General features: G+C 41.6%; 2 protein-coding genes across 2 annotated transcripts in view; both read right to left on the reverse strand.

Annotated features, from left to right (window-relative positions):
• Positions 1–8,538: 8,538 nt before the first annotated feature.
• Positions 8,539–26,339, reverse strand: LOC120034527 (lipopolysaccharide-induced tumor necrosis factor-alpha factor homolog). The gene is made up of 5 exons (XM_038981119.1): positions 26,248–26,339; positions 13,321–13,517; positions 12,046–12,114; positions 9,473–9,617; positions 8,539–9,273 (listed from the first exon to the last, which is right to left on the reverse strand). The coding sequence occupies exons 2-5, from the start codon at positions 13,499–13,501 to the stop codon at positions 9,168–9,170; spliced, it is 501 nt and encodes a 166-aa protein (XP_038837047.1). The 5' UTR covers positions 13,502–13,517; positions 26,248–26,339; the 3' UTR covers positions 8,539–9,167.
• A 45,134-nt stretch (positions 26,340–71,473) lies between these two features.
• The window catches only part of LOC120034283 (somatostatin receptor type 5-like), a 6,657-nt gene continuing 6,041 nt past the window's right edge, over positions 71,474–72,089 (reverse strand). Inside the window, exon 3 of the mRNA XM_038980787.1 lies at positions 71,474–71,584. Within this exon, the coding sequence (XP_038836715.1) occupies positions 71,474–71,584 (111 nt within the window). The remainder of the gene's footprint in view (positions 71,585–72,089) is intronic.

Here is a 72,089-nt window from a genome sequence, read left to right on the forward strand (position 1 = left end):
GTGTGCCTCCTTGTCAGTCCCCTCCTTCTCCCGCCTCCACATCTGGACCCTTCTGGGAGGGAGAGTACGAGATTGGGTGATGGAGTGGCTGTGTCCTCCCACCGACTGATTCTGGTGGGGAAGCTTTCAGCATCAAACATACCAGCTACACATAAAGGCCTGTAAAAGGTGTTATGACATTCCCTAGAACATTACACCTTTCTAACATGTCTACTGTATCTTCACACTGAGATGAACGTTCTGGTGAAGCATAGGAAATAGATGGGAAAGTGTTGTTGCTCTCAGAGAAAAAGGGAACTTTATTATCCAAGTACAGCACAGCAATAAATGCCAAGATAACATACAGTAGAGTACTGTGTGATTTTGCTTATGGTTATCCCACTTATTTTTCACTCATGCAGGCAACAGCTGCCCCCTTTAGCTCACAACTCCTCCACATAGATCATGAAAGACGTACGACCAAGTATACATTAACCAAAACATGAGGGTAGTAAACTTTCTGTAGACAGCTAAATACTTTATCAAATTGGAGTGCCAAGGTCAAACAATAATGAGAGCAGCTTACCGTTACTTTCACCACCAGCTACCTCATCCCCATATTGCTATTTACTTCTTTTTGCTCCTTTTGCACCCCAGTATCTCTGCTTGCACATTCATCTGCTGAACATCTATCACTCCATTGTTTAATTGCTATATTGTAATTATTTCTCCACTATGGCCTATTTATTGCCTTACCTCCCTTATCCTACCTCATTTTGCACACACTGTATATAGACTTTTTCTATTGTATTATTGACTGTATGTTTGTTTATTCCATGTATAACTCTGTGTTGTTGTTTGTGTCGCACTGCTTTGCTTTATCTTGGCCAGGTCGCAGTTGTAAATGAGAACTTGCTCTCAACTAGCCTAGCTGGTTAAATAAAGGTTAAATAAAATAAAATAAATAAAAAAAGGTTATGTGCAACGAAACTAGCTAGCCTAGACCCATTCAGGCTGTAACCGTTCAGGTAGAAAGTAATATTGCATTGCATGAACATCACAACATAAACCGACTTGACAAGTCAGGAGAACTAGAAGAAAATAGAGGTGTTGGGACCAGCACCGCTGAGGAAAATAGGAATGTAGTAGTAGGTTACCACATTACTAACATTAGCTATAACTAGTGGCAGTGCATAGTGCAGTGGCAAGAGAGCTACAGTAACTATGGCTACATGACTAACTCACAACCTTTGTAGCGGCATTTCTCCTGCCACGTTCGCCACTGAATTAAATGCCTGGTATAGAGAGCAATAATAATGGCGTCTTTTTGTAGGCACTAACTCCGTCATTATCAGGTTTCAAGGTAAGACCCAAGTGCAGACTGTGTGAAGTAACAAAGTTTATTGTAACCACAGGGGCAGACAAACGACAGGTCAAGGCAGGCAGGGGTCAATAATCCAGAGCAGAGGCCAAGGTACAGGACGGCAGGCAGGCTTAGGGTCAGGTCAGGCAGAGGTCAGTAATCCAGAGGTGGAGCAAAGGTACAGGACGGCAGGCAGGCTCAGAGACAGGCGGGCGGGTACAGAGTCAGGACAGGCAAAGGTCAAAAACCAGAAGGACGGGAAAAAGACAGACTAGGGAAAAAACAGGAGCTGAGACAAAACACTGGTAGGCTTGAACAAACAAGACGAACTTGCAACACACAGACAGAAAACACAGGTATAAATACACAGGGGATAATGGGGAAGATGGGTGACACCTGGAGGGGGGTGGAGACAAGCACAAGGACAGGTGAAACAGATCAGGGCGTGACAGTCATGGTTCGTTGGACACGGCCTATGGAAATAAAAAAGATCTGTGGTAAATACAGGCTTAGCAGATCTTCTACATGTTGTTCTATGAGATAATCTTAATCAAATCAAACTTTATTTGTCACATGCACTGAATACAACAAGTGTAGACTTTACCGTGAAATGCTTACTTACAAGGCCTTAACCAACAGTACAGTTCAAGAAGAGTTAAGGAAATATTTACTAAGTACTGTAGACTAAAGTAAAAAGTAATAATAAAAAGTAACACAATAAGAATAACAATAACGAGGCTATTTACATGGGGCACCGGTACCGAGTAAGTGTGCAGGGGTACAGGCTAGTTGAGGTAATCTGTACATGTAGATGGGGGTGAAGTGACTATGCATAGATAATAAACAGAGAGTAGCAGCAGTGTACAAAAGTGAGAGAGGGGGGGTCAATGTAAATTGTCTGGTGGAGATTTTATTAATTGTTCAGCAGTCTTACGGCTTGGGGGTAGAAGCTGTTGGGAGCCTTTTGGTCCTAGACTTGGCGCTCCGGTACCACTTGCCGTGCAGTAGCAGAGAAAACAGTCTATAACTTGGGTGACTGGAGTCTGACAATTGTATGGGCTTTCCTCTGACACCGCCTATTATATAGGTCCTGGAAGGCTGGAAGCTTGGCCCCAGTGATGTATTGGGCCGTTCGCACTACCCTCTGTAGCGCCTTACGTCAGATGCCGAGCAGTTGGCCTACCAGGCGGTGATGCAATCGGTCAGGATACTCGCGATGGTGCAGCTGTAGAACCTTTTGGGGATCAGGGGACACATGCAATATCTTTTCAGTCTCCTGTGGGGGAAAAGGTTTTGTTGTGCCCTCTTCACGACTGTCTTGGTATGTTTGGACCATGATAGTTCGTTGGTGATGTGGACGAACTATCTTAATTCAATCTTAATTAATCTTAATCCTGTACTGATGCTTTGCTTGTTTGATGGTTTGTCTGAGGGCATAGCGGGATTTCTTATAAGTGTCCAGATTAGTCTCCCGCTCCTTGAAAGCAGCAGCTCTAGCCTTTAGCTCGATGCGGATGTTGCCTGTAATCCATGGCTTCTGGTTGGGATATGTACGTACAGTCACTGTGTGGATGACGTCGTCGATGCACTTATTGATGAAGCCGATGACTGAGGTGGTGTACTCCTCAACGCCATTGGATGAATCCCGGAACATATTCCAGTCTGTGCTAGCAAAACAGTCCTGTACATCTTACCACTTCCGTATTGAGCGAGTCACTGGTTCTTCCTGCTTTAGTTTTTGCTTGTAAGCAGGAATCAGGAGGATAGAATTATGGTCAGATTTGCCAAATGGAGGCCGGGGGAGAGCTTTGTATGCATATATTTGTGTGGAGTAAAGGTGGTCTAGGATTTTGTTTTCTCTGGTTGCACATGTGACGTGCTGGTAAAATTTGGTAAAACTGATTTAAGTTTTCCTGCGTTAAAGTCCCACTCGGAGTGCCGATCTGGGTGAGCATTTTCTTCTTTGCTTATGGCCTTATGGAGTTGGTTGAGAGCGGTCTTTGTGCCAGCTTCGTTCTGTGGTGGTAAATAGACGGCTCCGAATAATATAGATGAGAACTCTCTTGGTAGATAGTGTGGTCTACAACTTATCATAAGGTACTCTACCTCAGGCGAGCAATACCTCGAGACTTCTTTAATATTAGACATCACGCGCCAGCTGTTATTGACAAATAGACACACACACCCACCCCTCGTCTTACCAGAGGTAGCGTCTCTGTTCTGCTGGGGCATGGAAAATCCCTCTAGCTCTATATTGTCCGTATCGTCGTTCAGCCACGTCTCGGTGAAACATAAGATGTTACAGTTTTTAATGTCCCATTGGTAGGGTAATCTTAATCGTAGGTCATCCATTTTATTTTCCAATGACTGCACGTTAGCAAGAAGAACAGATTGCAGTGGAAGTTTACTCGCTCGCCTACGGATTCTCAGAACGCTGCCCCTTTTCCTGCGTCTTTTCTTCACGCAAAAGGCGGGGATCTGGGCCTGTTCCAGTGAAAGCAGGATATGCTTCTCGTCGGACTCGTTAAAGGAAAAAGTTTCTTCCAGTTCGTGGTGATTAATCGCTGATCTGATGTCCAGAAGTTATTTTCGGTCATAAGAGAAGGTAGCAGCAACAATATGTACATAATAAGTTAAAAAATAAGTTATACAAAACAGAAAAAAACTAACAAAATAGCACAATTGGTTGGGAGAATGTACAACGTCAGCCATGTTCTTTGGCACCATCTTGTGCTATCACTTTATGTGAATTTCTAAGCATTTGTCACCAAAAGGCTTCATAATACATAAAGGTCATGTTAACTGACTGGTATTACCTCATAGAACAAAACGTTTAAGATCTCCTAAGCCTGTGTTAACCTCAGACCTTAATTTCAACGTTCATCCCAAAACACTATTCTTTCCCTGTCATTTTCCCCATAGGAATGGCTGAATGAACCAGAATGTTTTTTAGGACTACAAGCTGGCTAGCTCTACTGTCATCAGATCCTGTAACAGTTTGAACACAAGCCCTGGTATTTACAACAAGTAGCTAGCTAACAATGCTAATGTTAAATATGAAGTTGTCGCTCAACAGTAAGCAAATAGCTAACCCTGTAGAACCCTGTAGATAATGTTACTGTTCAAACTGTGATAACATAAAGCAGATCTGTTTTCAAAGATGTAATATTACGATTCAATTGTTTTGATAATTTTAAGGAGAACAAGAAGCTTCGCTATTCTCCATCTTCAAAGTTATGTTGTTTACGTAAAGAGATCTTGTGATCAAAACTCCCCCCACTTCCAATGCATTATGGCTTTGAAATTCCTTTAAAGTGTGCAGCAATTTCTACTAAATGAGAACCCGAAATGAGCATAACATCTTGGCATTTAAAGCACACTTGATTTTCAAAAATTAACATACTATAAAACATACTGAGAATGCGTCATGTGTTTCCCGCTACGCCTGGATTTAGGTAGCTCATCCCGATATTTAATTGATCAGCTAATAATTGACCCCCACACACACACACACACACACACACACACACACACACACACACACACACACACACACACACACACACACACACACACACACACACACACACACACACAGTAAATGAACAATGGGTACCGTACAATATTTGGTCTCTCTCTCCTCTCAGCTTGATCTACTGCATTACAGTTTCTTCTTTACTCTCAGTTCAGTGAGTTCACAGTGCTTAACAGTCTGAGGAGGTATGCACTCTCTCTCCACCTCTCACTATTTCCCAATCGTTCTCCACTCTGCCTAATACAACAGGGTGTGATTCATTTGAATGGTCGGTAGCAACGAAAGCTCCAATAAGTTGTCTTCACCACTCCCACAGGACTCTCTCCTTCTCCCCTCTCTCTCTCTCTCTCCACCCCTCCCTCCTTGGTTCAATTCTACTTCCCTTTACCATGTCTTCAGCCCAGAGACCTTACTATTTGTGTGAATCTGTAATATATTAGAGCTTACCCAAACCTCGAGGGGGTAAACTTCAGTAGCTTATTAGCTTACTTAAGTTGTAGCGAGGACGTTTTTCAATTAACCAAGTTCGTAAACTCCTCTAAAAACTAATGTTCCCAATGTTCGTAAAATTATAAAGATGTCACAAGGAAGACGTCACTAACGGCATTCAATAGTTTGAATCACTCAATAATCATGTTTTGCAGAGAAGTGATTGTAGTCTGTTCCTCAAGACTTTGTAGAGAACAGCCAATTCAGTAAGGCTGAGTGCCCTCTACTGGCACGTTGGAACTACAGCTCTGTTTCACTGTGGGTGTATTCACTAGGAACCAAACGGAGGCAAGCGGGCCAAAATGGGAAACTCTAATTTTCATTAAAAAACATTTTGTTATGGTTTGCTATGGTGTGTACACTCTTAGAAAAAAGGGTTCCACAAGGGTTTTCAGATGTCCCCATAGGAGAATCCTTTTGGGATCCAGGTAAACCCTTTTTGGTTTCAGTTAGAACCTTTTTTCCACTGTGGAAAGGGTTCTTCATGGAACCCAAAAGGGTTTTACCTGGAACCAAAAGGGGTTTTACATGGGACCAATAAGGGTTCTTCAAAGGCTTCTCCTATGTGGACAGTCGAATAACCCTGTTAGGTTCTAGATAACACCTTTTATTCCAAGAGTGTACTAATGAATACAACCCATTATTCTCACTGAATCCAGTGCTTGACTTGACAGGAATAGGTGCCGGTTCTATTTACATTTAGGTGCAGGAGATCCACAATACTGTTGAGCTAATAAGAGGTGCAGGAGATTCACAATACTGTTGAGCTAATAAGAGGTGCAGGAGCTCCACAATACTGTTGAGCTAATAAGAGATGCAGGAGCTCCACAATACTGTTGAGCTAATAAGAGGTGCAGGAGCTCCACAATATTGTTGAGCTAATAAGAGATGCAGGAGCTCCACAATACTGTTGAGATAATAAGAGGTGCATGAGCTCAGCTAATAAGAGATGCAGGAGCTCCACAATACTGTTGAGATAATAAGAGGTGTAGGAGCTCCACAATACTGTTGAGCTAATAAGAGATGCAGGAGCTCCACAATACTGTTGAGCTAATAAGAGGTGCAGGAGCTATACAATACTGTTGAGCTAATAAGAGGTGCAGGAGCTCCACAATACTGTTGAGCTAATAAGAGGTGCAGGAGATCCACAATACTGTTGAGCTAATAAGAGGTGCAGGAGCTCCACAATACTGTTGAGCTAATAAGAGATGCAGGAGCTCCACAATACTGTTGAGCTAATAAGAGGTGCAGGAGCTCCACAATATTGTTGAGCTAATAAGAGATGCAGGAGCTCCACAATACTGTTGAGATAATAAGAGGTGCATGAGCTCAGCTAATAAGAGATGCAGGAGCTCCACAATACTGTTGAGATAATAAGAGGTGTAGGAGCTCCACAATACTGTTGAGCTAATAAGAGATGCAGGAGCTCCACAATACTGTTGAGCTAATAAGAGGTGCAGGAGCTCCACAATACTGTTGAGCTAATAAGAGGTGCAGGAGCTCCACAATACTGTTGAGCTAATAAGAGGTGCAGGAGCTCCACAATACTGTTGAGATAATAAGAGGTGCAGGAGCTTCACAATACTGTTGAGCTAATAAGAGGTGCAGGAGCTCCACAATACTGTTGAGCTAATAAGAGGTGCAGGAGCTTCACAATACTGTTGAGCTAATAAGAGGTGCAGGAGCTTCACAATACTGTTGAGCTAATAAGAGGTGCAGGAGCTCCACAATACTGTTGAGCTAATAAGAGGTGCAGGAGCTCCACAATACTGTTGAGCTAATAAGAGGTGCAGGAGCTCCACAATACTGTTGAGCTAATAAGAGGTGCAGGAGCACCACAATACTGTTGTGCTAATAAGAGGTGCAGGAGCTTCACAATACTGTTGAGCTAATAAGAGGTGCAGGAGCTCCACAATACTGTTGAGCTAATAAGAGGTGCAGGAGCTCCACAATACTGTTGAGCTAATAAGAGGTGCAGGAGCTCCACAATACTGTTGAGATAATAAGAGGTGCAGGAGCTCCACAATACTGTTAAGCTAATAAGAGGTGCAGGAGCTCCACAATACTGTTGAGCTAATAAGAGGTGCAGGAGATCCACAATACTGTTGAGATAATAAGAGGTGCAGGAGATCCACAATACTGTTGAGATAAGAGGTGCAGGAGCTTCACAATACTGTTGCGCTAATAAGAGGTGCAGGAGCTCCACAATACTGTTGAGCTAATAAGAGGTGCAGGAGCTCCACAATACTGTTGAGCTAATAAGAGGTGCAGGAGCTCCACAATACTGTTGAGCTAATAAGAGGTGCAGGAGCTTCACATTACTGTTGAGCTAATAAGAGGTGCAGAAGCTCCACAATACTGTTGAGCTAATAAGAGGTGCAGGAGCTCAAGCAGTAGAACATTTGAGGTGCCTGTACTCAGCTCCGGTGAATACGTTCAACAACAAATGACCGTACTGTACATGTCCGGGCATGTTGAACAAAGCACAAACAAAGGACTTGAGTGTTTTGAACAGCACACTGGGGTTTCTAGAAACAAACATCTAACGTTCTGTATTAATCTCTCCCTCATTCCCTGTGTGACCCTTTCTAATTGTTGAAGAACAATTGTCTTTCATGAGAGTGTGCACTAAACTGGAGCATTCAGTTATCAGGAGCAATTATCAAGTATGTCATTGAATTGCAACTTGAAAACTCACTTAAACTCGTGAAGAGCACTTATTCTATCAGACGTCAGCTGTGTCTCAGTTGAATGCTTCTCCACTTCCTCTATCTAGCCCAACAGGGACCATTTCTGAATTGTGCTACTGGTCTGGACGGATTAAATGTTAGTTACAGAAAGTTGATGAACTGTTGCAGGAAATTTATACAATGAGTTTTACAGGAATTGGTGCGTTCCAATAATCACATCTTCTTCCTGTTGTGTCCATGGGCAAGAGGGGGTTTCCATGTACAAGTCATTTCCTGTCAAATCCATGAAGAGAAGTGAACAAGTACACACTTTGGAAGAAAGGAGAGATAATTGGGACGCAGCCCTGGTGAGATAAAATTATAACACTGTAGCTGTGAAACCAGTGAGGTTTGAAGTAGTCACAGTTAACGGATGACAAAGAACTGTTGGCAGTCTGCTCAGGCTTCCTATCTGTTCATAATAAAAAATGCTGAGTCATCTCTTCAATACAGACAACTTTAATCAGAGCTTTACAGAGCAACTAGGCAGGAAGTGAAAAGACAACCATAAGATCCATTGTAATGGATGGTCCTTTATGACAAATGAGTAGTAGAACGTTCAGAGGAAAAAAGAGAACGCGATCGCTGAGGGAACGACTGCAAGAGTGTAATAACAAAAACATCACAATATAACAATATTACAATAAGAAGTCTGATGGTGATAGATACATCTCAATATAACAATATTACAATAAGAAGTATGATGGTGATAGATACATCTCAATATAACAATATTACAATGGTTTAGAAGTTCCTTTACTTTCATGGACTTCAGACGAGTACAGAACTACAGTGAAACAGCTATAGCGCAGCTACTACCAGTCTTTGGTTTCAGGATTCTCTTTGGTAGTCACTACAAGGGTCAAGTCTGGCCAGGGACCTGATAGAGCTTGGCACTTGTGGGTTTGAATTTCCGCTAGGGCAACCCATACAAAAATGGGTTGCCCACTACAACATCACATGCCCTAGTGAATACGATCCTCATACATTTACAGAAATGTTGATTTGATTCAAGTGTCATGTCCCAGTCCTTCAGATAAAGGTAGTAGAGTAACGTCAGGTCAAATTAATATCAAATCCGTTTGTAGACGTAGATGATTTTGTTGCAGTTGGGACAGCTGTGATCCACATCTTTACATGAGTCTACACAGAACGGGATGGCGCAGCATGGCCAGCACCTAGAGGGTAAACAGTGGAATTAATTCATTGTCTCTGTCCAAAATGGTACCCTATTCCATAATGCACTAATTAAAGGTTTGAATATAGGCTTTAGTTGAGAGGGCTAACACTGTTGTGTGGTGCATCCGGGTTTCTTACCCCAGTTGGTCATATACACAGCTATACTACAGCATAGCATTACTGAATGATTTCTCTCACCCAACAATGAAGAGGCCTCCACAGATGAGCCAGGTGAGCAGGCCAGCGTTGGTCTCTGTATTGGTGACCACGTGCTGCTGGCAGTGGGGACACATGGTCGAACCTCCGACCTCCATCAGGCTAGGAGTCATTATTACCTGGGTTACTGAGGAGAGAGAGAGAAACACACAAGGTTAGGAGACATTATTGCGTGGGTCACTGAGGAGAAAGAGAGAGAGACACAAGGTTAGGAGATGTTATTACATGGGTCACTGAGGAGAGAGAGAGAGAGAATGTTTGGAGCCATTATTACATGGGTCACCGGAGAGAGAGAGAGAGAGAGAGATTGAGAGAGATTACATGGGTCACTGAGAGAGAGAGAGAGAGAGAGAGAGAGAGAGAGAGAGAGAGAGAGAGAGAGAGAGAGAGAGAGAGAGAGAGAGAGAGAGAGAGAGAGAGAGAGAGAGAGAGAGAGAGAGAGAGAGAGAGAGAGAGAGAGAGAGAGAGAGAGAGAGAGAGAGAGAGAAGGTTAAGAGACGTTATTAGACATTATTACATGGGTCACTGAGGAGAGAGAGAAAGAGACAAGGTTATGAGTCATTATTACATGGGTCAGTGAGGAGAAAGAGAGAGAAAATGTTAGGAGACATTATTAAATGGGTTACTGAGGAGAGAGACAAGTTTAGGAGACATTATTACATGGGTCACTGAGAGAGACAATGTTAGGAGACATTATTACATGGGTCACTGAGGAGAGACAATGTTAGGAGACATTATTGCATAGGTCACTGAGTAGAGTCAAGGTAACCAAGTTCCCCACCAAGTTCAATTTTTTTCCTTATTATTTTTCCTAACATTTTCCAATCTTTTATGTTTTTCTTCTTCTGTCCATCTTTCTTTTCTTGCCTCTTCCCATGTCATTTGTCTATCTCTCACTTTCCGTCCATCCTTCTTTACAACTTTGAAGGGGGCACCGATGTGACACGGATTGTAGCGTAATTGAAGAGTGTAATGTAAAAGGAACCATTTAGTGGATCATGAAAACAGCTTCATTTCCCTTATCTAGAAAGACAGAAATAAATATGTGAAAGTCAATGCTGACACCTAGTGGTCTGCTGAGTACAACTGCGCTTTATAAACTTTCTACACACATGCGCACGTGCACACACACAATCACAGTTGAATTGCACTTCCTTATACTAGCCCAAAGAGAATCAAATAACCTTCCCTTTCTAAAGACTAAATATTTACTCAGGCATCGTTTTGTTCTGCTAAACAGTTCTCCACAGCAGATAAGAATATTTCCTTTGAACCAGTTTAATGTAGAATCTTAACCAGGCTAGTTGAGTCTGCCTGAGAGCTGAGGAAGGAAAGCTGATCCAGGATCAGAGTCCATTCATTCCCACCAGGCTGCTGCACATTTTAGAGTGCCTCCAAATCAAATCAACCATGATTGGCTGGTACCTCTCTGGCACAGCACAATAACATCAGTGTTAGAGAAGGGTCACAACCCAAATGGGTGAGCGAGTCTGTGTCTCAAATGGCACTCTGTACCCTATATAGTATACTAGTTTTGACCAGGGCCTGTAGGCCCACTATAAAGGGGATAGGGTTCCATTTGGGATACAGTCAGAGAGGAAAGCCTCATCCAAAATATGGATGGAAACATTAACTGGTTATCTTATGAATGTATACACAGATTTTGCTTTCTGAACTTTGCATTCTGTAACTTCATATCCCCTGGTTTCCCAGAGTAGCTCTGACTGAGACATTATGTAACTTCATATCCCCTGGTTTCTCAGAGCAGCTTTGGATAAAGTTCATAGATATTCTGTGAGTTTTTTCCCCGGTATTTCCCTTTCCTTTCTCATTCCTGAAAATGCTATGTTCAATTCTTTCCATGAATTCCTGTTCCCGCCCACCTCTCCTGTCCAGGACCTTCCTGTACAAGCAGGCACTGCTCAGGCTGCCCACACAGAGAGACTGAATATGTTCACATTTTCATATGAATGCGCTGTGGTGGGCAACTGGACTAAACGATACTGTTTCAGTCTGAACTATGTACAGCTAGTGTTGGAGGGGGCAGTTTGGGTCAATTCCGGGGAAATAATTCTACTCAGGTCACAAGTTGAAGTCACAAGTTGTGTTCAAACATGTCATGTCATGCATTTGGGTTACTCTTCGAGTAAGTTCCTTATTTAGCTCGCATTGACCCCAATTAACCTTGATTATGTGTGTGTGCGTGTGTGTGTGTGTGTAGTCCCCACAAGTATAGTAAACAAACCAAAATGTGACCAACTGGGGACATTTTGTTAGTCCCCACAAGGTCAAATGCTATTTCTAGGGGGTTTAGGGTTAATGTTAGAATTAGGGTTAGGAGCTAGGGCTAGTTTTAGGGTCAGGGTTAAGAGCTAGGGTTACGTTTAGGGTTAAGGTTAGGTTTTGGGGTTAGGGTTAAGGTTAAGGTTAGGGTTAGGGTTAAGGTTAGGGGTTAGGGAAAATAGGATTTTTAATGGGACTAAATTCTGTGTCCCCACAAGGTTAGCTGTACAACACTGTGTGTGTGTGTGGTGGAAGTGGAAGTATCAACTCACCGACTGGCACCGGTCCACCTGGTCCAGAGGTGTACTGTGGTGGAGGTGGGTACACACCTGCTTGGGGACCTTGAATGGGAGAGTAAGATCCCAATCACAATGTGGTCACAATGCAATGAACATATTGTTACTATTCCACCACGTACTGTGGAATAAGATTGTATCTAGTGGTGGAAATGGACTTGATTAAAGGGAGTTTTACATTTAAGGGAGTTTTACAGTTTTACATAGCGGTTTGCCTTTATTTAGATATTGTTTTCTTACCTCGAAAGCAGTCTTTTGTTGAAGGTTGCTTGCTCATACTCCTTTCAAGGTTAGGAAAAAATTGTCTAAATATGTAACATTGCTGAACTATCATTTTAACTGGGTTAACCCACAAAGGGGGGTCTGGGGGCAAACTGATTCAGATAGTTGCACCATATCATCAACAAAATTCACTCCCAGTCAAATTAATTTCCAGTTCCAATGGGTTCCACCCCATTTCCAGTTCCAATGGGTTCCACCCCATTTCCAGTTCCAATGGGTTCCACCCCATTTCCACCATTGACTGTATGATTGTTCTTCCCTTGATATGAGCTTGTTTACATATGTCTGGATAAGAGCATGTACAGTGATAAATTACTAGAATGTGCATAGTTACATATAATGGTCAAGGTTTATTGTGTGCGTAGGTGTTTGAGTGTTTATTGACATTGAAGGGGAGGGTTTCCAAAGTGGTGTTGCAAAATAGTACTTGAAGGAGGTAAGTGTTTGCTGTGCTGTAATCCAAAACACAATCAATATAATTCAAAGGAGGGGAAAGAACACTGAAGATAACTTTTTAAACAGTATGTTCATACTTTATAAGTGCTTGAATGGTTTGGGAGAACTGGAGGACAGGGGACTTTCCAATGTCTCCATTCTACACCAGTGTGAACAAAGAGCAGGAGAGACAGACATGCAGACAACCGCCAATCAGGCTGTTTGTTGTTGTTGTGTGTTCTGACTTGGCTTGGGCTGATTGTATCATATCTACAGTAGTTGCCACAAGGGGCAGATAACTTTCAATTCATCTCCATAGACCCAAATGTGTATTTTAAAAGTGTTTGTTGTGTGTCCTGTTGTCTCTAAGATGTAGTTGATAATGGCGAAGAAGAAAAAATATAGAAACAAACATTCTAAGCTAGAGGTATTTTTTGTTGCAAAAACTCATTTGTGAAAATGCTTGGTTTTCACACGCACAATATACAGTAATTCCAGCCTTCTAAAGTACAATATGAACCAGTAGACACTCACCTCCCTGGTAGGGACCAGGCTGGAACCCTGGTTGTGGAGGACCAGGGGAGGCAGGGTATCCACCTGGGGGCTGGGGGTACAAGCCTGGCTGGGGGCCCTGGCCCGTGGCTATCCCCCCATAGTTCATGGGAGGTCCTGGGTAAGGGGCGGAAGTACCATCCCCGGGATAACCTTTCTCCATCTCGACTGATCTCTACCTGCAATGAGGGAAACTGTTGTGTTGTGTTTATTTATTTGTATCCCCATTAGCTTTTGCAGAAGCATCAGCTACTCTTCCTGGGGTCCACAATAAAACAAAAACATGAATAGTAAAAAACACTGACACACTGATACCCTACAGAAAGATGTTAAGGTATGTTGCCTGTAAAAAAAAATCTCATTGGGCCTCCGAGTGGGGCAGTGGTCTAAGGCACTGCATCGCAGTGCTAGCTGTGCCACTAGAGATTCTGGGTTTGAGTACAGGCTCGGTTGCAGCCGGCCTCGACCGGGAGACCCATGGGGTGGCACACAATTGGCCTAGCATTGTCCGGGTTAGGGGAGGGTTTGGCTGGCAGGGATGTCCTTGTCCCATTGCGCACTATCGACTCCGGTGGCGGGCCGGGCGCAGTGCACGCTGACATGGTTGCCAGATGTACGGTGTTTCCTCCGACACATTGGTGCGTCTGGCTTCCGGATTAAGTGGGCATTGTGTCAAGAAGCAGTGCGGCTTGGTTGGGTTGTGTTTCGGAGGATGCACGGCTCTCGACCTTCGCCTCTCCCGAGTCTGTACGAGAGTTGCAGCAATGAGACAAGACTAACTACCAATTGGATACCACGAAATCGGGGAGAAAAGGGGTAAAAAAAAATCTAAATAAATCTGGAAATGTTTTTAAGAAGTCCTATGAAACATTATAAGACTAAAAGGAATTTTCAAAAGAACAAAATAGCATATTCTGAGCCTATAGGCTACATAAAATCAATAGTTATTTTGTTTGTTGTCAACAAATATATATGTTATGGTAGGCTAAGTATATAATGGACTATAACGGAATAAAATACAAATAATATTTTCCCCACACAGCTTGCATCACAGGAAAGTGTGGAACCGCTGTCATACATCCACGTTTCATCTCTTTTTCAACCTCTGCAGGTTTTTGAAGTTGTCTATACGTGATCAAGCTAAATAATGCACTTGATTTAGGCTACATTACTGCATGCTAAATGGTTCTAATCAGTGATAATCAAATAAAATAAAATAAAATTGTATTAGTCACATGCGCCAAATAGTGAAATGCTTACTTACGAGCCCCTAACCAACAATGCAGTTTAAAAAAAATACGGATAAGAATAAGAAATAAAAGTATCAAGTAATTAAAGAGCAGATAGATGAGAAAACGAATAGATGAGCTATACCACCTCCACTTATTTGCCCAGCCAGAGAATTAACCAAATATACACACAGAGATTCAGTGAAACAACATCACATTGATTAAGACAAGTGACAGGTTTTTTGTCAGTAGTAGGCCTAGGCTACTAAGCAACTGAAGAGCAAAATAATCTATTTCTTAAACTACATTAGCATGTTGGCAAAATGTTCTGATCAAGGGCAATAAATGAGCCAACTTGACAAGATGATCATGAGCAGCACTCACCTCAACGTAGCTAACATTTCCACAACTAACTGTAGCCTATAAGCAATATCCAAACAGAGACTAAGTGGAAAGAAAAAAATCGGACATTAATTGAATTAAGAAGTTAAAAACTTCTTATGGCTGCAGGGGCAGTATTGAGTAGCTTGGATGAAAGGTGCCCAGAGTAAACGGCCTGCTCCTCAGTCCCAGTTACTAATATATGCATATTATTATTAGTATTGGATAGAAAACACTCTGAAGTTTCTAAAACTGTTTGAATTATGTCTGTGAGTATAACAGAACTCATATGGCAGGCAAAAACCTGAGAAAAAATCCAAACAGGAAGTGGAAATTCTGAGGCTGGTCGATGTTAAACTCATCGCCTATTCAATTCCCTGTAATATATGGATCTGTTTGCACTTCCTACGCCTTCCACTACATGTCAACAGTCGGTAGAACGTTGAATGAAGTTTATACTGTGTTGTGGGGCCGGATGAGAGGGGAATGAGTCACTGGTCTGGCAGATTGCCAGTTCCTGGTCATGCGCATTCCTCATGATATCGCCTTGCGTTCCATAACTTCTACAGACAGAAGGAATGCTCCGGTTGGAACGTTATTGGATATATATGATAACAACATCCTGAAGATTGATTATCTACTTAGTTTGACCAGTTTATTCGACTTGTAATATAACATTTGAAGTTTTCGTCCGACGTTTGCCTGCATCTGCGCGAGCGTTTGGACACGTGTACTACACATGCAAGCAAAAGTAGCTACTTGGACATAAGTAATGGACATTATCGAACAAAACAACGATTTATTGTGGAACTAGGATTCCTGGGATTGCATTCTGATAAAGATCCTCAAAGGTAAGGGAATATTTATCATGTAATTTCTGGTTTCTGTTGACTCCAACATGGCGGCTAATTTGGCTATTGTTCTGAGCTCCGTCTCAGATTATTGCATGGTTTGCTTTTTCCGTAAAGTTTTTTTGAAATCTGACACAGCGGTTGCATTAAGGAGAGGTGTGTCTATAATTCCATGTATATAACTTGTATTATCATCTACATTTATGATGAGTATTTCTGTTGAAATGATGTGGCTATGCACTATCACTGGATGTTTTTGGAACTAGTGAATGTAACGCGCCAATGTAAACTCAGATTTTTTTATATAAATATGAACTTTATCAAACAAAACATACATGTATTGTGTAACATGAAGTCCTATGAGTCTCATCTGATAAAGATCCTCAAAGGTTAGTGATACATTTTATCTCTATTTCTGCTTTTTGTGACTGCTATCTTTCGCTGGAAAAATGGCTATGCTTATTGTGGTTTGGTGTGACCTAACATAATCGTTTGTAGTGCTTTCGCTGAAAAGCATATTTGAAATCGGACACATTGGTGGGATTAACAACAAGATTACCTTTAAAATGGTATAAGACACATGTATGTCTGAGGAATTTTAATTATGAGATTTCTGGTTTTTGAATTTGGCGCCCTGCACTTTCACTGGCTGTTGTCATATCATCCCGTTACCGGAATTGCAGCCATAAGAAGTTTTAAGACCAGTCCCCGCTCTTGTCTCAAAGCAGCCCGAAACGGCATTGAAGTTGTTGACCAAATGCAGTAGGCTATTTGCTTCAATAAAATGTATTATAACAATTGGATGACTTTGGGAGTTTCACTAAGCAACAATTTGATGCTTTCAATTGCATTAGCCTACTTTTATTCAAATATTTTGGTCATTCAGTGATATTTATTCCCACAGTAACTCTTTCTGGATCCATCCAGTTGTGGTTATTAAGAAACAGTGCATATGGTGGGCTATGCGAAGAGATGGGTGAAGTGACATGCCTCGCAAAGTTCAGAAAGGATGATAGTAGTAATGACCGCTGAAAGCAAGTATTCAAAGTAATTCAGTGCAGAAATGTGGTAATTAACTGCAATGATCATAATCCATTGCGTCAAAACATTTTTAGCTCAAAGACAGATCAGAGACAAAGAGACGAAGCAAGAGGTTTTACTCTCGCCAAAATCTGTCTAAAATAAGCCAAATGCGTTTCAATGGGTTTATTTCGGAGCTAAACTTTTCACCTGCCTTACTGCCTTTGGGAAAAATACTCTCATTGTTAGGGCATCGTCATTGTATACAGATCTCTGGACGGATACACTTTTAAGCCTGCTAAGTTAGGTTCGATGCACACAAACCACATCAATGAGGAATGTACACAACACAACGACAGGGACAGAAAAAAAGTATTCCTTATCTCCTTTGACAAACGAGTAAAATGATTGAAGTCAGACAGCTCTGCAGCATATATTGCCTTCTGAAACTATTCAGACCTCTTGACTTTTTCAACATTTTGTTACTTTACAGTCTTATTCCTCAGCAATCTACGCGCAACACCCCATAATGACAAAGCAAAAACAGTTTTTTTAATGTTTGCACATTTATTAAAAATAAAAAACTGAAATAACTTATTTACATAGGTATTCAGACCCTTTGTTATGAGACTCGAAATTGAGCTCAGGTGCATCCTGTTACCATTGATCATTCTTGAGATGTTTCTACAACTTGATTAGAGTCCACCTGTGGTAAATTCAATTGATTGGACATGATTTGGAAAAGCACACACCTGTCTATATAAGGTCCCACAGTTGATATTGCATGTCAGAGCAAAAACCAAGCCATGAATTCGAAGGCACAGATCTGCGGAAGGGTACCAAAAATGTTCTGCAGCATTGAAGGTCCCCAAGAACATAGTGGCCCCCATCATTCTTAAATGGAAGAAGTTTGGAACCACCAAGACTCCTCCTAGAACTGGCCACCCGGCCAAACTGAGCAATCGAGGGAGAAGGTCAGGGAGGTGACAAAGAACCTGATGGTCACTCTGACAGAGCTCCAGAGTTCCTCTGTCTAGATGGGAGAAACTTCCAGAAGGACAACCATCTCTGCAGCCCTCCAACAATCTGGCCTTTATCGTATAGTTGCCAGACGGAAGCCCCTCCTCAGCAAAAGGCACATGACAGCCCACTTTGGGTTTGCCAAAAGGCACCTAAAGACTATCAGACCATGAGAAACAAGATTCTCTGGTCTGATGAAACCAAGATTGAACTCTTTGGCCTGAATGCCAAGCGTCACGTCTGGAGGAAACCTGGCACCATCCATACGGTGAAGCATGGTGGTGGCAGCATCATGCTGTGGGGATGTTTTTCAGCTGCAGGGACTGGGAGACTAGTCAGGATTGAGGGAAAGATGAACAGAGAAAAGTACAGAGAGATCCTTAATGAAAACCTGCTGCAGAGCGCTCAAGACCTCAGACTGGGGCAAAGGTTCACCTTCCAAAAAAATGTTTTTGCTTTGTCATGATGGAGTATTACGTGTAGATTGATGAGAAAAAAACAATTGTATAAATTTTAGAATAAGGCTGTAATGTAACAAAATGTGGAAAAAGTAAAGGGGTCTGAATACTTTCCGAAGGCACTCTACTTAGGCAAGGTAGCTAAATAGTATTAGAAAGACAGTACTGTATGGGGACCATATACCTTTAGATGGCCTCGCTGGCTGACTGGTAATGCCTGAGCAGAGATTATTCATTTAAGGAATGAAAAATAATAAAGTAATCAAATAAAAACTAAGAAGCAGTTCTCTCTCATCCACCCCTTAACCAGGAAAGACTGGAATGTATGTTGTTGATGTTACTTATGTGTGCAGTTAAGGGCAAGGCGTGCTGTTATGTTTTGAGCCAGCTACAGCTTTGCTAGGTCTTTTCTGAACTTGACCATATTACCCGTACAGTAATCAAGATGAGACAAGACCAGAGCCTTAACAACTAGTACAGTTTATTCTTAATCACTCATTCTGATATTGACTGTAACTCCTTATTTATAATTTTAGTGAGCTCCCTGGCTTTGGGTGCTGACATATAGAGTGTGTAATCATTCACATACAGTCATTCTAGCTTTGTGTAAGACCAGTGGCATTCCTTAGTAAAAATAGAGAAGACTAATGTCCCAAGGCAACTGCCCTGAGGGACACCACATTGTACATGTCTGATGTTAGAGAAGTTTCCATTGAAAAACAGTCCCTAGTTTCTATTGGATAAATAACTCTCCAACAATGTGATGGCAGGTGATGTAAAGCCAAAGCAAGTGAGTTTCTTCAATAGCAATTTATGATCAATAACATGATAAGCTGCACTGAAATCTAACAATACAGCTCCAACTATTATATTATTATCAATTTATTTTAACCAATCGCCTGTCCCCTGAGTCAGTGCAGTACACGTTGAGTGCCCTTCTCTATAGACATGCTGAAAATCAGTAGTTAAATCTGAAAAACAGCATTGTATTTGGTTAAACACAATTCTCTACATCAGTTTACTAAGAACAGGCAGCAAACTGATTGGGCGGCTGTTAGAGCCAGCAAAGGGTGTTTTACTATTTTAGGAAATGGAATTCATGTAGCTTCCTTCCACACCTGTGGACATACACTCCTTTAGGCTTTGGTTAAAGATATAGCAAATAGTGGTGACAATGCAGTGTGCTACCATTCTCAATAGTTTCCCATCAGGATTGTTTATACCCGGTGGCCTATCATTGTTGATGGATAACAATAGTTTTTCCACCTCTCCCACACTAACTTGACCAAATTCAAAACAATAACCCTTCTAATTCATTATTAGATATTTTATACAAAAATATGACGGTTCCCTGTTCAGTGTTGTCATTTCCATTCTGAGTTTTTCCACTTTACTAGTGAGATAGTCATTGAAATGATTTGCAACACCAAAAGGTTTTGTTGTAAATGACCCATCAACTTCAATGAACAATGGAGATTAATTGGGTTTTCTGCCCATGATATCATTTTAGGTACTCCAAAGTATTTTTCCATTGTGTTTTATGTCATTTATTCGTTTGGTAATATAATGTATTATTTTTGTTAAGCTTAGTCACAACATTTCTCAATTGACAGTATGTCAAGCAATAACCTGAGCAGCTCTTTTGCATCACATCTTTGAACCATTGTCACGCCCTGACCATAGTTTGCTTTGTATGTTTCTATGTTTTGTTTGGTCAGGGTGTGATCTGAGTGGGCATTCTATGTTGTATGTCTAGTTTGTCTATTTCTATGTGTTTGGCCTGATATGGTTCTCAATCAGAGGCAGGTGTTAGTCGTTGTCTCTGATTGGAAACCATATTTAGGTAGCCTGTTTTGTATTGTGGGTTGTGTGTTCCTGTTCCTGTGTTCGGTGTTCACTATTCGGGACTGTTGCGTCTTCGTTCATTTGTTGGTTTATTGTTTTGTTTTAGGTTTCAAGTATTCTAATTAAAATGAATACACACCTGCATTTTGGTCCTCCTCTCTTTCGTCCGACGAAGAACGTGACAACCATACCATTTTTCAATGCATCATCAATTCAGGGGAAGTATTTAAAAATACTTCCAGTTCTGCATCTGGATTCACTTCCCCAAACGCATCAGATCAACATAAATGTTTTACATCTTCAACAAAAGAGTCCTGAGAAAATATTTTGTGTGATCTCTTAGAACTTACTTTAAGCCCCAACCTTTGGCACTTTGGCTTTCCTTGTTATTGCCATAATGTTATGGTCACTACAGCCAATGTTGTTGTGTTGCATTATATTATTATGTTGTATTATGTTATATTAAGCACCTGGTCAGAGTTTCTATACCTTCCCTACTTATTTCCATCTCCTTTTTCTTCCTACCACACTCACAAAAAGCATGTGTTTGTTTACCTATAGCTACTCCTACACAACTCTTATTCTATAACTTTTCATAAAAGAAAAAGTGAATGTGAAACAATGGGGTCAATTGCTGTAGAATACTAAGGAGGAAGTGGAAAACTATTATGTTTTTCCTCATCTCTCAACAGTGTGTGACTATCCTATGACCATCTGTCTTTGAAGCCCAGGCTTTAGCTCAGTGGACTAACACAGTCTTATGGTGTTGTTGAGTGGTGTTAAATGTCACAGATTTCACAATAACTTCTCTTGTACTTTTCTAGACTGGGGATCTTGAATTGTGGAACTGAAATGTGAGCTGGATCCCTATTATCTGGTCTAACCAATGAAACACTTCAGACAATAACACATTGTGGTTGTTAAGGGGTTCCCAGAAAAGACTTAAATATAATAAAATATAATTTCATGAAATCACAAGTCCAATACAGCAAATGAAAGATAAACATCTTGTGAATCCAGCCAACGTGTCCGATTTTTAAAATGTTTTACAGCGAAAACACAACATATATTTATGTTAGCTCACCACAATATCCAAAAACACACCGCCATTTTTTCACAGAAAAGATAGCTTTCACAAAACACACAAATAGAGATAAAATTTATCACTAACCTTTGAACAACTTCATCAGATGACAGTCATATGACATCATGTTATACAATACATTTATGTTTTGTTCGATTATGTGCATATTTATAGCCACAAATCGTGGTTTTACATTGGCGCCATGTTCAGAAATGGCTCCAAAATAGCGAAAGTAATTACAGATAGCCACGTGAAATACAGAAATACTCATCATAGACTTTGATGAAAGATACATGTTTAATATATCATTGAAGATACACTGGTTCTTCATGCAACCGCTGTGTAACGCTTCGAACACACCGACTGCGTCATTGCGTTTCGATACACCAGAAGTACATTCATTTCCAATGGAACGCTGCATTTGCCTTGCAGCATTGCGTTGCAGAGGCAGTTGCAGTGCGTTCTGTGTGGTGCATACGTTCGATAAATCGAACGTATGCATCAAATTGTATGAGTGGACTTGACAGAAAGTAGCAAAATATGAATGTAGATTTTTTTTTGCACACATTCAGTAAAAATTTGGGATTACATAAAAACAGTTTGATTGCATAATTTCTTTACATTTTTTATTTATTTATTTGCCAAGTATATTATTTATTCGATGACATCCTCAAATTAATTGTGAGAGCCTATAATATAATTTCCCTCCAAAATGCAGTTGGAGCGAAATGCAATAATAAATAGTCAAGATAGGCAGAGTAGGCTCTTTCAACAATGAGACCAACCTTGAGGAAGGTGGTATGACTATTTCTTTCACACACACCTCATTGGCTAGGTTAGCTAGCTAACGCTAACTAGCCACATCTAGCACAAGCTCACTACTAAACTGACCTGGCAATCCTACTATCGTGGACACTTGTCTCCAAGCAGCATTTTTTGTGTTTATGTCCCTGTAGCTGTCAGCAGTTGTGTCAAAAAGACACGGTTTTGAGGATACTGCGAAAATGATTCTCTCCTCCATGTGTCCAACCGCATGCGACCATTTGCAAAAGGTACCTGCATCAGTATAGTTGCCTAGCTGCGCAAAATGTTATGCAGCAGTGATGCAATGACGCAGTCGGTGTGTTCGAAGCGTTAGATAAAAAATTTAAAAAAAACTAGTAAAAAGCACAGCATGCAATAATCTGAGACAGCGCTCAGCCATTCTCCGCCATGTTGGAGTCAACAGAGTCAACAGAAATACGAAATAACATCATAAATATTCCCTTACCTTTGATGAACTTTCATCAGAATGCAGTGCCAGGAATCCTAGTTCCACAATAAATCGTTGTTTTGTTTTATAATGTCCATTACTTCTGTCGAATTAGCAACTTTGGCTAGCATGTGTCGTTCACGTGTCCAGAGAACTTTACGCTAATGAACGAAAACTTCAAAAAGTGATATTACAAATCGAATAAACTGGTCAAACTCAGTTGAGAATCAATCTTCAGGATGTTTTTCTCATATATATCCAATAACGTTCCAGACGGAGCATTTCTTCATGTCTATCTAACGCATTGCAGACAATGACATGACATTCCCAATGCGCGTGGCCAAGAACTGGCAATATGCCCGACCTGTCACTCCAAAGGCTCTCATTCGGTCCCACATCAGGCTAGACGCTTCATTCCATGTTCTACTGCCTGTTGACATCTAGTGGAAGGCGTATGAAGTGCATACAGATCCATAAATATAAGGCAATTGAATAGGCGATGCCTTTCACAGCGACCCATTTCAGAATTTTCACTTCCTGTTTGGAAGTTTGCCTGCCATATGAGTTCTGTTTTACTCACAGATATAATTCAAACAGTTTTAGAAACTTCAGAGTGTTTTCTATCCAATAGTAATAATAATATGCATATCATATGTCATATGAAAATGTCGCCCCCTATCCCTAAGAAGTTTTAACCTCAACTCAAGCATGGAGCGAAACAGTAGCGACCATTGTCCCTCATCTAAAAAATGGCGCCGGAAGAAATGCCAGCAGTTTTACAGGCACCTAACCAATTGTGCTATTATGTCGGGTTTTTTGCGTTATTTGTAACTTATTTTGTACATAATGTTCTGCCACCGTATCTTAATGCAAAAAATTGCTTGTGGATATCAGGACAGCGATCACGCACCTCGGATTAGACAAATATTTTTTTTCTTCAACAAGCAGGACGCAGAGGACATACTTCGAACACCCGACAAGGTCAACATCCCCGTTATTGGCAAGAGAAAGAGATGCAGGTACAGAGGACACAGAGCAGGGTGCCTCGTAAGGATCCGCAGAAGGCGAGTGGGAAGGCTTCCATTACCGTCAATATTACTTGCCAACGTACAATCATTGGACAATAAATTAGACGCGGTACGATCATGAATATCCTACCAACGGGACATCAAAAACTGTATCATCTTATGATTCATGGAATCATGGCTGAATGATGACATGGATATTCAGCTTGCGGGATATACGTTTCACTGGCTAGATAGAATAGCACACTCCGGTAAGACACTATTTGCCAAGAGAGTTTTCATCTATACTTTTCGTGGCTGTTTATTTACCACCACAGACAAATGCCGGCACTAAGACCGCACTCAGTCAGCTGTATAAGGAAATAAGCAAACAGGAAACCTAGTTTGAAGCTAGAACCGCCAGTAGAACCGCCACTGCTCATTAGTCTGTACTACTCTGTACTGCTATAAGGCCATTACTAACCCACCTGTTTAAACAAATCAACTTAATATCAAGCATTTTACTGGCTGAATCAGGTGGTGTTAGTGATGGGCAAGAACAAATATGTGCACCTCTGTTGGTCCCCAGAACCAGGATAAAAGAAACTACTGCTATATGTTAATACTCCCATGTCTCGTTCATCACTCGGCTATAAGTAAGCTTGGAAATTGAGGCTAGCTATATGTTATCTGGCGGCTGTATAAACCCATTAAGAAGGAGTAATGTTGTAAACGTTACCTTGAGACAGTGGACTCCCCCTGTTTCCCTCCCCTATGTCCCTCTATCTCTCCTCTTATTGATTTGATAAAGCCTCTGGATAGCCTACTAAAGCTTTCACATTATCTAAATGGTGTACATGGACATGGATGAAGTAGTGCATCTGTTCTTGTAGTGAATAATACATCTGCATTCTGAAGTAATGTATCTGTATTGTAGTGAATAATACATCTGCATTCTGAAGTAGTGTATCTGTATTGTAGTGAATAATACATCTGCATTCTGAAGTAGTGTATCTGTATTGTAGTGAATAATACATCTGCATTCTGAAGTAATGTATCTGTATTGTAGTGAGTAATACATCTGCATTCTGAAGTAGTGTATCTGTATTGTAGTGAATAATACATCTGCATTCTGAAGTAGTGTATCTGTATTGTACAGTAAAGCTGTTAGTATGGTTATGTTTTTCTATAGTATGAAATTGCATACTGTAACTGTATATTCAAGCTATATTAAGTTGTGAGTCTGAGGCCTCCCGGGTGGCGCAGTGGTCTAGGGCACTGCATCACAGCGCTAGCTGTGCCCCCAGAGATTCTGGGTTCGCGCCCAGGCTCTGTCGCAGCCGGCCGTAACCGGGAGGTCCGTGGGGCGATGCACAATTGGCCTAGCGTCGTCCGGGTTAGGGAGGGTTTGGCCGGTAGGGATATCCTTGTCCCATTGAGCACCAGCGACTCCTGTGGCGGGCCGGGCGCAGTGCACGCTAACCAAGGTCGCCAGGTGCACGGTGTTTCCTCCGACACATTGGTGCAGCTGGCTTCTGGGTTGGATGCGCGCTGTGTTAAGAAGCAGTGCGGCTTGGTTGGGTTGGGTTGTGTTTCGGAGGACGCATGGCTTTCGACCTTCGTCTCTCCCGAGCCCGTACGGGAGTTGTAGCGATGAGACAAGATAGAAATTACTAACAATTGGATACCATGAAAAAGGGGGTAAAATTTAAAAAAGACTTCTTCTTTTTTTTTTTTTTTTGTGAGCCTGTACAGTAAACATACTGAGGTTGTGTGTCAGTGTTTACACTCTACCAGTGGAGGCTGCTGACGGGGGGATGGCTCATAATAATGTCTGGAACGGAGTGGATGGAATGGCATCCAACACATGGAAATTTGATGTTTTTTTTTACACCATTACACTCATTCCGCTCCAGCCATTACCACGAGCCATCCTCCCCAATTAAGGTGCCACCAACCTCCTGTGAACTCTACCCTGAGTTGGCTCCTACTCAGAGTAAATACGGCCAGTCAATTTCCTCCAGCTCTGTGCTATCTCATCATGTATTCATGAACTCACATTAACAATGTAAGTACACAAGTAGTGCCACACCCTAACAAGGATTTCCTCACGACTAACTGTAGATGACAGAAAGACACTCCCTTTCAACACAGTCATTTTAACAGCTTCTCCTCTCTTCTCATAATAATACTATTTAACAGAAGACAGACCAACATAAATCTCTCCTATAACACAAATACTGCTGTAGAAAACATGATATAATACAGATGTTGGATCTTAATTTGAGCCAGTTTGCTACAGCAGGAATAATATCCTGCAGCAACAGGAAAAGTGAACTATTATGTGGATTATAATTAGTGGACGTTTTGTAGGGGTTGATACTTTTCAAAGTGGAAATTACAAACGTTTAAGTTCTCCAGCAAGAGGGTGATCAAATTAAGATCCTACATGGGTAGGCTCCATACCAGATGAATTCGTAGATAAACATTTACAAATGACTGTCTGTATCCCAGGCTTTAGGCTAGCTCTTAACCCCAAACCTCTACAACAGTATGAAAGGCCGTTCAGGTCTTGTTTGTCAAAATGAACACTTGTTTGTCAAAATGAATGATAAATCAAATAAGACTATTTCACGCGTCAAATAACCAAGACGACCGTGACCTGAACGGCGTCGCATACTGCAGAGCATAATACTCCTCTCCTCCTTATCCCCCCCAGTCCATGGTCTCCTAAGGGGAGAATCTCTAATCCCTGGCCCAAATACCTGAAGGATTCCTGGGGTGAACGACTGGGCTGAGGGTCTGGAACTATCCGGTCCTGGGAGAAAAGAAAGACTGAGGTACCTTTGGCTTGAGAGCGAAGAAGAAGTGGTGGGAGGAGAGTGTATGAGAGGGAGGAGGATGCTTTTCTAAGACCTCCTACAGTTTCTGATATTACAGGAAATTGTTTAACTGTTGAAACTCTTACCTTACGTTAGCATTGGGACCTCCGGTGTTTTGTGATGCTGTTCAAGCGGTTGCAATCAAAGGAAAGTGTTGAAATAACACTGGAGGCTGAAGGAATGAAAGAGTTCCATTAGAACTAGCAAACAAAAGAACCTGCTCCAATAAAGTTTCAGTGAAAGAGAAACAGAGGGAGAGAGAGGGAGAGCACGATGGGAGGGAGAGAGAGAGATTGAGAGAGAGAAATGTAAACAGAGGAGAGAGAGAGAAAGACATTCATAAAAATGTATTGTATTTCGAAGCAGTTTGGGCTGACTGTTCCGTCATTAGCTTTCAGGAGAATCCCCGCCCATCACAAACTCATGATACCTGACCTCAACCTTTCAGTGGTCACACACAAACGCATGCATTGTTTAGGGTGCTATTTACAAAGGGTGCAGTGGGCTCACAGCTTAATCATACAGTTAACACTGGGCATGAAATATCATGGACTATAGTCTATGACATAATTGTATGAATGGATGGAAATATCAACAATTTAAGGGATTGTCATCCTTACATAAAGGGTGGATGATAAAATAATAATAAAGTTCATTATTCATTAATAGTTTATATGAAATAGTTATAAAAATGCACCGCCTATTTTAGTCAATAGGAAAAAAAATCTTACTGTAAGGAGTGGAAATATCAAGAAAACAGCCGATCAATAGCCAATTAATTTACTGTGAGAGGTCTGAGAAATATTGGACATATTTTAGATATCATTTCTAGAAACAAATGAGTATTTCCACAACCTGTTGTAACTTTGAAGTTCCTGGATGGTGAGTCTCTCTCTCTCTCCCTGGCCAAACTAGCAGCACACAATGGAAAACCTGCATCTGTAAATATTTAGATTCTCTGACTGTGTATGACTCCACATTATAAACATTAGACACAGCACATGGTGACAGACAGGGGAATAACTTTGATTGGAGATTTGGGGGGGGGGGGTGTTCTGGACTGGGGGGCTCTTCCCCATGATTTGTTTTTTCCACATAGAGTTAATTTCATTCACTTCCTTCAACACAATCTAACATGGTCCCATGGCATGGAAATAGGAGTAAAACATTAAAAAAACATCTAATTAACAGCCTAACCCTAAATTTGAGATATTACACAAGGCTTTTACCGCAAACTCAGCTTACTGGACCTGCTATTGATGTGCATAGGTCAAATTTAGGGTTGGGCTGCTCATTGAATTTCCTGTATTTTTTTGCTACTACTCAACTTATAAGGAAACTTCCCGTTGCTATGTATTAAATGTGAAAAAATGACTACCCTTTCTGTTAGGCACATGTACAGATATTTATCAATCCATTGATACACTTCTGTAGCTAAAACACACAAAGTTTAAAAGGGGTTAGAAGTCCAAAACGCACAGGCGTTATGGTGGGACCTTCTGTGTTATGTAACCATACCAAACGTAACATATCATACTAATTTAAGTGTCCTGGATTCACATTTACTATTTTACTTCTAGTCTATGAGATGAGGTTGGTCGGTTTAGAAAGAAATTAAATAATTCAGAAGAGGCTATTCTTTGAAAAAAATAGCCTAGCTGTGGACAGGAGAGAAATGCCTTTGGCATGAGCTAATAAGCCATCGCCGGAGAGTGATCTGAGCATCTGAGTCAGTGAAACTGTAAAGCTTTTTTAGGACTATAATTTCCTCCTCATATGTGTGTCTCCACAGACCGAGGCCTGAGCTCTTGATTGATTCAAGACAAGGTTGTTTTTATTGAACTTAGATTCTTAGTTTGTCAGTGTCAAAGTAGTCTGTCATTTCCATCATTTGTGCTGTAAAATAGATTTTTGCCAGCCTCCAGTCATGTAAAAGGACGTATAATTGCATGAAATGCGTTTATAAAAAGGCCCATTTTTTCCCGGACCCTATGCTAATAAAAATGTTCCCCATGTGTGCAAGCGCCTCTACTGTACTGCTCTATGCCACTATGCAAATGCACTGATATGCATGCAATGCTTTATTATAAAGGAGATTTCTGTATGCGGTCTGGTACAAATGAAGCACTGAACACAGGTAGTCTAGACTCTAGCTAACCACCATATACTAAAATATCCACACAAGCCTCTAGCCAGCCAGCCATATATCATGGCTATATGATGAAGTTATTATTTAAGAGTATTGAAGATGAATCACAATCAGTAAAAAAAAACTATTGAGCTAGCTAACAAGCAGATTTACATCAGTCATCAACATCAACGACCAGCTGATAGCCTACCCTCTTTTCCTGATGTCAATCATGTCTTTAGGAGTCACTGTAACTAGCTTGCTTAAAATTTGTTATGAGTGAGTGTGTTGTTGCAAAAATAAATAGGCATATGCTAAAACATTTAAAACTATATTAAAATGAGTGCCAAGCACCGGGATTGAAACCAAGATCCTCCGAGCCGTAGCTCTGTAGCGAGGCCCACTAGCTGGTAATAGGTGCTTGCGTTGCCCCTAGTGGACGATAGGAAATTGCTACGGAAATAAAATAAACCAGGATGATATATTTTGACCTTCTCAAATATGCAGAATTATTATGTCATCCACTAGAGTCTGGCCTGCTCTACTTCACACTACCTGCTCAACCTAGAGCTGAACATGGAAACCTAGAGCTGTCAAAACATGGAAAACATTACAGGCTGGATAGAGCAGACCTGCGTAAAGTAGATGTTTCCATACTAGTTGAGAAGTGGAGTTGTTTATCCATTCAAAGTAGGTAACATTTCTCAGTAGCCTTCCCAGACACACGTTTCCTTTGAGATAATCTGGGGAAAGCCTGTTTGAAGTAGTCGTGACAGTATCATATTATATGCAGCAGAGGGCAGCATTCATCTGAGACAGAAATTGGCGATTCAACTCCAAGTCATGATTGGGAGTTTTTGTAGTGACATGTTGAGAATGGCCAGTCACATGTCTGCCAAAAGAGCCTGAGCCAATCAGATGCGGGCAGGGTCAGTAAAGGTCAGTAACATTGTCATTTCTCATTCCAACAAATCGTCACTAGGAGTCAAAGAGTGTTGAGAAATGACCTATAATACTTACAATTGAATAATACTTTAATCTGGCGGGAAGTGAACTTGCAACCGGAGGGATGCTGGTATCAAATCCTAGTTGCCATTGCCAGCCGTTGTGCCCTTGAGCAAGGCATCCCCCCACACCTCTCCTAAACCTGTAAGTGTATGTGTATGTATGGGTGTCTTTCGGCTGTTGGGTTAAAAGAAGAATTCAAATTTCTGTTGGACCTCGTGTGCAATTGAACAATAAAGTGATCTTATTTTAATAAAGTATGATTACAATACCATAATAAGTCAACATTGCATTACGGTAACATGGATCTCTCAAATGACAGTGGACTGGATAGTGTTGTTGTGCAACGATTTATATAGTTAATTATACAATATGGTATAATAGGGTCCATGATTATCCTCTAACTACATGGACAGGGTCTCATTACAGCGGTGGGACACTGGATGGTGGACTGGAGGCAACCTGTATCAGGTGTTATTACATGTGATTATATGTATTAGAGGTTAGATTGATAAGGGTCAGAGGTTGGATGACCTTGGTCACAATCAGAGCCCCAGGTATTGATCTGATTTGAGATCAGAGGGACAACAGAGGATCAAAACACACTGTTTTTCTAGATAAAATATTGATTATGATGACATGTTGTTGTTGGTCATGGTGGTGTGTGTGTGTGTGTGTGTGTGTGTGTGTGTGTGTGTGTGTGTGTGTGTGTGTGTGTGTGTGTGTGTGTGTGTGTGTGTGTGTGTGTGTGTGTGTGTGTGTGCGTGTGTGTCTGAGCGCATGTGTCTGAGCGTGTGTCTGAGCGTGTGTGTGTGTGTGTGTGTGTGTGTGTGTGTGTGTGTGTGTGTGTGTGTGTGTGTGTGTGTGTGTGTGTGTGTGTGTGTGTGTGTGTGCGTGTGTGAGCGCGTGTGTGTGTGTGTGTGTGTGTGTGTGTGTGTGTGTGTGTGTGTGTGTGTGTGTGTGTGTGTGTGTGTGTGTGTGTGTGTGTGTGTGCGTGTGCGTCTGAGCGCGTGCGTCTGAGCGCGTGCGTCTGAGCGTGTGTGTCTGAGCGTGTGTGTGTGTGTGTGTGTGTGTGTGTGTGTGTGTGTGTGTGTGTGTGTGTGTGTGTGTGTGTGTGTGTGTGTGTGTGTGTGTGTGTGTGTGTTCTCTGCACGACAGTGGCGGTCGGTGCCATTTAAGATGATCCTGGTCTTATTTCTATTACAGCATATTGGATAACTGTCATTCATATTCCATTCACCCAGCTCAACGTTACAATGATAGGTTTAGGCTACTACATGATACTCAAATGTTCCCTATATCCATCATGAGGTTGCTACAACCTAGCCTATGAATGAAAGTTTACAACGTAGGTGCACAGGTTGAGAGAACAATTTTTGTAATCACGATGACAGACAGTGACACATTCAATACAGCCTTGCACACTCTTGCCTGCCTCTAGCTGATCTAGGGTGTAACCATCAGTGGCAAACGAGAATTTCTATTGGACAAATTCAAAAACAATGTACACACACACAAACAAACACAACCGAAGGTGTTAGAAGCACAGGGTCAGCCACGATTTATTATAAACATGCATGCATTGTGTAACCGCACTGAAATTAACACATGCATGTGTACAGTTAGGCTTTGAAATCAAACACACACAACAACAACAACAACAACGGCATTGTTCACTGTAATTCTGTAAGGGATTTTGATTTGATTTGATTCAATGGGGGTAAATATGCACTGAGTACATCCCAGGGGAAAACACGTTAAAGTGAAATTATATTATACATGTGGTTCAGCTTCAGATGTTCCACCCTGAGCTGTACAGGCAACAGACCCACTGCTTGGAATTCATTTCCTCCAACATGTGTTCTGGGGGGTCCATTAAGCAGATACCTAATGATGTTGTTTGTGACTAAGTGGTATTTGACCTGTGTTTAGTGAAGCTAACAAACAAACAGTTGACATGGAAGAGAACACTGTCACTGTTCCACATGGAAGCCTGAATTACTCAACCAACAAGAGAGAGAGAGAGAGAGAGAGAGAGAGAGAGAGAGAGAGAGAGAGAGAGAGAGAGAGAGAGAGAGAGAGAGAGAGAGAGAGAGAGAGAGAGACACACACACAAAGAGAGAGACAAAGAGAGAGAGTGGGGGAGAGGGGAAAACAGAGAGACAAAGGGAGAGAGAGACAAAGAGAGAAAGAGAGAGACAAAGAGAGAGAGTGGGGGAGAAGGGAGGGGGGAAAGGAAAAGAGAGAGATAGAGAGAGAGAGAAAGAAAGAGGGAGGGAGGGGGAGAGAAAAAATAGCAAGAGTCCATTCTATCTTAACTCAAACCCACCTAACACCAACTTTTCACATTGCTCAACACCACAGTGAAAACAAATTATTATTGGAAAAGTGAAGTTACTGTTAAATATGAACAATGCTCTGTCAAAGCATGTGCCACCAGAGAGGAAACCTCAAGATGTTTTCTATTCATCCGTTTGAGACGTTGTGATTCAGTCACTCAGAGAGATGGAGGGGATTGTCTGGGTCTCTATAACAGGGCACACACAAACGCACACACACACACGAACGCACACACACACACAAACGCACACACACACACACACAAACGCACACACACACACAAACGCACACACACACACAAACGCACACACACAAACAAACGCACACACACAAACGCACACACACAAACGCACACACACACACGAACGCACACACACACACGCACACACACACAGTTGAAGTAGGAAGTTTACATACACCTTAGCCAAAAACATTAACTCAGTTTTTCACAATTCCTGATATTTAATCCTAGTAAGAATTCCTTGTCTTAGGTCAGTTAGGATCACCACTTTATTTTAATGATGTGAAATGTCAGAATAATAGTAGAGAGAATGGTTTATTTCAGCTTTTATTTCTTTTATCACATTCCCAGTGGGTCAGAAGTTCACATACACTCAATTAGTATTTGGTAGCATTGCCTTTAAATTGTTTAACATGGGTCAAACGTTTCGGGTAGCCTTCCACAAGCTTCCCACAATAGGTTGGGTGAATTTTGGCCCATTCCTCCTGACAGAGCTGGTGTAACTGACTCAGGTTTGTAGGCCTTCTTGCTCACACACGCTTTTTCAGTTCTGCCCACACATTTTCTATAGGATTGAGGTCAGGGCTTTGTGATGGCCACTCCAATACCTTGACTTTGTTGTCCTTAAGCCATTTTGCCACAACTTTGGAAGTATGCTTGGGGTCATTGTCCATTTGGAAGACCTATTTGCGACCAAGCTTTAACTTCCTGACTGATGTCTTGAGATTTTGCTTCAATATATCCACAGAATTGTCCTGCCTCATGATGCCATCTATTTTGTGAAGTGCAACAGACCCTCCTGCAGCAAAGCATCCCCACAACATGATGCTGCCACCCCCGTGCTTCACGGTTGGGATGATGTTCTTCGGCTTGCAAGTCTCACCCTTTTTCCTCCAAACATAACGATGGTCATTATGGCCAAACAGTTCTATTTTTGTATCATCAGACCAGAGGACGATCTTTGCCCCCATATGCAGTTTCAAACCGTAGTCTAGCTTTTTTATGGCGGTTTTGGAGCAGTGGCTTCTTCCTTGCTGAGCGGCCTTTCAGGTTATGTCGATATAAGACTCATTTTACTGTGGATATAGATACTTTTGTACCTGTTTCCTCCAGCATCTTCACAAGGTCCTTTGCTGTTGTTCTGGGATTGATTTGCACATTTCACACCAAAGTACGTTCATCTCCAAGAGACAGAACGCGTCTTCTTCCTGAGCGGTATGACGGCTGCGTCGTACCATGGTGTTTATACTTGCGTACTATTGTTTGTACAGATGAACGCGGTACCTTCAGGCGTTTGGAAATTGCTCCCAAGGATGAACCAGACTTGTGGAGGTCTACAATTTTTTTCTGAGGTCTTGGCTGATTTCCCCATGATGTCAAGCAAAGAGAAACTGAGTTTGAAGGTAGGCCTTTAAATACATCCACAGGTACACCTCCAATTGACTCAAATTATGTCAATTAGCCTATCAGAAGTTTCTAAAGCCATGACTTCATTTTCTGGAAATTTCCAAGCTGTTTAAAGGCACAGTCAGTTTAGTGTATGTTAACTTCTGACCCACTGGAATTGTAATACAGTGAATTATAAGGGAAATAATCTGTCTGTAAACAATTGTTGTAAAAATTACTTGTGTCATGCACAAAGAAGATGTCCTAACCGACTTGCCAAAACTATTGTTTGTTAAGTAGAAATTTGTGGAGTGTTTTAATGACTCCATCCTAAGTGTATGTAAACTTCCCACTTCAACTGTATTTTGGACAACTTTTACTTTAACTCCGCTACATCCCTAAAGAAAATAAGTAGTTTTTACTTCTATACCTTTTCCCTGACTTGTTACATTTCAAATGCTCAGGCAGGACAGCAGTATTTAAAAAATGTTACCTTTATTTAACTAGGCAAGTCAGTTAAGAACAAATTCTTATTTTCAATGACGGCCTAGGAACAGTGGGTTAACTGCCTTGTTCAGGGGCAGAACGACAGAGTGTTGTCCAATTCACGCACCTATCAATATAACGTGGTGTCATCCCTACTGCCTCTCATCTGGCGGACTCACTAAACACAAATACTGTGTTTGTAAATTATGTCTGAGTGTTGGAGATGCCTGATGTTCTGAACGTCCTTAAATAAAAATGAAATACAATTTGTGCCGTCTGGTTTACTTAATATAGGAAATTTAATGCGAAGCATTTACTTTTACTTTTTACTCAAGTATGACAATGTATTACTTTTTCCACCACTGTACTTAAAGAAAAACTCCACCCAAAAACTATCTTTTGGTATTTGCTTCATTAGTCCTTTGTTGACATAGTCCCAAAATGTTTTGCTTGTCACAACTCAAGTTTAAGATATGTAACTTTAAAAATAAAGAAATCATCCCCGTATGATGCATTTAGCATCATATGATGCGAAATGCTTCATACAGGGATGATTTCTGTGACTCTGGATCAGAAGATTGTATGTTTGATCCCATTCGTGGACACTATTTTACTTTTATTTCATTTACCCTACCTCAGACCTTAACCCTCACCTTTACCATAGGGAATGAGTGCCTAAACTTAATATTTAACCCTATCCCAAACCTTAACCCTCACCTTAACCATACGGATTGAGTGCCTAACTTAATGTTTTAACCCTATCCCAAACCTTAACCCTCACCTTAACCAATACGGAATGAGTGCCTAAACGTAACCTTTATGGAACGGTACAGAGCACCAGGAGCAACAAAACACTTTAAAATGTGCAGTTTGGAGCAACTTCAAAATTTGACGTTTGGAGAACGTGGATGAAGATCTAATTCTGCAGTGAGACTGTGAGATCTTGTTGAGAGGGACAGTTATCAGAAGGGAAAAGTAAGCAGGCAGAAATTTAATAAAAAGTCACATGATGTACTTTATAGATTGACTCATTCTCCCATTCGGGTATTATGGCCTAACCACTGGGACATTTCACTGGATGGTAATGCTTCAAAACAATGTGTTTATAGTAGGACTGCAAGGCATTACCTAAATAGTTCACTGACCATTCACACAGCTGAGAAATTCTTCATGTTGGAAAATCTATTTGAAAAGTTCTCATGTAGATTATGTAAACACTGTAAATACCAAAATATACTTTTTATTTCATGTCTGTCTCTGTCTGCCTGAGTGTCTGTCTCTGCTAAACACGCATCTCTGAATAACTACTCACACAGATGACTCACACAGAGTAACCTCAACACCGGGCTAAAATAACATGGATTTAGAGCATATACTGTACATGTATCATTCTTGTGCAATTCATATCTATAGACTACATTGAGGTTTTTCTTTCATTATTTGTATCTGGAATTAGGGCATAAGCCTAAGCGTTAGAGCCTAACTGTACGTGTGCCAAATACACGGCACATGCCAAATGCTTTCAGGAACTTAGGCAAAAAAAGTTCACCGATCCACAGAGGCAAAAAGGACAATGTCGGAGTTGAATTCAAAAAGAGAAAACCTGCGAAATTGTTATCTTTATGAGCATCATAAAAGCTGATAGTATTTCAACCACAAAAAAATATGCATCAAAAAGCCGAACTGAAATCTTATCAGAAACATGTTGGGTTGTTTTCATAGCTTTTAATTCCCTTAAAATATTTGGAAATGTTGCATTTTCTCCCGGTCCCTAAAAAACTTTGCTGGGCGAGAGAAGCAGAGATAAAAGAGAAAATTGTGCAGATATCAACTAGATTGAAGCATTCATTCTATGGGTGTATGACATATTTTCTGGTGAACAAGGGTTTGTTTAGTCTTCTAGGGCAGTGGTTCCCAACCAGGGGTACTAGGATCCCTAGGGGCACTTGGCCTATCTACAGGGGGTACTTGAGAAGACTCATGAGACCATAGGCCTAATTGTAAAATGCACATAAGGGGGTACATCAGGGGTACTCCGGGCGGAGCAAAATGCAGTTCATTTAAAAAAAAAAATGTATTTAACCTTTATTGAACTGACTTGCCTCATTCAATAAAGGTTCAATCAAAATAAATACAAAATATCTGAATTTTGCAACGCCCGGAGTACCCCTGAAGTACCCCCTTAAGTGCATTATCCCAGTAGGCCTATGGTCTCACGAGTCTTCTCAAGTACCCCCTGTAGATAGGACAATTACCCCTAGGGGTCCTTGGGATACCACACCTAGTTGGTGGTAAAGTAACAGAAAAAGGTTGGGAACCATTTTCTATGTTTGCAGGTTAGGGTTTGGTACGGGCCTCAGATTTTCACTTTATCACATAAAGTCGGGCGGTTGCAGATGGGTTTTTAGCAATTGCGGGCAGGTGTGGGTGAACAAACAGCTGACCGACGCATTACTTCTAAATACCTTTTCACACAGATGACCAACACAGACTAATCTCATCGCCTGGCAAAACCGAAGCACAATAAGAGTATATAAGGAGGTGTGAACTTACTGAATCATGTTTTTGGGGGAATTTGGTGGAAGTCACGTGTCTCTCCGTCAGTGTCCTGTTGTTTTGACAGGATTGACAGTTTGCCTTTCTTTTTGGTTGACAGTTAAAACAGTGTTACTTACAGTTAGTCATAGACATAGACCAGAGTAGTGCAGCGAACATACCGGACAGATACAGACCTGCAACTGAGGTAACAGAAAAAGTGCATGTATTTGAGGACGGCTCATAATAATGGCTGGAATGGAGCGAATGGAATGGCACCAAACCATGTGTTTGATGTGTTTGATACCATTCCACTCATTCAGCTCCAGCCATTACTACGAGCTCGTCCTCCCCAATAAAGATGCCACCAACCTCCTGTGATTAAATCCAGATAAAGTTGAAGATGATGAACCTAATGCAATGAACTCCATGGATATTGATGATGACGATATTGATGATGATTATGTCAATGTAAGATCCGTCAAGCCCAACAAGAAGGATGGAGTTGGTGGTCAACATTCAGTATCTTTTCAGTGGTGGAAGAAACCCTCGGGAGTTGGTGCAGTGTGTCTGGGGCTGCTGTGTGCTCTCCTACTGGCTGGGATCATAAGTCTGTTAGTCTATCATACAAACCAAATGACCAGTTACAACAATCTGACTGAAGAGCGAAACCAGCTAGAGACCAGCCACAACAACCTGATTAAAGAGAGAGACTAGTTACAGAGAGAAACAGAAAGACTGAAAGTCTTTAATGGTCAAAGGGTACTGTTTGCAAGAATGGATGAAGTTTGGCTTCAGCTGTTACTACCTCTCCGCTCTGAATGGAAACTGGGAGGAGAGCAGATTGGACCATTGCTTTTAGTTATAAATAACCTCCTTTCTTATTATCTTCTCTTTTGTCCTTCCCTCTCCTCTCTTCACCTCTTATCTCCTCTCCTCTCTTCACCTCTTATCTCCTCTCTTCACCTCTTATCTCCTCTCTTCTGTTCTCTCAATTCTTCTCCCCTGTTCTCATTTCTTACCCTCTCCTCTCCTTTAATTTCCTTTCCCCTTCTGCTCTCCCCTCTGCCTCTGAAGCCCCAGATCCACTCTACCAGTCGATGCTGTATCAGAGAAGCTGGTGTCTCTTGGTGAACCACAGGTGGCACCAAACACACATCCTGTAGGCAACCTCTTATCAACTCAGGTTCAACCCAGAGAGAGAGCTTTGGAAAATATTTTCATACTCATCTTAGACATCGCTCTCTCTCTTGCTCATGCACGCACACACGCACGCACGCACACACGCACGCACGCACGCAAGCACGCACGCACACACACACCCGAAAGGGTTGAAAGCAAAGGGTCAGCCGCGGTGCAGCGCCTTTGTAAAAAGCAGAAGTGAAAGGTCTTTTAATGCGCTCTCTCTGCCTCTCTTTCTCGTAAAATGTATATATGACCATCTAGCATGGTTTCTGATATATTCCCCTCTCAGCTACTTCTCTCCAGCAAATCCTATTAAAGCTATTATCATACACATACACACACACACATCCAAGCTGTATCACATCCGGCCGGGATTGGGAGTCCCATAGGGCGGCGCACAATTGGCCCAACGTCGTCCGGGTTTGGCCGTCATTGAATTTGTTTGAATTTAAATAAAGGTTAAATGAAAAACAAATAAAATAAAATACATTTACTCCTATCAGCCATTGGAGAGCTGACTGACAGTTTGATAGACAGTGGATTAAGATAATATATAATGGTTAAAGATGTGCCCCTATTTTTCTGTTATTGGTAATGGACACTTGACCTAGGGCCCTCATTCTTAAAGACACAAATCTCTGTATCTCAACACCTGCACATTGTTTGCACGCACTCAAATGCACACATGCATGTGTACAGTTAGGCTGTAGACAGGGGGCCTGGTTAGACACTGGCACACATGACTGCAGGCACGCAGACACGCACACACACACAGAGAGAGAGAGAGATGGCATTGTTTAATGTAAGTGACTAAGTGGTGTTTGACCTGTGTTTAGTGAAGTAAAAAGACAGACAGACAGACAGACAGACAGACAGACAGACAGACAGACAGACAGACAGACAGACAGACAGACAGACAGACAGACAGACAGACAGACAGACAGACAGACAGACAGACAGACAGACAGACAGACAGACAGACAGACAGACAGACAGACAGACAGACAGACAGACAGACATGGAGTAGAACTCTGGGGTCAGGCCCAGTTTAGTCTCTCTGTCACTGCTTCACATAGTAGAGACCTGACTGACTCGGCCACCAGGAGAGAGCAAGAGCGAGAGAGCGAAAGAGGAGGGCAAGCTGAACAAACATTTGATTGGGCTCCCTTGGAGGGCCATTGCTGAGGTTGAGGATGCCTGGTTGTCCCTTATGGACGAACCCTGCTTGTGCTCCTATCGAGCGCTCTAAAAGCCTCCACCGATAGGATCATCATGTGTGCCAACAGCCATGCAGCATGGAACACCAACCAGCGTGGAAAACCAGCCAGAATGGAAAACCAGCCAGCATGGAACACCACCCAGTGTGGAACACCATGCAGCATGGAACACCAGCTAGAGTGGAACACCATGCAGCATGGAACACCAGCTAGAGTGGAACACCAGCTAGAGTGGAACACCAGCTAGAGTGGAACACCAGCTAGAGTGGAACACCATGCAGCATGGAACACCAGCTAGAGTGGAACACCATGCAGCATGGAACACCAGCTAGAGTTGAACACCATGCAGCATGGAACACCAGCTAGAGTGGAACACCATGCAGCATGGAACACCAGCTAGAGTGGAACACCATGCAGCATGGAACACCAGATAGAGTGGAACACCATGCAGCATGGAACACCAGCTAGAGTGGAACACCATGCAGCATGGAACACCAGCTAGAGTGGAACACCATGCAGCATGGAACACCAGCTAGAGTGGAACACCATGCAGCATGGAACACCAGCTAGAGTGGAACACCATGCAGCATGGAACACCAGCTAGAGTGGAACACCATGCAGCATGGAACACCAGCTAGAGTGGAACACCAGCTAGAGTGGAACACCATGCAGCATGGAACACCAGCTAGAGTGGAACACCATGCAGCATGGAACACCAGCCAGAGTGGAACACCATGCAGCATGGAACACCAGCTAGAGTGGAACACCATGCAGCATGGAACACCAGCTAGAGTGGAACACCATGCAGCATGGAACACCAGCTAGAGTGGAACACCATGCAGCATGGAACACCAGCTAGAGTGGAACACCATGCAGCATGGAACACCAGCTAGAGTGGAACACCATGCAGCATGGAACAAACAGAGGCTTAACACTGCTTAAGGACAGGCAGCTCCATGTCTCTGTCTGTCTAGCTCTGTCTGCCTGACTGTCTATCTGTCTGTCTCTGTCTGTCTCGCTCTGTCTGCGTGACTGTCTCTATATGCCTGTCATTTGAAGTGAAATAGTACATAGTATCCTTGTAAAGATAATGAATATGAGGTTATAAAGTGCTGAAGTTCCTCTTTAAACGAAGTTGGCCACCGGAGTTTCACATGGTGTGAAGCAAACTATTAAAATCTTCTGAGAAAGACTCAAACACACATTTCCCACACCAGGCAGGTATCAATTGATAAGCCACAGAAAGTGAACCTTTTGCAAAGTGATATGCGTCACGAACTATGAAGAGCATACATTGCGTTCAATGCAAGAAGATATGCATCAAGAGTATTGATGCACAAGTCAATAGGTTGTGTTCATTGCAAAGAGGTTGGTGATAATGCTGCAATGGGTGAGAGACACAGACAGGCAGACAGAGAGACAGACAGACAGTATACATGGAGTAGAACCCTGTGTAACTGCAGAGAGATAATGAAGGACTATGTTGATCAAATGTAACCAAAGTTTGTCACATGCACAGAATACAGCGGGTGTAACGGTACAATGAAATGCTGACTTAAAGCTCTTCATCAACAGTGCAGAATAAATGTAAGGTAGCAAAAGTAAAACAAATAGACAAGAGCAAAAGAGTAAATAAAAAAAGACAAGGTATAACAATATTTAATAAATGAACACAAGAACTGACCCTTATAAACAATGTGAAACAGTGTGCAGAAACACTGTGGAGGTAGATCAATAGGCTCAGCAGCAGGGCGAAGAAGAGTATATGTGTGTGTGTGTGTGTGTGTGTGTGTGTGTGTGTGTGTGTGTGTGTGTGTGTGTGTGTGTGTGTGTGTGTGTGTGTGTGTGTGTGTGTGTGTGTGTGTGTGTGTGTGTGTGTGTGTGTGTGTGTGTTGTGTGTGTGTGTCTAGGAGCGTGTCTGTGAGTGTGTATCTGAGCGTGTGTGTGTGTTCGTATGTGTGTGTGTGTGACAGTGTGGTCGGTATGGGTGCAGTTAGACAGCCAGTGATAACTGCATGAAAATAGGTGTTTCCGGGTATTTTCCAACCTGTACACATTCAGTTACATTTATTGTGAGCGGGAGCACACTCCTGACCACACACTGGCACAAGTATTTCCGGGATCGTACAATCCTGATGTAAAAAAAGGCAATTAGTTTGCACCTGACCTTTCCCAGAGTCCCGTTAGGGTGGATATCTCTCCATCTCAGCTGTCAAACAGAACTCTGAAGTTTCAGCCAATCAGCATGCCCAAATGCACATTTGGACACTGCACCCGCCCACTCTAGCTCAGAGTGTTTATGTCGTTCCAAGAAGAAGACGTTTTGGCGTGCTACCAAGGTTTTTCATTGTGTTTACTAGGAAGATTGTGCATGCATCCAAGAAAGTGAGTTGTGGGGTTTATTGTTGGGATGTTTTCTGCTACGCAATGATGATTGACTGCAAGTAATTTACCTTAAGTTACCTTGTCACATCTGTAACTGTATTAAAGTAATGTTCTTATCCTGCAGCTTATGTATAGTTAAGATACTCCATGTTGTTTATATTGCATAAGTGCCCGTATCGCCTTGATTGCATGAGCATCTGCACAGTAGATGCATATTTGTGTAGAGTAATTTATATAGTCTGTATACCCATGCTACCGCAGCGTTTTCATAATAGCCATTATTGTTGCCATTTGCAGGTGCCGGGGCAAGCCTCTAGAACAGTCTAGATTAGAAGTTTCAGACCTGGAGCTCATGCAGGTGCAGTATAATTTATGACCCCAGAGACAGATCTGATAAGATCTCCACCAGGCCTGAGAGAGAGGGCCATATATCTAGCCTGTCAGACGAATTAGTTCTCTCTCTCCAGTGAGATGTTTATCCACATGTTGATATGCTGTGTGAATATCCCTGTTCAGGTGTAATGTCAGGACATTCCTTCCTGAGTAGATCTTCCTATTGTTTAGTTTCCAACACTGTGTATCTGTTCTTATCTTTCAGAACCACAAGTCAATTTCTAACTGTAACCACAAAGATACTTCAATGATGTGTGGGTTTGTGCAACTGTGTGGTGGTGACCTAGAGAATAAAGCTCTGGATGTGAAGACATCTGCCTGGTTTCTGCCGGACTGCCTGGAGTGGGTCAGACCCAAGTACAGCCAGCATTAAGTCATTAGCTGGTGAGGGTTCAGAAGCCAACCGCTCAGATGGCTCCAGCTGGCAGTTTTTACACCCGGTTACTCGTTAACAAGGATTTCTGGGCTCGTACACTCCCAATTATTGTGCATTAACTTAAACTGACATTTTCTGGTGTCTAAACTGCATGACACTTGCACTTGGAAAGAGGAGACGTCATAGCGTCACGTCAATACACACCCGACCAACTAGCTTGTACCACTTACGTTGGGGCGGGAATATTTGAATTTCAGTGTCAGTTAGCTAGAGAGATCCCTAGATCCGTAGACACCTCCGTAGAGATCCACTCACTGCCTGTCCGCAACATTAGCTGTGATTTCAACGAGAAGACTTCAACAAGACTTTCAACAAAGTCGACATCGAAGGACTTCAAAAGAACCATGGTCTAGGAACAATTTACACAGTAGGTCTTACGTTAGTGTGGTGGTTGTACATTTCAATTATTTGCTAGCTAGCTAACGTTAGTCAGCTGAATTAAGTGCCAGAGATGAATAAACATATTTTAGCTAGCTAGCTAGCTACTTTGTGTTAAGCAAGAGTTTAGGGGTTAGTTGTTGCAAGCTAGCTAACTTTGATTTTGTGAGTGTAGGGAAAACACTTGTGATTGATATTGAAGCATAGAGGTGTTTTATGGAGACATGAACAATTATTCTACTCAATATCCCTACACCCCAGTCTCCTCTGCTTCCTCCCAGGGAGGAGGAATACCCTAAACTCCTCGTTCTCACAGGACTCGGGCTAGTATGCTTTTGCCAGATCAGTCTTGGGGGTGACCTGGCTGGGGTGACATTTCTTTTGTCTTTGGAAGATTATTTTAAAAGATTTTTTTTTAAATTAATAACATGAGGTTATGGCATAACAGCTCAGTTAGAGCTGAGCATTTAAACACGCATTGTTATTATAAAAATTATATATATTTTCTATTCATTAGGATAGCAATCAATGTGGCAACTTTTGTATTATCAAAACCTTCTTTCTGTCATTGTGTTTCTATCAGACATGTTGGATACAGCACTGGGTCGTTGACCAGCAGTGGTTACCCTCCCCTGGACATGTTGCCCTCCTGCTCCTCCTCTGCTGTCTCCTTCTCAGCCGGGGCATGCAAAGCTCCCTGTTACCCAGAGGACCCCCATGCACCTCCTCAAGACAGCTATCACATGGGTCACCCACGTACCCCCCTACTGCCCCCTTACATCCTAATGAGCCCCAGGTCTACCCCACATATGCGATGCCACCACCTTCACTCCAGGACTAGCAGCCCCCTCTGGCAGACCGGTACAGAGAGAAGGACAAGGACAGAGCGGGACAAGGACTCAGGAGTGAGGTATGGTGCCAGTAGGATCGGCTCTAGAAGGTCATCTTACCAGGATGCCAACTCTTCCTCACATTATTCGCACCACTCGGAGTGAGAGTGAGGGGAGAGGGGCTACAGACGGGACAGCCTGGGCTCCAGAGATCACGGCAGACACCGTAACCACCACTCACACAACAACAGCAGCAGCAGCAGCAGTAGCAGCAGAGCAGCCATGACAGCAGGAACAGAAACAGTGACTACTCCAACAGCTCCGATCCCACCACACCCTTCTGCTTCCCCCACTGCACCCTCCCTCCCGCTGCCTCTGTGATAGCCCAGGACTGTGGCCAGGATGGCCCGGCCAAGCCCAAACGCCATGTGTATCTAGGGCTGAGCGATGTGGCCAAAATATCATATAACTGTATTTTGGAATTTTTGATGGTATGTTGGTTTTTGATGTTTCTGAATAGTAATAAAGTTCTAAATATGCTTTATGGGTAGTACATGGCCCTAGGATGGCAACAAATTCATTCTAAGTGGTTTTAATGTGCTTTCTCCATTCAGATTGCTTTGCTGTTCAACCAAAAATAATAGAAAGACAAAATTAACTATTTGTAGAACATTGCATAGGAATCAAAATCCTATTTTTGTAACCTCTTACTCTGGTTATCGACCAATGATTTCCATTTGCATAGTTATTTGTTCAATTCTAGAATTCACTTCCAGCATTTGAATACATTTCTTCAATTCCTGCTCTGATTCATCAGTCACACACTGTGTCATGTTTCTTTTGTCTTACAGTGCCTTGCAAAAGTATTCATACCCCTTGGATTTCTTCACATTGTAACAATACAAAGTGGGATTAAAATGGATTACATTTTAATCAACAATCTACACAAAATACTCGATAATGTCAAAGTAGAAGAAATGTTTTTCCTTTTTATAGATTGATATAAATACAACGACTAGATTTTAGTTATTTGATAAGTATTCAGCTCCCTGAGTCAATACATGTTTGGCAGAAGATTACAGCTGTGATTCTTCTTGGGTAAGTGTCTAAGAGCGGTATACATATTACCCATTATATTAGCCCATTATTATTTTCGTAATTCTTCAAGCTCTGTCAAGAAGGTGGGATCATGGCTAGACAGCTATTTTCAAGTCTTTCCAAATATTTTCAAGCAGATTTTGGTCTAAACTGTAATTTGGCCACACAGGAACATTTCCTGTCTTCTTGGTAAGCAACTCCAGTGTAGATTTGGTCTTATGTTGTAGGTTATTGTCATACTGAAAGGTGAATTCCTCTCCCAGTGTCTGGTGTAAAGCAGACTGAAGCAGGTTTTCCTCTAGGATTTTGCCTGTGTTTTGCTCCATCCCGTTTTCCGATGTCAAGCATACCCATACCATGATGCAGCCACCACCATGCTTGAAAATAAGGAGGCAATTACTCAGTTATGTGTTGTTGGATTTCACCCAAACATACTGTAAGGCTTCGCATTTAGGACAAAAAGTGAATACATTTTTCGTGTTCAGTTCAGAAGGACAACTGCATCTTTCATGTGTCTGGGTGGTTTACTACATAATGCAAAGCATAATTATTAACTTGACCATGCTTAAAGAGATATTCAATGTCTGATTTGTTATTGTTAACCATCTACAGTACCAATCACTGCCCTTTTTATGAGGCTTTTGAAAAGGTCCCTGGTCATTGTAGTTGCATCTAGCTTGAAAATCAATACCTGACTGAGGGACCTTATAGGGAAGGACACTCAACAAGCACAGCACTTCCACAGATAACTGATGATTGGCTGAGAGAAATTGATGGTAAAATGATTGTGGGGGCTGTCTTGTTAGACTTCAGTGCAGATTGACATTTTTGATCATAGCCTGCTGCTGGAAAAACGTATGTGATATGGCTTTACACCCCCTGCTATAATGTGGATAAAGAGTTACTTGCCTAACAGAACACAGAGGTTGTTCTCTAATGGAAGCCTCTCAAATATAATCCAGTTAGAATCAGGAATTCCCCAGGGTAGCTGTTTAGGCCCCTTGCTTTTTTACTAACAACATGCCACTGACTTTGAGTAAAGCCAGAGTGTCTATGTATGTGGATGACTCAACACTACACGATGAGACAGCCTATAGGAAGGAGGTCAGAGACCTGGCCGGGTGGTGCCAGAATAACAACCTATCCCTCAACGTAACCAAGACTAAGGAGATGATTATGGACTACAGGAAAAGGAAGACCGAGCACGACCCCATTCTCATCGACGGGGCTGTAGTGGACCAGGTTGAGAGCTTCAAGTTCCTTGGTGTCCACATCAACAACAAACTAGAATGGTCCAAACACACCAAGACAGTCGTAAAGAGGGCACAACAAAGCCTATTCCCCCTCAGGAAACTCAAAAGAGTTGGCATGGGTCCTGAGATCCTCAAAAGGTTCTACAGCTGCAACATCGAGAGCATCTTGACTGGTTGCATCACTGCCTGGTACGACAATTGCTCGGCCTCCGACCGCAAGGCACTACAGAGGGTTGTGCCTACAGCCCAGTTCATCACTGGGGCTAAGCTGCCTGCCACCCAGGACCTCTACACCAGGCGGTGTCAGATGAAGGCCCTAAAAATTGTCAAAGACCCCAGCCAACCCAGTCATAGACTGTTCTCTCTACTATCGCATGGCAAGCGGTACCGGAGTGCCAAGTCTAGGACAAAAAGGCTTCTCAACAGTTTTTACCCCCAAGCCAAAAGACTCCTGAACAGGTAATCAAATGGCTACCCGGACTATTTGCATTGTGCCCCCCCCCCCCCCAACCCCTCTTTTACACTGCTGCTACTCTCTGTTTATCATATATGCATAGTCACTTTAACTATATATTCATGTACATACTACCTCAATTGGCCCGACCATCCAGTGCTTCCGCACATTGGCTAACCGGGCTATCTGCATTGTGTCCCGCCACCCACCACCCGCCAACCCCTCTTTTACGGTACTGCTACTCTCTGTTCATCATATATGCATAGTCACTTTAACCATATCTACATGTACATACTACCTCAATCAGTCTGACTAACCGGTGTCTGTATGTAGCCTCGCTACTTTTATAGCCTCACTACTGTTATTTTTCACTGTTGTGTTATATCTTTTCTTACTTATTGTTCACCTAATACCTTTTTTGCACTATTGGTTAGAGCCTGTAATTAAGCATTTCACTGTTGTATTCGGCGCATGTGACAAATAAACTTTGATTTGATTTATACACGGCAGCTACTACAGCAACTGAAATGACTGCAACACTCAACAAAGAGCTGCAGTTAGTTACAGAGTGGGTGGCAAGGAATACGTTTGCCCTAAATATTTCTAAAACTAAAAGCACTGTATTTGGAACAAAATACTCACTAAACCCTAAACCTCAACTAAATCTTGTAATAAATATTGTGGAAATTGAGCAAGTTGAGATGACTAAACTGAGTAACCCTAGATTGTGAACTGTCCTGGTCAAAACATATTGATGCAGTAATAGCTAAGATGGGGAGAAGTCTGTCTGTAATAAAGCGATGCTCTGCCAACACTATCAACAAGGCAGGTCCTACAGGCCCTAGTTTTGTCCCACCTTGACTACTGTTCAGTCGTGTGGTCAGGTGCCACAAAAAAAGGAACATTTCAATCAGAACAGGGCAGCACGGCTGGCCCTTGGATGTACACAGAGAGCTAATATAAATAATATGCATGTCAATCTCTCCTGGATGAAAGTGGAGGAGAGATTGACTTCATCGCTTCTTTTATTTATGAAAGGTATTGACATGTTGAATGCACCGAGCTGTCTGTCTAAACTACTGGCACATAGCTCGGACACCCATGCATACCCCACAAGAGGTATCTTCACAGTCCCCAAGTCCAGAACAGACTATGGGAGACACACAGTACTACATAGAGCCATGACTACATGGAACTCTATTCCACATCAAGTAACTGACGCAAGCTGTAAAATTAGATTTTAAACAGATTTTATAAAACACTTTATGGAACAGCGGGGACTGTGAAGCAACACAAACATTGGCACACACACACGATAACATACACACTATACATACACATGGATTTAGTACTGTAGATATGTGGTAGTGGTGTAGTAGGGGTCTGAGGGCACACAGTGTGTTGTGAAATCTGTGAATGTATTGTAATGTTTTTAAAATTGTAAAACTGCCTAAATTTTGCTGGACCCCAGGAAAAGTAGCTGCTGCTTTGGCAATGGGGGATCCATAATAAATACAAATACCTTACAGATGTTGAATGTATGGGAGACAAAGGAAGGGTTAGTCATTCAAAAATCATGTCAACCCCTATTATTTCACACAGAGTGAGCCCATTTAACTTATTATGCGATTTGTTAAGCCAAAATGTAGGCTTGCCTTAAAGGGGCTGAATACGTATGCAATGACTATATTTTAGTTATTTAATTTCTATTCAACTTTTTAAAATTTGAAAAAAAATCTTTCACTTTCAGAGTAGTTTGTAAATATTGTTGACAAAAAAATACAATTAAATACATTTGAATCCCAATTTGTAACACAAAATGTGAAAAAAAGTAATAATGTTGCAAGGCCTCCATAAATAAAGGATAAAATAAAATAAAACATTTATTATACAGAATTATTATTCTCCTATTTGACTGCATTAATTTTCTGGTTTCAATTGCAGTTCTTACTTTCACCACTAGGAGTAGTTGCCACTAGAGGGTCTTTACTCCCAAACTTGTTGACTCTGTTAATTCAAGGTAGCAGCAGAGACTGAAGAGGAATTCGAGATACCCCACTTGCAGTTTTTTCAGGTCACATTATTTTCACTCCAATTTGATACTAACTGATTTTCGTAGCAGGTTAGGCGAGCATTTTCGTTTACAAGAATATTGCCGGTAACGGTTAGCAAAATCAGGTGAATTTAATTCAAAAGTTAACTTGTTTTGACATTGTGTTGTTTTTAGCTGAATGGATTATGTATTGTATGTTTTCAGTGTATTTTTAACGCTTTCAGAGAATGTGATAATAAAAATAGTGCACTAAAACTTGAGTTAACGGCGCCAATGAGAACTCTAACAGCGCTACTTTTAACATGTTAAAAAATATAAATAAGGAGACACGGAGTGCTAGCTTCTCTGTTCTTTCACTGGGTTTCTTCCAATGGCCACTGACCAATGTATGAAGAAGAGAGGTGGGTGTCTGCAGCAGTAACATTCTGAATGGAAGGCTCAGAAATAGGAAATCTACATTTTTAACACACTTGAACATTTATATTCATGCATTACAGAACTTATAATTCCATATGTGGAAACATTACTACTGCAACATGTTAATGCCAACTCTTCACACGTGAGGAGAATAACCCCATTTCACCACCACATGTGATCTTGCAATAAATTGTGAAACTGAAAATTCTATTTACACATGTGAATGGTTTTGACATGCGAACTTGCAATTCCTAATATAAATGTGAGATTTCACGAGACAGTTTTTCACATGCGAATGTATATACAATTTTGAGGTGAAAACAAGTTTTTCTTCTCACATTTTTCTTCTCACATTTAAGCTCAACATGTGAAAACAGCTATTTCACATGTGAAAATTCAATTTGACAAGTGCAAACGCAAATTTGATGTGATTTTTTGGTAAGGTGTTAGTCATCCTCTTGGTTGTGAAAATGATTTGTATGATGTGCAACCAAGAAAATGTCATTAGTACAACTCATTATAATATATAATGAGTTACATGTTAGCGTTATGTTTTTATATTATGACATAATACATGTCATCACCGTTATATTGTCAATATTGTCTGCACTGATAGTAATTAATTTCTATAGACAAAATACTCAACAAACATTATTCTATCATTCAGCTACAGGAGACTATACAACAAGTCTAAGGTTTCTACACATTGAAAACAGCAAAGGACTACACCTACATCCTAGAACTTCAGAGAACAGTGTTGAGAAGACTGGGCTCTCAACTGGGGCTACCAAGGAGAATGATCCTGAGATCAAATGAACCAACACTCCCTGAAGTGCCACCAGCAACTACGGTTGAGCTTCTATAACTTCAAGGAGATGTCGCCACGCAACACAGGAAGCAGTTGGCACACCTTTGAGTGTGGAAGGACATGAGCTTTCCCTATTGTCAGACTTGGTGGCTCCCGGGAAGTGTGAAACCCTACAGAGTACTCAGAAATGTTGTTGAAAGAGGGGGGCCTACAACCAAACTTATAAATAATTTGTAAATAAGGGAAGTTTGTGTGGGAAACAATACATTTCTGTGAGAAACAATATTTGTGTACTTTACCTAGCAAATAGAAATGATTATTGTACTTTTGGAATGGTTTTAGTATTATTTACTAAATTGTTCTCTTTTTCTGGATATCTATGCTCCTGGCGGTTTTAACTTCAAATTCCCAGACCTACAGGAGGGTAGATATCCAAAAAGATGGACTACCCTGGTGTAAATACAGTACAAAACAAGCCGGTCCGATTACAAAGATCAGGTTAACTAGAGGTTTATTAGGGAGATAAACAAGAATACAAGGTCGTCTCTGTAACCTCAAAATAACAAAAGCAGAGTAAGGAAAACATTCTGATAAAGTACTGAACTGGTAAAGTACTAAATCACCCAGACCATTAAAAAAAATTAAAAAAATTATAAAGTACAGTGTAGTTGTGGAAAGTGTTCAACTGTTATGTAAACATACTTGGTAATGATAAATAGAATAGTGGAGTGGTGAAATGGCAGCAGTTGTGTGTAATAAGATTCATGAGTATTTGGATTGACGTATTTAGCAAGTTGAACTTGGAGATATCTCTGGTGGTACTTACTGTCCAGCAGTACCACCAGAGATATCTCCAAGTTCAACTTGCTAAATACGTCAATCCAAATACTCATGAACCTTATTACACACAACTGCTGCCATTTCACCACTCCACTATGTTGTTATAGGCTTTGTGACAGCGCTGGGAGTGGATTTACTGTGCTGTCTTCTGGAGTGAGGACATCAGAGCTCTATCTCTACAGCCTAGAGATTACCACTTGGTTCTTGTCCCAGGGCTCCATACTGCCAAACAACATAGTCTTTATGATGCATGTCTGTACTCCTTGTGATCTGTGCAGGTTGGCCTGTGGCAAAATGTTCTTTCTGGTAGACCGGACAAGGCGCAAAATCCCCTCCTCCAGCCAGGCAAAAAAGTTTAATGTGTGCCATCCTGCTCACACATCTGTCCGGGCTCTGACCGCAGCACTTCCTCTCAAGGTCAGTGGCCATCTCCTGACAATTCAGGCAGGTGCACCAGCAGGGCTGTCCTCGGTCTGGGATGTCTGGAGATCTTGGCATAGCTTAGATTCCGGTTAGGAATGTACTGTAATATCTACTATGTATAACAAATAATGGTTTTCATGCAAAAGGGTTGACTGCCACACTTCTACAATCAATACAAACCATCTTGATAACCAATGTAGCTAATGAAATGACCCCTTGTAGATACCAAATAAAATGCAGTAGCTAGTTGTTCTTCTATGACATCACACTCATATCAATTTGTTTGACATTGGTGCACATTTATCACTGCTTGACTACTTCACAAAGGTCTGTTCGATTTTTGTTGTTGTTGCTAATTAGCTTGTTAGCCTAGCTAGGTAGCTATAGCTAAGGACTAACATGTCTGTATTTGTCTGACTGTTAGTTACTGAGAGGACCTGAAAATGGGTGGACGGCACAAACCTGACCACCCCGAGGTAAGAGACTACTACTCTAATTACACTGACCACATCGTAAGGACTAGGACTGATTATGTGTGTTGTTCCTGATTCTAGGTTCTGAGAGAGTGGTCAGTCTAACTCTGTTGTTCATTATCTAGGTTCTGAGAGAGTGGTCAGTCTAACTCTGTGTTGTTCCTGATTCTAGGTTCTGAGAGAGTGGCCAGTCTAACTCTGTGTTGTTCCTGATTCTAGGTTCTGAGAGAGTGGTCAGTCTAACTCTGTTGTTCATTATCTAGGTTCTGAGAGAGTGGTCAGTCTAACTCTGTGTTGTTCCTGATTCTAGGTTCTGAGAGAGTGGTCAGTCTAACTCTGTTGTTCATTATCTAGGTTCTGAGAGAGTGGCCAGTCTAACTCTGTGTTGTTCCTGATTCTAGGTTCTGAGAGAGTGGTCAGTCTAACTCTGTTGTTCATTATCTAGGTTCTGAGAGAGTGGCCAGTCTAACTCTGTGTTGTTCCTGATTCTAGGTTCTGAGAGAGTGGTCAGTCTAACTCTGTTGTTCATTATCTAGGTTCTGAGAGAGTGGCCAGTCTAACTCTGTGTTGTTCCTGATTCTAGGTTCTGAGAGAGTGGTCAGTCTAACTCTGTGTTGTTCCTGATTCTAGGTTCTGAGAGAGTAGCCAGTCTTACACTGTGTTGTTCCTGATTCTAGGTTCTGAGAGAGTGGTCAGTCTTACACTGTGTTGTTCATTATCTAGGTTCTGAGAGAGTGGTCAGTCTTACACTGTGTTGTTCCTGATTCTAGGTTCTGAGAGAGTGGTCAGTCTTACACTGTGTTGTTCATAATCTAGGTTCTGAGAGAGTGGCCAGTCTAACACTGTCTTGTTCCTGATCTAGGTTCTGAGAGAGTGGTCAGTCTTACACTGTGTTGTTCATAATCTAGGTTCTGAGAGAGTGGCCAGTCTAACTCTGTGTTGTTCCTGATTCTAGGTTCTGAGAGAGTGGTCAGTCTTACACTGTGTTGTTCATAATCTAGGTTCTGAGAGAGTGGCCAGTCTAACTCTGTGTTGTTCCTGATTCTAGGTTCTGAGAGAGTGGCTGGTCTAACTCTGTGTTGTTCCTGATTCTAGGTTCTGAGAGAGTGGTCAGTCTAACTCTGTGTTGTTTCTACTGCAGATATCATGAGAATGGACAGCCTGTAAATCATGCATCTGAGAACTGCAGAGATTTTAGAAAAATACCATAAGGCCAAGGAATATGGGGAGACTTGCAATGTAACTGCACTGCTGTTTAATAAGCTCTCTAATATCTTAATGACAGTCTGAAAAATACTGTTGTAATTTGGTAGAATGGTACTCTGAACTAGATGTAGGAGAGAAACGCACACAAGCACACACTTCACACGTACTGTATGTATCATTCAATAGCTACTGTCAATCAATCACTTGAGTTTGCAGTTACACAATTTATTTAAAATGACTATGTGTTAATATAGTTTGCTTCCTGTGCTTTAATCAAGCTGTACATAAACAATGTGTAATTTCTGCTCATTCAAGAAATAATTGAACAAATTGTTATGAACCCAATAACTAGCCTACGGATATTGTTACACTCACATTGTCTCTGGGTCCTAGGCTTAGTTACGTGGTCTGTGACCTGAATGAATGTGTGCATTTATGTGGGAAATCAGCGTTTGAGGACTGTGTTGGATGTGCCCAGGAGACAGCAACTTACTGAGGTCAGGGCCAGCTCCGTCTTAACATTATTTGTTCAGATGGTGACGAAAATAAACATACAAAACATAAAACCACAGGCATGCCCAAACTAAAGACTCAAAGCCAAACGGAAAGCCTCATGGCCACCAAACAAACCAGCAGCCTCAAGCCTCCACAAGCTGGGACACTGACAGACCTTCACCTTAATTGGTAGCACCTGTGTCCTTATCAATCAGGCTCAGCACCTGGACAAGGTTGCTACTTCCCCCTGGGAAAATAGTGTTGTAACCTGGAATATTTAACAGTCTTATGGCCAGGTGTTTAAGACTCTTTGTCTGAGCCTTGATGCACCGGTGCCGCCTGCCGGACAGGAGCATGGAGAACAGTCCATGTCTCGGGTGGCTGGAATCTTTGGCAATTATTTAGGCCTTTCTCAGACAGTGACTGGCATGTATGTCCTGGATGGCTGGGCGCTCGCCCCCAGTGATTAGTTGGGCCGTCCGCAACACCCTCTGTAGAGCCTTCCTGTTGCGGGCCGTGCAGTTGCCATAGCAGACAGTGATACAACCAGTCCGGATGCTCTCAGTGGTGCAGTTGTAAAAGTTCCTAAGGATCTGAGGGGCCATGCCAAATTGTTTCAGCCTCCTGAGAGAGAAGAGGGATTGCCGTACCTTCTTCATGACTGTTCTGGATGTGGACACGTAGGAACTTGAAGCTCTTGACCCTCCCTCCACCCTCTTTCCTGTAGTCTACGATCAGCTTCTTGGTCTTGCTGACGTTGAGGGAGAGGTTTTTGTCCTAGCACCAGCAGAGGCACTCTCTGTACTTTCTGTCTCTGGAGAAAGGAAGGATGAAAAGACACGTGGGATAAAAAAGAAGGGCTGCTTTCAGTTCTAATTAACCACTCAGGGCTCTCTCCTTGCCTCCTTTCCTCTCTTCTCTGCTCTCCTCTCCTCCACTCTCCCACCTTTCCCCTCCTCTCCACCCCTTCTCTTCTCTCCCCTCATCATCTCATCTCCTACCCTTTCCCTCTACCTCCTCCCCTTTCCTCCACTCCCCTCATCTCCCTTCCCTTCCTCATCTCTCCTTTCCCTCAGAAGTACCATTAGAGATCCACTCTACCAGTCAATGCTGTATCAGAGCAGCTGGTGTCTCTGGGTGATCCACAGGTGGCACCAAACACACGTCCTGTAGGCCAGGGGTTAGGCAACTAGATCTAGCCGTTGGCCGATTTTGTTGGAGCAAATGGTCGGGGGGCCAGAAAATAATTATAATATTTTGTACACTGCAAATTGACCACATATAAGCCCCCAAAAAGATTGTATTTGAAAATAACGATAATTTCATACCTTGATTACATTGAGACAACCTCCTATCACTCAGGATCAACAGAGAGAGTGAGAGCTTTGGGAAATATGTGCAAAGTCATCTCAGACTAGGGGTGCAAAGGGAGGGTATATTACTGGAAACCTTCTAAGTCTACCAGTAAACTACCAGTATTTTGCTATCTTTCAAGGATTTTATGTAATCTATCACAAGACATCTAGTGGCCGCTTTGGGTACTTCAGATTATCACAGGTGTCTCTAATCATCCATGGCCCTCTGTGTGACAAAATATATTAAATAATTAAAGATGAAGTAAATAAAATAAAAATATTTTACAGCTTTATCATTCTAAATATAAACCATCAATTTAGTGAATACCATTGGTGTTTAATATAATTGTTTCAGCATGAAATATCCTTTATACAAACTTTATTTTTTTTATGTCAACATGTATTTGTTGTCAATGTTTTGGCGTTAAACTGGTGGCAGTTGTGAATAAAGTCAATAGTTGGAAGAGTTGCAGATGTAATTTATCTATGTATTTAACCTTTATTTTATCAGAGAGTCATACTGAGACTAAGGTCTATTTTACAGGTGAGCCCTGAATTACAGCAACTATAGAAAATACACATATCAAAATATAAGCAGAAAGATAGTAAAATATGGTCATAAAAAAACAAACACATTCATCAGTAATATGGTCTTCAATCATCTTTCTGAATTTCCCAAGAGGCAACAAAACATCACATTTTGAAGATTCTTGCACCTTATTTGTGGAACAAAACTAACAGCTGATAACTCAGTAGAGACCAAAGAAATGTCCAGAGTTAGCCATCCCTGAGCCCGTTGTGGTAACTCATGTCTAAAGTTTAGTAATGATGTTAGGTACAGTGGGACTTTTTGTGAAATGGCTTTATACTGTATATGGAAACATAGCAATGTATCAACCTATGTGACATCAAAGAGGGCGTACCAACTTTCTGGTTGAGAATGCAGTGATGAGTACTACAACTGTCGCTTTAAACGGCTGTAATGAAGTGGCAGCTGCGTTCATATAGATGATGTCACCATAATCTAGGACCGATAGCATCGTTGACTGAATAATCTGCTTTCTACTATTTAGCGAGAGGCAGGACCTATTTCTATAGAAGAAGCCCATTTTTATTCTCAACTTCTTAACCAACTCATCAATATGCTTTTTTAAAAAGACAGCTTTTCGTTTATCCAGATGCCTTGATATTTGGAAGCAGGGACACAATCAATATGGACACAATCCAAAGTACATATGCTTAAATATTTAGAGTTATTTTTATGCACTCAAGAGAACAATGTATACTTAGTTTAACCTGCATTCAATACTCATTTCAGGTCAATAAAGTTTTTCTGTAATACAATGAAGGCAGACTATAGTTCAGATGGCGTCTGGTCAACCAATAGCATACACAACAGTATCATCGACATACAAGTGCAGGTTACAATTTTTTACAGACAAGTCAATATTGTTAATCTAAACAGTAAAAACTACAGGACCCAGAACCGACTCCTGCAGGAAGCCTTTCGGAATATCCAGGAAACCTGATTTAACACCATCAGTAGATACACATTGAGTTCTATCTGTCAAGTAATTTTTAAACCAGTTACATGCAGCCTGGTTTAGGCCAATCGATGAAAGCCTCTGAATTAGCAGTGATTGAACAACAGTATCAAAGGTCTTTGACAGGTCAGTGAAGAGGGCAGCACAATGTTGCTTTTTATCCATACATTTAACCATATCATTTATAACTGGGCTCCCAAGTGGCGCAGCGGTCTAAGGCCCTGCATCTCCAGGTCATGTACAAGTCTCTGCTAGGTAAAGCCCCGCCTTATCTCAGCTCACTGGTCACCATAGCAGCACCCACCCGTAGCACGCGCTCCAGCAGGTATATCTCACTGGTCACCCCCAAAGTCAATTCTTCATTTGGCCGCCTCTCCTTCCAGTTCTCTGCTGCCAATGACTGGAACGAACTGCAAAAATCTCTGAAGCTGGAGACTCTTACCTCCCTCACTAGCTTTAAGCACCAGCTGTCAGAGCAGCTCACATATCACTGCACATAGCTTATCTGTAAATAGCCCATCCAATCTACCTCATCCCCATACTGTATTTATTTATTTATTTAGCTCCTTTGCACCTGTAACGGTCGTTTTCCTCTTCGTCTGAGGAGGAGCAAGGATCGGACCAAAATGCAGCGTGGTTTGAATACATGATGTCGTTTATTTAAACGAAGACGAAAAAAACACTTAAACAAACTACAAAATAACAAACGACGTGAACAGACCTGAACTTGAGAACAAAACACATGAACGCACGAACAGGACGGAACACACGGACGAACGAACGCAATGAACAGGAACAGACTAACAAACGAAACAAAACAGCCCCGTGTGGTACAAACACTGACACAGGAACAATCACCCACAAACAAACAGTGAGAACAGCCTACCTTAATATGGTTCTCAATCAGAGGAAACGTAAAACACCTGCCCCTAATTGAGAACCATATGATGCTAATACATTGAACCCAACATAGAAACACATAACATAGAATGCCCACCCCAACTCACGCCCTGACCATACTAAACAAATACAAAAACAAGGGAAAACAGGTCAGGAACGTGACAGCACCCCAGTATCTCTACTTGCACATTCATCTTCTGCACACCCTACCATTCCCGTGTTTAATTGCTATATTGTAATTACTTCGCCACCATGGCCTATTTATTGCCTTACCTCTCTTATCCTACCTCATTTGCAAATGCTGTTTATAGATTTTTCTACTGTATTATTGATTGTATGTTTGTTTATTCCATGTGTAACTCTGTGTTCTTGTATGTGTCAAACTGCTTTGCTTTATCTTGGCCAGGTCACAGTTGTAAATGAGAACTTGTTCTCAACTAGCCTACCTGGTTAAATAAAGGTGAAATAAATCAATCAAAAATATCAGTGCTAGAGGTGTCACTACAGACACCCTGGTTCGAATCCAGGCTTTATCACACCTGGCCGTGGTTGGGAGTCCCATAGGGCGGCGCACAATTGGCCCAGCATCGTCAGGGTTTGGCTGGTGTAGGCCGTCATTGTAAATAAGAATTTGTCTAGTTAGATCAAAACTAGAGATGCAGCAGAGATAGTGCTATGACCTGGTCTAAAATCTGGCTGATAAACATTTCAAAGATAAGAAAGAATGAATCAAGGATGCTAATCATTTAGCTCGACAAGAATGTTTAGAAATGGGGTGATCATTATTTAGGTCACAAGAGTCACCACCTTTGTGAAGAGGGAGTACTTTACATGGTTAGCCTTCCAAACCTTAGGGATAGTACCAGGTATAATAGTCTGGTTAAAAATATGGGTTAATGATTCAGGACCAGGGGGGCAGAGAGCTGCAGCAGAAATGGATCAAGCATATCTGCCTCAGTGGATATTTTTAATTTTTTACATCAATCTTCAGCAAGGCATCTAGCACATTGCAAGTGGTAAATTGTTGAAATGAAAACAAATATTTCTTAGAAGTTGACGGGTTAAACGTCAAGACAGCTAGAGGCTGGCAGAGGGAAGAGCAGTCGATTGACTGACCAGGGTCAATTAAACCACTGTTTCTCTCAAATAAAAAGCCTGCTGAGATAAAATGATGATTAAATCCTCACTTATCCAATTCTTCTCAGTTATGATGCCAGTCAGAGATAACTTGCTTAGTCAGGGAAGAAGAGGAATTTGCAAGCAGCAGTGCATTTACTGTTTTCCAAAATTAGAAGGAGCATTCGTAGAGTCAGAGATAGAGCTTAAAAAGTAGCTTGAGTTAGTATCCTTAGCGAGATAGTATGTATGTATGTTTACAAGCAGAGGCAACAGCGTGACTTTAGATCATTGGAACGCATTTGCCAAAAGCCACAAAATACACCTGAATGGATTTCTGAAAATATGTAAATACCAAAGGAGTCTTCTTACATTTCGGAACTTCACTATTGATCAAACAACCATAAAAAGTGAGGCTCTCTCTCCCTCAGTTACCTTTGCACATCAACAACAACAAGATCAACAACTAATGCTAGCAAGAGCGAGATGAGCTAAAATCTAACGAGGGAGAGATACTTTTTCAGCTAGTTGGCCGTCAAAAAAAGCTAACCACATGACACCTGCATCTCTAGCTGTAGCCACCAAAAACTGATATAAGGGGGGAAAGTAGGTAACTCACCCACTCCTACAATGACATGACATTCTCCCAGCAGCTAGCTAGCTAACGCTAAGCTCCATGTTTTTAACTTATTTAAATAGACACGCTAGCCCAGGTGTGTCAAACTCAATCAGAGCACAGGCTATACTGAAAAAACACAACAAATTTGCGGGCCTGACATAGCCTATTTGTTTTTAAACATTGAAAAATATGGCCCTTTATGTCGATTTATGTACATAGGGTGATGTACATAGCATTTTAACATATTATGACAAAATAAGAGAAAAAATAATATTTGTCCAGCCTTTGCGGCTATCCTTGCAGATGTGCATAATATGCTGCGACCCTAATAAAAAAGTATTTAATAATGCCAAATAACAAAAACGTAGCTATAGGTTGTTGTAAATGTTTTATATGTCTGTACATACACTTTCCCTCTGTAAACAGGACACACGAAAGCAGCACAATTGAAGTTGAATTCACAGATACGAGCACATCAAGCTGTAATTTCATAAAGTAGATGACTCAACTGTTGACTCATTTATACTCGCTGTGTGTCCTATTTAGCACGCAGGCCTTGTGTTTGACACATGTATGCTAGCCTATTAGCCACGTTATGACTAACTTGTGATCATTGCCCTTGCTAGTTTTATTGTATTGATATTCCCAGCCTTAGTTACAGTCGTCCGGTTTTTTGTTTAAAATATTGAGTAATTGAAACAAACAGTGCATCCTGAATGGGTGGAGGCAGCAAACAATGTACCAGTCCACCTGTGATTTACAACCTGATAGCAATATTTTTTGGACTACCAAAAAATTTATTGGTGAATTATATTAATCATGTATTGAACTGCATACATCGATTCTGCCAACAATGCCTTACTGTACGTCATGGCATTTTGAGTAAAAACCTCTAATAAAATGAATAAATGTTAAAAATGTTATTCAAGTATAAATTACCAAAGTCACAATAGATTGCCATAGATTTTCTGTTAATTACGAAAATTACTGAAGATTCCGGTAACTTTTGTAAATTACCAGTAGCTTTGCAACCCTATCAAATCCAACTTTATTTATATAGTACATTTCAGACATAAATGCAAAGCAAAGCACTTAACAGGGGGAAAAAACGAAATAAAAACAACGAAAAAAAAAAAAAAAAATATTTACTACACAACAAACATAAGAGGATGGAAAAACAAAAGAATAACAATAAAAACTGAAAGACTAAAAAATGCACACTGAGGAAAAAAATGCACACTGAGGATCTCATTTATATATGTCCACAATTTGACTCGCTCTCTCTATTTTTCTCTCACACACACACACATACGCTCACAAACACACACACACACACACACACACACACACACACACACACACACACACACACACACACACACACACACACACACACACACACACACACACACACACACACACACACATACACATGCACCGCTCCTCAAGGGCATCATTAACATGTTTAACGGGAAGCACATTGTTCACATTGTAAATGGGAACCAAGCTACCCCAGGAGGAGGACTCTGTAGCTCTCTGCTGTCATAACAGACCTCAGGAAAGACGATGATTAATGATGAGCATCATAGATTGTGACAGAGGGCAGGTGGCTGCCACAACCTATCAAAGGTTGTTGGACTGCCAATATGTTCTTATATAAGTCTTCTATCCATCCTCTCCCTTCTCTCACCATGGCTTGTCGTCCTCATTCATTGTTTGTTCCTGCTTTTGTCTCTAGCAATGTATTTATTGTGTGTGTGTATTTGATTAGATGTTTTATTTTATTTATTTTAATATAGTGTCATTCATCTTCGTGATGCCCATCCCACATGGACACTGTATTTGCTGTATCCAAAGAAAATGAACATACTTACATATGCATACACGTCCATACATACTGTACATAAGTAATTACATACATACAAACATGCATACATACACACACACATACAAACACATACACACCCATTTGCATTCCTACTGAAATTGAAAATATTTTAATCGAACAAAAACCTTTCAGTTCTACAACTTATGTTATCCCATCTTCCAAGCTTTTGATGTAAAATGTGCAACCAGGAACGCTATTCTTCTCTGAATAGCCATTCAAGTTTTCCTTCATCACTTCTCCCAGCCTGGTCTCATAGACTAGGCGTAACATAGTAAATGTAAATCCGGGACAGGCAAATTAGTGTGATATGTTACGTTTGGTATGGTTACAGGAGACAGATAATTAATAAATGCAAAAACTAAAGTAGGATGGTTGGTCGGCATTTAACAAGAACGTCTAGCAAAGCAAAAGTTACGAGTTCAAATCTCATCACTGACAACTTTAGCATTTTAGCTAATTAGCAATGTTTTTTTAGCTAACCCTGCCACTAACCCTAACCTTAACGCTTTTAGCTAACCCTAACCTTAACCCTTTTAGCTAACCCCAACCTTAACCCTTTAAACTAACTCCTAAACTTAACTTTAGCTTCACCCTGACACCTAACCCTAACCCCTAGCCAAGCTAACGTTAGCCACCTAGATGGAATTTGTCATACGTTCAGCAAATTCGTAACATAAAACACAAATTGAAGTTTGTATAGTTCTGCTTTCTGCTATTGCATTTTTTTAAACAAGGTTACTCTTAAATAATCATATAAAGTACAGTAAAATAAAAAGTGCAGTTCATTCTCCATCTTCCTTAAATCGCAGACTGCTCTTCTTCATCTATGGCATTAAACCTTCCTACTTCAATTGCCAGAGGCAGTATCCCAGTTCTCTACTGGGTACACAAGGATCTTTGACTTCTTGTTAGGTGATAGGTGACATAGGGTTATGGATCATATGAATGCCAAGAGTGTGCAAAGCTGTCATCAAGGCAAAGGGTGGCTATTTTGAAGAATCTCAAATATAAAATATATTTTGATTTGTTTAACACTTTTTTGGTTACTACATGATTCCATGTGTTATTTCATAGTTTTGTGTTGATGTCTTCACTATTATTCTACACTGTAGAAAATTCTAAAAATAAAGAAAAAGCCTTGAATGAGTAGGTGTGTCCAAACATTTGACTGGTACTGTATATATATATATAACATTGTTTTCATTCATACACTTCTCTGTTGCACTGTTGGAGCATAAGAATTTCACTGTACCCTGCGACTACATCTGCGACCATGTGACTAATAACATAATCTAATCTAATCCTAAAAGGGTTCATCAGCTGTCCCCATAGGATAAACCTTTGAATAACCCTTTTTAGTTCCAGGTAGAACCCTTTTGAGTTATGTAGAACCCTTTACTCAGAGAGTTGTACATGGAACCCAAAATAGTTCTACCTGGAAACAAAAAGGGTTCTACCTGGAACACACACACATAGAAAATATTGACACCACACACACACACCATCACATATGCACACACACATGTCTATGTGTACAGCCAGTATTTTATCACCTCTCTCCTCTCCTTATCTTTTTCTCTCTATCATCCCCTTTTTCCCATCATCCCTCATACTGCGCCCCTCACACCTCCGATTTCCTCACGTGACACATGACCTCTTCCATATTTCCTGCATCACATACTTACCCTCTCTTTTCTCTCCCAAAATACATTCCCATTCTTGATTATGTGTAGCAGTGTGTATGTAGGCAATTGTACATGCAATTTCCAATTAAAACAAACTACATACCCTCTCGTGCTAACTAACAGCTAACCTGAAAAGTTCATCACAGCCTCACGGTCTGCTCCGTCACAAAGAACAATGTCAAATCATCCTTCATCATCTCCAGCAGCCCGTCAGCCATTTTGAGAGTGATTGGAACAAATTGGGCGCATGTGTGATAGTGCTACTTTCTTCTTTAAGTGACCGATCTGATCCTGACATGGTTAGATTGGTGAAAGCAATGAGGTGGGAAAAAATGGCCTAATATCATGCAATAATCTTTTTTAATACCACTCACATTTTGTATCACCACTTAAATGAAAAAAAATTAAAAATGTTCATTTAAAATGTTACTTCATCCAAATGTATCATGCAACTGAGGCAACAACATGTTCGTAGAAAGTGAATTAATAGACATCAGAATGCTATTGACACGTCTCATGTTCTTTAGACACAGCCTGTTCTTGGATGAGTAGAAAATCTACATCAAATTTCTATTCACCAGAACAGACATTGTGTTAATGTTGATGATGTTTGAAACCCCATGGCCTTTTCAGTTATACAGTTACCTGTGAGTTGAATGGACCCTTCACTAAGCCCCGACGCAGAATTTTGGGCAACCAATCGCAGAGCTCCAATGGATAGCAACTGTCGTCGAGTGCGACACGACACCTCGGACAAGCTCATGTTTGAAACACAAAGACAGTGTGATGTGATGGACAAGCTCATGTTTGAAACACAAAGACAGTGAGGGCAGCGGGAAAAACAGAGAATCAGCTGGAAACCAGGAACCATTAAATCAGTTGCTTTCCAAGAACCAGGCTGAAGAGATTTAATCATGAGCTCATCCATCACATTGATGCTATTAGCTGTTTCTGAGGCGTAAAAAAAAATACCTTAATTACCACTTAAACAAACCTAATATATAACTTTCATTTAAAATGATACTTTATTCACGAGTAGCGTGCAACAGAAGCAAGAGCACACTGTACAACCAGTGTTCTTTATTTTTTCTCTCCTCTCCTTTTTCCCCAACAACTCCTTATCTTTTTCTCTCTTAACACCTTTTTCCCATCATCCCTCATACTGTGCCACCCACACCTCCTATTTCCTCACCTGATCTCGTCCATATTTCCTCCAGACTCTCAATCTCCGCCGGTTGTGATACAGCCTGGAATCGAACCTGGGTCTGTAGTGATGCCTCTAGCACTGAGATGCAGTGCCACTCTGTTGCTCATTAAACAAAAACTATTTCAGTCTTGGTGATGTGATTTGATGTGGCAGTTACTGATGTTTGACTCCCATGACAAACCATAGGAACAAAGCCAGTACTCCCTTACAAAAAAACTACCTGTCAAACTTGCGCTTTCACATATGAAAATCAGATATGCAGTTTCACATATGATAAACTCCGCATGTTGAAATCTCACTTTCACATGTGGAATTACAATTTCACATGTGGTGGTGAAATAGTGGTATTTCCCCAAAATAGTCAGAAGGAATCTAAGATAACTCAAGAAATCTGTAATTCATTTTGAAGTTTTTACTGAGGAGGTTTTAGTCACCCAATTGTACATCTAGCAATGTGTTGTCTTATGTAAACAAAGTCAGATCCGCTGCACTGCTGGGCAGGTTTGTCTCATTGTCTGTGTGTTCTGCAGTAGGATTGGATAGAGAGCAATCAATGCAGCTGTGTATCCTGTGTTAGTGGGCAAGTGAGCATTGTCAAAATCAAAACCCAACACTCAAGTTAGTAATGACAAACTGACGTACAAAACTCAGTTTTGGACGAGACTGACTTTATGAAACATTTTATCCTATTTAGACTTTGTAGTCAATTTTGACACTAGAATAAATGTTTCTGAATAATAAGGATGCCACATAGGCCGTTTTCGATCAGATAAGTTGTTTATTGCCTTCAGTTGCACTTTAAGCTCAGCAGGCTAACACAGTAAACCACCTCCTTTACACATCAAATTAACAATACTATTATAGCCAGTGAAGCTTAAATCTGGAATCTGCATTAAGGAAAACAGCACCACTCTTCGCCCCACAGCCTTTGTTATTGTTTTTGTTTTGTTCATGAAATGGAGGGAAAACTGAAAAGAGGAGCGTCTGCACAGTGTGGTAAAAAAAAAGTTAGATCACAGTGATGTCTGAGGAGAAAAAAACAGTGTTTATGGTTTTGTAGTGACGTCTTTGTTGTGGTACTATCCCAAACGGACAGGGCAGTTTCACCAATTAAAGATGGAATCTGCATTAGGGGAAACAGCATCACTGTTCACCCCAGCGCCTTTGTTATGGTTTTTGTTTTGTTGACTAAACGGAGGTGAGGAGCGTCCAAACGGAGAGGAGGAGCGTGGTAAAAAAACATTCAGTACATATTGTTCTGTTCTAACACGCGTGCAGTTTTGTCTGAGGGGGAAAACCAGTGTTTGTTGTTTGCAGTAACGTCTTTGTTGTTGTAATAGCCCAAACAGATGTGGCAGTCTCACCAGATTCCATCTTTAAGCTTTAGCATTAACTTGAGTACAAACTCAAATCTACAGGCCACAGGCAAGGTTACTTATCACCTCTGTTAAACAGTCATCCATTCCGTCATTAGACAAATGAATAAATGATTATTCAGCCACACGTCCCCATCGAGCCCTCTGGACCCATCTGTCCATCACAGAAACCCCTGTGGGGAGGATCACCGGAGCGAACGATAAAGGCTTTCGGTCCTGAGGATGTGTACAACAGAAATCTTATACCTCCTCGTCTGCCTTATCTCGTCTCTCCTTCTGTCCTCCTTCTCATTCCTACTTCCATCCCCTCCGGTCTTCCCCCTCTTTTTGCCCAATGGAAAACTTTTCTCCTCATAATTGAGAAGTGGTGGTGCTCATACTCCTAGATTGCTACAGAAGAAAAGTGGGCTGCCCCCCCTCCTCCAGGGTGAGAAAAAGAGAAGGACAAAACCAGAAATGTTCACTTGACTCTCAGGGTGTCTACTTGAAGACACTGGTAATGGGTTAAGGCTTCACCTTTCTTAAGCATTCATGTGGAGATAACAACTAAGCCTGTATAGTGGAGAAAAAGATGGTAACAAATTAAACCATTTCAACTTTTCTTCCTGTGTTTTCTAATGGCTGCAGAGTAGGCTCACTCTGTCTCACTTCTTTCGTAAGATTACATTGCAGTAATTCTAGTGGGTCAAGGTCAAAGACCTCAAGCTCAATTCCTTTGAGTTAACAGACCAAGATACATCAAAGCCTTGCTGTATTCTTTAAATCAGATTGAGGAAATCCTTTGAACTCTCCTACAGTGACCTTGCTTACCACTCGCATTTCTCTGCAAAACCCGTAAATAAATCATTTGGGAGCTGAGAACACAGAACGCGTTCAGTTACGGGGAGGGTGCTTTACAGGTAGTCACCTCAGACGCAAACTGTTAGACAAGAGCTTTGTTTGAAGCAAAGAACTGTGGCCTTGGAAAAGCAATGTATTAAATGTTAATTGAGGCAGAACGTTTGTTGCAGCTTGGAGGATCCAAGAACACACAATCACCACATCTCATTGGTAAAACAGATCGGATATCGTGCGCCAAATTAATTATCCTCCATGCATATTTCCTCTATAGGAGGAGGAAGTCCTATGCCTGTCAGACGATACTTGTAGGAATATGTTATATTTTGGAAACAATTGTTTGACTACAGTACAGCTGCCTTGAACACCTTCAGGATAGCAGTCGTGGGTTCAAATACTATCAAGCTTTGCTAAAGTATTTGAAAGAAAACCCAGTTCTGCAGGATAGCGTTGTGCCGCTGACGAGAGAGTCTGAAGGCTTGAAAAGTCAGCAGCCATCCCCACCACAACACCTTCCACCCAGGCTAGCCTGTCAGGCCGAGGGAAACAATCCGCTCCTCAACCTGGGAAAGGGCTGTGGAGCCTGGGGAAGCCGGCCGACGTCAGCCACCCCCAGTGGAGAGACCCAGACAGCATCTCACAGTCGTTTTGTCTAGTCTACACCGGGCATCAATAAGCATCAGAGACACTCTTTAAAGCAGTGGGTTGCCAGTGGGCTGCTGAAGGGTTGTCATGACGTTTGGTGCATCAAGGATGGGGGTCCATTACATTAGTGAAAAAGAGCAATGTGTGTTAGAGAGAAGTATGTGTGGTCATTCATAACGGAGAAGCTCTTCCCTACTGGAAGAGAAGAGAAGTATGTGTGGTCATTCATAACGGAGAAGCTCTTCCCTACTGAAAGAGAAGTATGTGTGGTCATTCATAACGGAGAAGCTCTTCCCTACTGAAAGAGAAGTATGTGTGGTCATTCATAACGGAGAAGCTCTTCCCTACTGAAAGAGAAGTATGTGTGGTCATTCATAACGGAGAAGCTCTTCCCTACAGGAAGAGAAGTATGTGTGGTCATTCATAACGGAGAAGCTCTTCCCTACTGAAAGAGAAGTATGTGTGGTCATTCATAACAGAGAAGCTCTTCCCTACTGAAAATGTTCTTTATCTGGGAAAGGGTACCTGTCTGGCCCCTCTGGGCTACAGCATTCTACAGCTAAGTCTTGGGATGAGTTGATGCTTTTTGAAATACAATAAGATCAATATGTAGGCTATTTTATAATGTTTAATTTATTTAACCTTTCGTCAACCAGGTTAATCTCATTGAGATAAAGATATGTTTTATCTCAATGAGACTAACCTGGTTAAATAAAGGTTAAATAAATAAAAATGAATAAAATAGCCTACATATTGATTGCATTATATTTCAAAATGCATCAACTCATCCCAAGACTTAGATGTAGAATGCCGTACAGAGCAGTCTAATGTTACCCTATTTCAAGAAGCGTCAATAAAAAACCAGCAACATCTGTAAACCAATTAAAACCCTAAAATAGTATTTGGCTTTTGCCTTAGGTCTTCCTCTCTCCTCTTCTCCACAACTTACATCTTCCTCTGAGACCTCATAGTCTCATCACTGTTCAAGCCAGAGTATGGAGGCTACAGATTTATCACTAGAGGCAAGCCTGGCTTGACACCACCGCAAGCACCAATGTAATTGCAGGTTTGTTTATTTCCTATTGAATAAACATTTATGGGTGGAAAAAGCAATTCCCCCACACCTGCGACCTCTTAGGACCCACGCCTGCGTCGGACAATACCGCAGTTATAACTAATCCCTTGCTCTCCTGTAAGCAGCAATTGATGGAACTGTTGCCTACTTGGTATATTAAAACTTTATTCATTTTTATTATTATTGTATTATTAAAAGGTATTACGCTTTTAAAATCCACCATTTGTTGGTATAATTGGAGAACGTTAAAACTGCAGCGCTATGGCAGTGTGTGCCGCATTGGACCTTTTCTTGAAGCTATAACGTTGACCTCATTGAGATAAGTCTCAAAACATAGCCATTGTTACCAACAGATTTGAAGTAAGACTACACAACAAAGCTTGTCAACACACATGAGCTTTATTCAACGGTCCATGTAATGGCTAGCTAACGTACATAGGAAGATTTGAGAACAGACCTTCAAATACCCTGCTGCTCTCCTTCTGTCCTTTCCCCTGACATTGAGGGGTGGAAAACATGCCAGTCAAACGGTTAGGTGTAGCCTAGGGCCTAGCGGTTTAAAGGGGAGCTTGTTGTTTTCACCCGTACACCTGCAGTAGTACGCCACTGGGACACGTTGCCTGTAAACACACTGGAGATAGGGGTGAAGAGGAAGAGAAAGAGAAAGAGAAAGCACCAAGGACGGTTGGTGAGAGGGAGGGATCATGGAGATGAAAGAAGGGCACATAGAGAGAAAGAAAGAAAGACAGAGAGAGACAGAGACAGGGGGAGCGACATCCATCCAAAGAGCATGCATATTAGCCTGGTCGCAGTATCTGTTCAGCTTTTACATTCCACTCCTTGCCACTCCTGTCGTTTTCCAAAGGAGTGGAATGTTAGCTAAAAAGACTGGTGCTCAGACTACATGCATATTGATCGAACCAATTGTATTTTTGTCATTTTATTAAAACAATAACACTGAAATGAAACATTTTGAACACATGTCCAGATGGTGCACATTAGCAATAATGCTATGGTATTATCTAAAATAATTAGCATAAGTAACAGCAACTTTTTTTAAATTTACTTGACCACGGTGTAATACCAGAGTAGAATACACAGATAATAACTTACTGTATAAATCTTGAACCTGTCATACATGACTGTAAGACAGTCAGTGTGGATTGTGTGCTCATTGAAATCAATACAGTTAAAGGTAATCCATAAAATACTGCATGTGTGTACAGCAGATTAATCATTGCGTCGCTGTCTGATGAAAACCTTGTAACTCCATTCTTGCCATTTACATTTGTATTTATTTATTGAAAGCAGTAACTCCCCTCAATGTACTCTGAACATTTAATGACTCTAGGACCAAGAAAATGTATTCAAAATAGCTCCTGAAGTTTCATAATTGTGTGTTCATTAATGGGACAATATGGTAATTTCTTCCATTTCCTGAAAAAAATCTGTTTTGGAGATTAGTGCTTTTCATCAGACAGCGACGACTATGCTGTTGTACGCAGATTGTTCAGTAGGGCATGCAAGGGAAAACATTTCAAAACGGGAAATTAAAATCTGTGTATCTTACTGGACATTAGTCTAGGAGGTAGTCCCTCCCTGTTTCAGTCAGTTTGATTCCGTGTGGTGCCTAAAGAACACGACCCCAGGTAAGGCCGAGCACGACCCCAGGTAAGGCCGAGCACAACTCCAGGTAAGGCCGAGCACGACCCCAGGTAAGGCCGAGCACGACCCCAGGTAAGGCCGAGCACGACCCCAGGTAAGGCCGAGCACGACCCCAGGTAAGGCCGAGCACGACCCCAGGTAAGGCCGAGCACGACCCCAGGTAAGGCCGAGCACGACCCCAGGTAAGGCCGAGCACGACCCCAGGTAAGGCCGAGCACGACCCCAGGTAAGGCCGAGCACGACCCCAGGTAAGGCCGAGCACAACCCCAGGTAAGGCCGAGCACAACCCCAGGTAAGGCCGAGCACAACTCCAGGTAAGGCCGAGCACAAGGAAGTTGCACCAGTGCTTCAACCGCCAATAAAAGGTCAAGGGGATCCATTCATCTCAAATAAACACATTCAAATAACCAAAACACTTGGAACAACTACCCAAGTTTATAACAATAATACCCAACAAATAACAATAATTCATCAATAATATGAATAGGATCCTCAGTTATAACATTATGCCATAGATACAGTGAGTACTGTACGCCAGATTCATCTGTTTGATTGACATCATCGTTATCATCATTCTCTCTGTTCGGGGACAGTGTTCGTTTTCCACAATGCAGGTTTCCTCTAGTACCATTTCATTGGTCATCCCAGCTTGAACTAACTTTGCCCAGAGCAGAAATCATCCATGAGTCCATAGGTGGGCATTATGACCCATTGGGACTTGTTACAGGTGATCATAGTGACAAATGGACAAGGGTCATAGACAGTGTGTGTAGTACATTCCCGTCATGGCCACACCTACATAGTGATGGAATACATACAGAAGGTTCCAAGCTCACAAAGACGACAATCCATCTAAATTCACAACATTTCTGATCAAATCAAATGATCCAGTTCATATAAAGTGAATGGAATACTCTGGTTCATTTTCTAGGGAATTTTAATCTAGGGCAAGTTTTCGCCCATTCACAGTCTAAAAAATAGTCTTTCCATATAGTATATGTAAGGACTCTATAAAGTACATGAAGATAGTGCTCTTGATGGTTCCATGACACCAAGCTGGTGCAATGCACAGGCGGTTGGTGACACCTTCATTGAGGAGGACGGGCTTGTGGTAATGGCTGGAGCGGAATCAGTGGAATGGTATAAAATACATTGAACACATAGTTTCCGTGTGTTTGATGTCATTCCATTCGCACCGTTCCAGCCATTATTATGAGCCGTCCTCCCCTCAGCCCCTTCCAGTGGTGCAATGTGCTGTAAATGTCTGAGGTTTATACTGACAAACAGGAGAGGTGTCATGGCAGAAATCGTTCAGTGTAGTGTCAGAACAGGAAGTGTTCTTTGAAGTCCCATGTATCTCTTCTTCCTGTATCGTCCGAGAGAGGTCATTGGTCAAGAGCTACATGGGTTGACAATGGGAAGGCTCCAGATGATGGATTGTTTGTCGTGATGGAGAGGGAGGCGACTTGGCTCATCAAAGCACAGACTAACCAATCAGGGCTTATCAAAGCGTAGACTCACCAATCAGGGCTCATCATAGAGTAGACTGACCAATCAGGCCTCATCATAGCGTAGACTGACCAATCAGGCCTCATCATAGCGTAGACTGACCAATCAGGCCTCATCATAGAGTAGACTGATCAATCACTGGGCTCTCTAAGGGCAGAAGCTCCGTCGTCATGTTGCCACAAGTCTCAATTTGAACACACTGCAAAGACAGCAAGAGATACATTTTAGACATTACAAACAACGACCAGCAACGACCACCATCATGGACTGCTTGGCTGGACAAAGCTTATGACATACACCCCCCCATCCCCCTCCGCCCCCGTCCGTCCATCCGTCCCCCCTCGTCTGCCCCCCCCCCCGTCAGTCACGATTTGTTTTTAATCTTCAAACTGTAAAAGGGACGATAAATCTCTTTTAAGATATAATAGAAAAGAGGACATCTCTCTGAGCATCTTCTGTCTGATATGTCACACAGAGCTGCTTTGATGATTGTGTATTCTCACATTATGGCATCAAAGAAACACATTCACACTAACAGGGAGTACTAGACAAAGACACAGCTCTCAGATGGAGACAAGTCACTCCATGGAGATCACCAAGAATCTATTCACACACGCACAAACAAGTAAAGCTTTATGTTTTATTAGTCTTATGTACAGGACACACATGGTTTACATCATCCAACGAAATGCTTACTTGCAGGTTCCTTCTTGACAACGCAACAACAGTAAGACATAATAAAAGATTAGAATTAAAATATAAAGTAAATGGCTCAGTAGAATATCATTTTTCTTTTTGCATAAGTATAATATAGGAAGGCACAGTTTATAGTCCAATATTTACATGTGTTTTGGGAAGGGGCGATTGGTGGGCAAGTGTATAAATTGTGCAAAATTTGACAATGATAATAAGAGTCTGGTAGCAGCAGTTGTGATGTGTGTGTAGCATGAATGTGTGTGATTGTGTGTGTGTGCGTGTGTGCGTGCGTGCGTGCGTGCGTGCGTGCGTGCGTGCGTGCGTGCGTGCGTGCGTGCGTGCGTGCGTGCGTGCGTGCGTGCGTGCGTGCGTGCGTGTGTGTGTGTGTGGATGACTGCATATCTGTGAGGTTGTGTGAGTGAGTAAGTGAGTGGTGCTAAGGTGTGCAGAGTCAGTGGAGGTGGTCGGACCAGTTGTTCAGCAGTCTGATGGCTTGTAGATAGAAACTGTCTCTGAGTCTGTTGCTATCAGACCTCATACTCCGATACCATCTGCCCGACGGTAAAGGAGTGGCTGGGGTGTGTTTGATCCTTGATAATGCTGCCACCCGCCCCCAGGCAACGTTTTGAGTAGATGTCCTGGATGGGTGGGAACTGCAAATGAATTACTTAAAAATCATACAATGTGATTTTCTGGATTTTTGTTTTAGATTCCGTCTCTCACAGTTGAAGTGTACCTATGATAAAAAATTACAGACCTCTACATGCTTTGTAAGTGGGAAAACCTGCAAAATTGGCAGTGTTTCAAATATTTGTTCTCCCCACTGTATATCCATCTGGCCCTGCCTTTCTAAAGTCTTCAAAAGACAAGTTAATAAACAGATCACTGACCATTTCGAATCCCACCGTAGCTTCTCCGCTGTGCAATCCAATTTCCGAGCTGGTCATGGGTGCACCTCAGCCACGCTCAAGGTAATAAACGATATCATAAACGCCATCGATAAAAGACAGTACTGTGCAGCCGTCTTCATCGACCTGGCCAAGGCTTTCGACTCAATCACTGTATTCTTATCGGCAGACTCAACAGCCCTGGTTTCTCAAATGACTGCCTCGCCTGGTTCACCAACTACTTCTCAGACAGAGT

This window comes from Salvelinus namaycush, chromosome 41 (assembly GCF_016432855.1).
Source record: "Salvelinus namaycush isolate Seneca chromosome 41, SaNama_1.0, whole genome shotgun sequence".
NCBI lineage: Eukaryota > Metazoa > Chordata > Actinopteri > Salmoniformes > Salmonidae > Salvelinus > Salvelinus namaycush.

Excerpts from the sequence above, each read along its gene's own strand:
- LOC120034527 (XM_038981119.1), bottom strand. The coding sequence starts at position 13,501 with ATGGAGAAAGGTTATCCCGGGGATGGTACTTCCGCCCCTTACCCAGGA. Across the intron at positions 9,618-12,045 it reads AGGTGGACCGGTGCCAGTCG|TAACCCAGGTAATAATGACT; the intron begins GTGAGTTGATAC and ends CTCTCTCCTCAG. Across the intron at positions 9,274-9,472 it reads GGAGGCCTCTTCATTGTTGG|GTGCTGGCCATGCTGCGCCA; the intron begins GTGAGAGAAATC and ends TTTACCCTCTAG.